Below are 72089 nucleotides of genomic sequence, written 5' to 3' on the forward strand. Positions count from 1 at the left end.
TACAATAAAGGGTTAGTTCACCTCAAAATGAAAATTCTGTCATTAATTACTCACCTTCATGTCAATCCAAACTCATAAGATTTTTTTTTTATGAAATCTGACAGCATTCTGTCCCTCCATTGACTGCCTTTGCAACTTGATCTTTGACCCTTCAAAAAGTTCATAAAGAGATCGTCAAAATAATCCATATGTATCGAGCGCTCTAGTCCAAATTTTATGATGAACATATTCAGGGCCAGATATTCTAAACAGGGCAAATTAGCGTGAGAGTGCAATTCCACAAATGCGCCATTGGGAGTGGCAAGTTTTGCGCTTGATCTACTGCTGACGTGCAAATTAAAGGACACAGGCGCAGTCAAATCATTTATATAATGACAAACAAAATCTAATTAGCATTGGGTCACAAATAAGCAGAGCTGACGCTCAGGTGCAGCTTGGCAAATTATATGTTCGGATAACATCTTCCTCTGGCATTCCAAAGAAGCAAATACAAGTGGAAAATATTTTCTCCCTTCTACCACGTGCTCTCTGGTCACTGCGGTGTCTCCTCCTATAGCAGCTACAATTGCAGCCATGTCACAAAATGGGAAGAGGTTTGTTCTTGTTCATCAAAAAGATTAATTTGAGTTTTCCGAAGATGAATGAGAGTCTTACAGGTTTAGAATGAAATGAGGGTGAGTAATTAATGACAGAGTTTTCATTTTGGGGTGAACTAACCCTTTAAAGGTGCCCTAGAATTAAAAATTGAATTTATCTTGGCATAGTTGAATAACAAGAGTTCAGTACAATGACATACAGTGAGTATCAAACTCCATTGTTTCCTCCTTCTTATATAAATCTCATTTGTTTAAAAGACCTCCGAAGAACAGGCGAATCTCAACATAACACCGACTGTTACGTAACAGTCGGGATCATTAATATGTACCCCCCCAATATTTGCATATGCCAGCCCATGTTCAAGGCATTACACAAGGGCAGCCAGTATTAACGTCTGGATGTGCACAGCTGAATCATCAGACTAGGTAAGCAAGCAAGAACAATAGCGCAAAATGGCAGATGGAGCAATAATAACTGCCACGGATACTGCCACGCAATAATAGCTTTAGCCACGGAGCAAAACCTCAAACTCATTCAGAATCAAATGTAAACATCCAAATAAATACAATACTCACATAATCTGATGCATGCATGTAGTATGCATGACGAACACTTTGTAAAGATCCATTTTGAGGGTTATATTAGCTGTGTGAACTTTGTTTATGCTGTTTAAGGCAAGCGCAAGCTCCGTGGGCGGGGAGCGTGAGCATTTAAAGGGGCCGCAGCATGAATCGGTGCATTTCTAATTATGCCCCAAAATAGGCAGTTAAAAAATTAATTTAAAAAAATCTATGGGGTATTTTGAGCTGAAACTTCACAGACACATTCAGGGGACATCTTAGACTTATATTACATCTTTTAAAAAAACGTTCGATGGCACCTTTAAGATGGATGTACTGTTTAACTGCGTGGTAGCAACTTTTCTTTTTCTATTGGGCAAGCCAATTTACAGCTATAATGCAGTGTACACTTGACTTTGACACCTGACCCATGTTACCAAGGTGATAATGGAGTGCATAACAACTCATGACTATATAATCAACATGTTTACATTTTACATTTTCCACTTCATCCATCACAAAATCTCTCATAATACAGCCGCTTATATTATAGTTGTCCACAGGATATATAAAATTAATAGATATTCATATTCATAGGTATTCATTAAAAATATCATGGCCATGCACTTTCAAACTTTACTTACTTTCTTATGTAACTGGCATTTCTTCCAGTAGATTAAGAACTGTGATCTGAAAAGAAAATAGGGAGAGAAAATAAAGTGAGATATAAAAATCTGACTCATGTATCAATTCAAGGTCTAATAAATCTACATTCAAGCCATTCAGCCACAAATCTCAAAACAACTGAATTTAAATTTAATTTAAAACAGCGTTACAATCCATGAATCTGAATCAAATACGTTAGGAATAACTAACTTATTCACACAAACATTTCTGACACATTCCCACAGCATTCAGAATAATGGTCAAGATGGATGGACTGATGGAATGACAGAAACATACACACAGATAAGACCTCTGAAATGTCTTTATGAGCTCCTCATAGAACTAACAATATTAAATGGACCCTGACATCTTTAAATATGTTATTTGGCTTAAAAGCTGAGCGTCTTGTCTCTAATGCTTGAATTGAATTTCTATGAGTGTCCCAAAGCTCTCTTGAGGGTCTGTTTAGCCACTCAGATCAATACAACTTCAGAGACGGTTTGGACAGAATGAGTGTGAAAAGTGTGTTGTGTGAAGATGGGTTGTTAAAGGGATAGTTCAGCCAAAAATGAAAATTCTGTCATCATTTACTTACCCTCGTGTCTTTTCAAACTTGTATGATTTTCTTTCTTCTGCAAAACACAAAAGAACATATTTAGAAAAAAATGTTTCAGTGTTGTTGTTTTGGAACCCAATGCTTTTTTTGTTTTTTTTCTTTTGTGTTCCACAGAATAAATAAAATCACACAGGTTTGGAATGACATTAGTGTGAGTAAACAATGACAGAATTTGGATTTTTGCCTAAACAATCCCCTTAACAAATTGCAAATGCATATTACAGTAACAAAAATTGTTAATGAAATGACTACGACTGAACGCCAGATCCCCTTTGACACAAAACTGGCCAATCAAATTGCGAGAGACAGATGTGCGGCCCAATTACGGCAGACCTTTGAGAATAAGAGCTGCAAATCAGACACGACCAACAGTACCAGGCACTCTAATGCACCGATAACAGACACTGTCTCTGTTTCTCTCATGACACACATACACACACACACACACACACACACGTTTCCATGTAGATGAACATACTGAAGTATCTGCATTAAGATGCATGCATACAGAGAACACACACACACACACTTCAACTCTTTCACACACATACAGTCTCTCTTCTTGTCTCGCTATCGCGCACACCCAACCCCCCAGCACCTCAGGGTTTGAAATTCATGTGCGAAATAAATAGAGAGAGAGACAGACAGAGAGAGAACACATGGGGTAATGCAGGAGGCTGGTGAGGGAAAGAGAGAGGAAAAGGGGGGAGGGGAGAATAGAGCAGGAAGACAGTGACATGTGAGGACAATAGAGGAAAAAAGAAAGTCAGAAAACGAAAAAGAAAGCGCAGTATCTAATGAAAGAGAGGGTCTCGTCAACGGTACGACTTTGGCGGGGAATTCTCTGCATCAACCTGGAAACATTCCAACACACACACATAACATGTGGACACATTCCAGCAAGCCGCAGCTATTAACCCTTACACCACAACTGTACTTCCATAATTACTGCTTCTCCAAAGAAACATATGTTCAGACAGACCGCTGCTACCCCCCACTAGATATTAAGTGCAGTATATTATGCACACTATCAGGCCCAGTCACCAGATCCTTCCTACACAGTGAAATGTCATTGCCTCTAACAGTGAAATTCTCAATGTCATGACAACTCACATGCAGACAATACCAAATAGCTTTAAAACTCAGACAATAATATCCCAAAGCTGCTCACACTTCAACACATCGCCCCAGCATTCAGAATAGGGGTCAAGGTTTTTCAATGACAAATTTATAAACTTTGGGGCTGAATGAGTTGCATTCTTTTATCTGAAAGAATACATCATTTCACCATTGCATTATGTTAAATTTGATTATTTACATTTATTTGAATCATAATCGGTTTTAATTTTATATTTTTTGTAATTCTCTGGCAGAAATTCCTCTTAATGGAAACAATAGCAACAGAAAACATACTATAAATTAGTTAAGATGCATTTAGTTTTGTATATTTTCATATTTTACATATATACATACATTTATAGGCTATAGACCTTATGCATCAGAGAAACAAATGCGCCGCTATCTTTAAAATATTGTCTTTGAACTTCCGCTTTTGCGGTAGCTCTTTATATTTCTATAGCATCGCTGTCAAAGGATATTTAGCTGGTGAAGTGGATTTACTTGTTGTACAGTTAATGAAGGTTATCGTGAGCATTGTAATGTTTAAAGCAGATGTCTTAACAAATGTCAGTAGACCGGGAAGATTTTAAAACGAGCAGTTCATTCATAAATACGCAAGATTGCTGTGGAATTACAAACCGGAAGACAGAAGACAACAAGCGCAGTGCTGAAAAGGGGCGGGGCTACATAAGGTCTAAAACACATGAGAATGAACCATTCGGTTCGGTTGAGCTTCTGCTTATTTTTGCTGATCATTTACATTAAATCTATTCTTCATAACAAGTGATCGATTCTCTTCAGAAATTGTGGACTGAAGGTGCGGTCACACTGCACTTTTCATTCCGTTGACTAACATTCAAACGCATGCAAATACGTCAGACCGGAAATGTGAAAAAATTCTGCATTTTGCTTTGTTCCAAAGTTCAAGTTTGGTGAATTCTGACCTGCGAATTCGCATCATGTGAAGATGTGCCACCAGTAGAAGATCGATTCGTCATGGCATGACCTCTACATTTTGAATGTATTACTTTAAGTTATATGTTGAATTCATGTTTATAAAGAGACGCTGTAGGCCGTGACGTCATATCACGACCGCTACAGCATCCGAAGAAATTACAGCATCCGAAGAAATTTCACACGTTCAAAGTCTAGTGTGAACACAGCTTAAACCGCTTGATTCATTTGCATTACTTTTCTGATTTCTTTATGAACGTTTTAAAGCATCTCATTGCATAACCGTTCCATTCTGTGCCGATCCAGGCCAGCTGGTATGGTTGCGGTTTCATTTTCCACTGTGGGGCTGATAACGGCTGGTCTTTTGAATGTAACGACTGCGTTATGGAGGATGATTAGATATTTCTTTTAATTTTATTATTAATTTGTGTTTACGTCGCTCAAATAGAACGCTTAGACAGCTACAGAGAAACTGGGGCACATTCAAGCTCAAACCGGTGCTCAATGTTTTGCTACAGTTTCCGGGTTAAACGACATGTTTCCTGGAAACGGTGTGCAATGGGTTTGAGATACGTTTCTCTTGTTTGGTGGGTGTGTCAAAAATGCCAGCCCAATCAGCAGCAGCATGTATATAAACCACGCGGGATTAAACAGACAGCTTGCACAATGGGTCCAAGTAAAGTTTTTACAAATGTGTTGTCTTTTATTCTGGATGGCAAGGGCAGTGACTGTAACATCGAGCGTATTTTGCGGTATTAAACACGTATTTATACCAACTTCATCAGGCTCTGAAAATTCTTCAAAAAGAACACAAAGAATGGCCTTCTCAGCTGCCATAGTTGCAACTCTTGCGTCATCAGAACAGGGTGTTCAACACACCACCGTTTCCGTTTAATTTATTTTGCTACGTTTTGTCGGGGCTGAACACAGCCCTGGTAGCCAGGCAACAGTCAAGTGACCAATCCTGTATGGTGACGTCACTTCACGGATTCTACCAGCACGATTCAGAATTCCGGGCCGAGCACGGTTTGTAATCATGCTGTCCCGTACCAGGCTCCAGTGGAAACACAACTGGAACTGTTCCTTACCATTCTAAGAACCGTAGGTGGAAAAGCGGCTAAAGTGTTAGTTGCAAAGGCAGTCAATGAAGGGGAATCTGACAGCATTCTGTCATCAGAAAGACCTTCATTTGTGTTCCGAAGATGAACGAACATCTTACAGGTTCAGAACAACATGAGGGTGAGTAATTAATGACAGAATTTTCATTTTGGGGTGAACTAACCCTTTAAAGGCCGGTGAGCCACTAGTACTGGAGAGTGAAGCAGCAAAAAAGCTAATATGTAAATCAGGCTGAGGGTATTTAATAAAATAAGTGCTGTTTCTAGCTCCAAACTTTCACTGCAATAATATTTTAGCCTATAAACTAAAGGTATAAAAGTATTAAATTGTGTTTTTCTCTGAAAAACAAACAGATTGAAAAAAGGTCTACAGTGTCAATTTAACTACAAAAAGTTAAAGCTGGCCATCATTACAGACATAGGCATTACATGCATAAGACCAACATTTGTGTTATTGTGTTAGACAATTTGCAATTTTGCAAAGTTGATCCCTCATTAATGCAGATTTAGTGCTCTAGTTTTAAGAGGCGGTAGGATTACACAACAAAAATACATTTCTATGTGCCTTCCCTTTGGGAAAGATGCATATTCAGTGTTTTCAAAAACGCCTCCCGATCAAATTAGCGGGAACAATGAACCTGATACTTTAACTGGTAAACAGCCTCTTTAATTTTCAGCCCATGTTTTCCAAATGCATTGTTTTATGCTACTGACTGGAAATCGCATCATTCGGCTAATTGAGACATCTGGCTGAATCACACACCACTGTGAGTTTGTACTGAGTGTGTGTGCATCTGAATGAAGAGCTATGTGCGGTCTCCCGGCACAGCTCGGAGATGCAGGGGAGGATGATATGAACACGACTGAAAGATGAATTATGAGATCCTTGCAAGAATTAAAACAAGAGCCAATGCTCTCAAAACATCTACATTTCTCCCCAAACTCAAAATGCAGTTTTACAACCTCTGTCTAATTATGGATCACATTCACATTAGCACTGAACCACATGACCATCTGCTGATAGTAACCAACACAAAATTGACATTCATTTTTCTCTTAATATAGTCTCATGCAAATTTAAAGAACAGTAACAATTATTGGATTCTTTGTCCAGTGGATAAGACTTAAGCTTTGTACACGTTAAAATAACATTCATACACCTGTGTTCTCCTTGGGTTCCTTTCAAGCTTGGACAAGCACAGCAGACCTTAACTGACACAATTCCCCATAGGGTTTTGTTTTAATCTTTCTTGAGGAATTCATCCGCCTGCACGCTGGTGGACTGCTACTGAGCTCAAAACGTATCCTATGGCTACATGAGAATTGAGACGTCAAAGTATCTACCAATTTCTGACACTGACACCAGACTTTTCTGCTGGCTCTGCTCCATTTTTGGAACGTAAACAGCATATTTTCCTACAGGATCTATTCCTAAGAAATTTCATGGAACAAACAACTGATCGGTCTAAGATGGGACATATATCTAGACATATTGTTCCCACTTATTCAGAAAATCTGAGTTGAGAGTTGATGTATTGTCTGGTTTTAGGTGATCTATCCCTTAAAATCTAACTTAAAGGGTTAGAGTTCACCCAAAAATGAAATTTCTGTCATTAATTGCTCACCCTCATTTCGTTCCAAACTTATAAGACCTTCGAAATTAAGATATTTTAACTGAAATCCGAGAGGTTCAAATCATGATTCAGATTGCGCGTCAAACTGCCAACGGCTGAAATCACGTGACTTTGGTGCTACAAACAGAAGATTCGATACACTGATTCATTTGTGCTCCGATGCTTCCTGAAGCAGTGTTTTGAAATCGGCCATCACTAAATAAGTCGTTATTTGGGGGTTTTTTGGCATTCCAAAAATATTCTCGCCACTTTATAATATTAATATTGAACCACTGTACTCACATGAACTGATTTAAATATGTTTTTAGTACATTAATGGATCTTGAGAGAGGAAGTGTCCATTGCTCCCTATGAAAGCCTCACTGAGCCATCAGATTTCAATTAAAATATCTTAATTTGTGTTCCGAAGATTACCGAAGGTCTTAAGGGTGTGGGACGGCATGAGGGCAAGTAATAAATGACATAAGTTTCATTTTTGGGTGAACTAACCCTTTAAAGGGACTTTGCTAATACTCAGCTCTCAAAACTATGTAATGACTGGAACCTCAGGGAGTATTGCAACAAATTTCTGAAATCTTTCAAGCTAGATCTGACCTATTCAATATTCAATTGCTGCCATACATACCTGGGTACTATAGATGTAACTAAATATGAAACTAGCAATCATTAATGGCAAATTGCCCCTTATTTTAAAAAATTCATCTATTTTGTAAATGTGCCTCGGTGTAATTGCTCCATTGCTTTGTTTAAAACATATTGTGGTATTGTGGTGAAGTCAAGACAGCTAGATGAATAGATGATGTATATATGAAATATGCTGAACATTTGTTACCAAAATGTTCACAGTTCATTCGAAGAAGCAAAGCTTTTCCCATGCAATGGTATAGTCAAGAGGTCAAGAGTAAGTGAAAGTTATTTCACTTTTGCGTGTTTCATTCATCTCTCTTAACGGAAACATCCAGCACAGTCCAGTGACTGGGGATATCCTGAGGACTATGCAATCCATTACAGTATGGTATGTGGTTGAATTTCATCCATTATTAATGAGAAATACATGAGATGGAGAGAATGGAGGAAGGGAGTAAAAGATGGAGTGGGAGAGAAAGACAGACATTGAAATGTTAAAATGTTCTAGCCTGATCTGGACATGGAAAGTAATCCAGATTTGAAAAATTGTGACTAGATAAGAGAAGGAATGGTATATTGAATATTGTGGAAGTAAATTTAAATAAAAACTATCTATTAAAGGAAGGGTAGGCAATTTTGGAGAGGCTAGTAATAGCAAGCAAGCTTTGAAAGCATGAGATCCCACCCTCCCTTCAGAGCGCTCTCCAAAGCCACGCCTCCATGAAAACACATGAAGACACCAGTGTTGATTTTCTGACAGTTGGGCAGTTCTGAATTCAATTGTGCAGGGCAAAATTGGATGGGGTGGACAAAATTTAGGTGGTTTTAGGTTTGGTTTGGCAGTTTTCAAACATTTACAATCATGGAACCATGGAATCTATAAGTACTAGGGGCGTAAGAATTCATGTATTTTCTCAGGCTATGTTCAGACTGCAGTGTCGAGTTGAGGTGCAGAACTCATCAAACGGGAAAATGTCAAAATCTTTGGACATATCTTTTGAACAAGCACTTCCGTAACCAAGTTTTGACATTATTGTTATGTGTTGTGTTAAGAGTGACGCAAAAGACAGTTTGATATCTGATTTTAGAATCCAGAGCATTCCGACTGAGGCGCATCTGTAAAAATCTGATTGGAATCGCATGTCAAACAACCTCCATATGTGGTAAAAAATCTAATTTCATGTGCATGTGCCTTTTTTTTTTTTTTTTGCTCTCCAGACTTTCAAAAACCCATCTGGATAAAATCTGCATATGCAAAACATCTGATTTTTGCTGGCAGTCTGAATGTGGCCTTAATGAGTCGATTAAGAATCCAACCAATGCATTTTGAAAATGAATTTTAAATTGTTGAATATTTAATGAATATTAATCAATTTAAAATGCTAAATATTAAACTCATTGGGACAATATTTTTAAATATGCAGTATTCAAAATATCAATTGCTTTTTTTTTTTTTTTCATCCTTAACAGGATTGTGCTGACTTTCCAGCCCCTACACAACTTTTACTGAAACTGAAGTTGTCTCTATTTCTCTCATTTCTTGGCTAAGATACTTTAATGAAAGTATTTTAAAAGTTCTGTAAAATTGACTAAACTGAAAGGTTATTCACTGACCAAAGATTAATTAAATCATTCTGAATTGAATTGAATGATGCATGAATGTCCTTAAACAAGCATTGAAGTTTCTATAGACAGTTGATATGAAATACCCATGGGGCTCTGACATGAACAAACATGGATAAGATTGATGAAGTTTCTGACCTTGATATTAGGGACAAGGCTGATGCTAATTTACACACTGTTCTGTTACAGAGAACCATGGGAAACATTCCACGATGACAACTTTGTAAGAGTGATGAGCCTGAAACAAGGCCACATGGTCTACACTGAGTGACTGGAAAAACAAAATTTGAATTTAAAAAAGCAGAAGAATAATGCTAACCATTATAATGGCAAACTATTTTTGCAGTGTCAAAAAACAAGCTTAAATAAATGGAGATATCAATTTCACATACTAAAGTGATTTAAAAAATCTGAGACCGCACTGAAAATCTGTGGTTCAAAATCTTAGTAATTAACAGAAAGATTTAGGATTTTGAAAAATAATAAACAAAGAAACATTATAAGTAAAATTAATAAACAATATTTAACTTTCTGCACTATTTCTATGTAATCTATTCAAATCATCTAACATAAGTGACCATGTGAACTCCTTTGAACAAAAGATCAGATTTCCTTGCTTCCACTGAAAATTCTTAAACAATAAAATTCATAACTGAATTGGTTATTTGGATGTTGAATACTTGTAGTATTTTGAAAAGTACATTTTAAAGCATGCTGTTATTTTACCAACGAAGGGACTTTTTTATGGAGAAAAACGCATGTTGAGTTGTTCCTGTTGAGCTGAATCAAAAGAAGGTACAGTGCATCATAGTTACAATGACTGTGATTACATACACTTCTTAAATTATACACCAAAGGACTTCTTCAGCTCGAATCCATAAGTTTCGAATTTCCTCCTGATCACAAGTTGAGCTCCAATAACAGAGTTACCACGGAAGCCTGGGTTATGTAACGTTACATAACAGACAGGCGGTATGAGTAATATTTCATAACACTAGAGACCCTGACACCATGGCATCATCTCTCCTTTGCTCTTTTCTCTCACTTCATCTCTCTTCTGATGTTGAAATCAATGGCGTTATTTTCCGGAAAGTCCCCTCGACGGCCATCGATGGCTCAGTATCAAACGGAGCGTGTCGTCACAGAGCGGCCGTGTTTTTTTCCCCCCTCTGCCTCTGACTGTCTAGCGCTAGACTAGACACTTTCCTCATCCAAATTTTGATATCAAAGACTCATCAAATTCATCCCCCACCCTCGACTCTGCTCGCCCTGATTTCTCTCTCTCCTCAGTCCCCTTGAGTGCTAACAGGGTCAGGCTAGGGCCATGGCACAGATGCACGCCATCCACCAACAGGCCATGGCAAGCAACCAATCACAGACAGCAGACTGCAAAACCACTTTTAGGATGCTTTTCAGAAGATAATGGATTTTATATTGCTGCAGATTAATGAATATCAACAACAAGCTCTTTGTTAGATCAGACGTTATAAATATGAAAGCTACAAATTATAGATACATGACAGGAACACAGCAGAAATATTCGACCACATCCTCTTTATATATATATATATATATATATATATATATATATATATATATATATATATATATATATATATATATATATATTTTTTTTTTTTTTTTTTTTTTTCATCCATGTTACTCCAATAATATTAAAGAAAATATAATCTTGTTAAAATGGGAAACAACGACAAAGAATGAACTAATATTAAGTTGTTATTGCTTGTTAAAGGATTAGTTCACTTTCAAATAAAAATGAACCCAAGCTTTACTCAAGCCATCCTAGCTGTATATGACTTTCTTCATTCTGATGAACACAACCGGAGTTACATTTAATAGCTATCCTGACGCATCCGAGCTTTACAATGGCAGTGAACGGAAAACAATGAGTATGAAGCTCAAGAAAGTGCATCCATCCATCATAAATGTAGACGGCTCCGGAGGTTAATAAAGGCCATCTGAAGCGAAGCATTTGTGTAAGAAAAATATGCACATCTAACAAATTATAAAGTAAAATAAGTAGCTGCCACCATATTGCCTTCTGTATTCAACTTAGGAAGAAAGCGTAAATGATGCGCTTTTTCCAAAAGTTGCATACGGAAGGTATAGGATGTAGCATAAGCATTTAGAACTGCAAGAGACGTTACACTTTCTTCCTAAGTTGAATACGGAAGGCGGTCTGGCGGAAGCTAGATATTTTACAAATATTTTTCTTACACAAATGCATCGCTTTGCTTCAGAAGGATTTTAGTAACCCTCCAGAGCCATGTGGAGTACGTTTATGATGGATGGATGCACTTTATTGAGCTTCATATTCGTTGTTTCCCATTCACTGCCATTATAAAGCTTGGACGCATCAGGATATTTATTAACATAACTCCAATTGTGTTCATCAGAAAGAAGTAAGTCATATACACCTAGGATGGCTTGAGGGTGAGTAAAGCTTGGGGCAATTTTCATTTGAACGTGAACTAACCCTTTAAGCCATTCTAAAATAACCTCGGGTCAAACCAATACAAACAATAACAACAACATAAGTGAAAAATTAACATGAATAACCAGAAATCAGACCTTTTATACAAAGAAATTAACATGGTCAGTGTCACTAATTTGCTTTTTGATTAGTGATCTAGAAATCCCAAAATTTTCAATGTGGTGTCTTTTGAAACCCACTTTTTGTATATGCATTTAAAATGTATTAAGCTTATTTTTTGACAGAAAAAAAACATTAACACCTCAACATCAGACTGGACATAAACAGTCAATATTAACGGTTTTTGTTATATAATTCAACAAAAAAATACTATGCCACTTTACAAACCAGGCACACTGTATTTAAGACCACTATATTAAATTAATTTATTTTGTAAATGGATCTTCAGCAAATTAAGTATCAATGATCCTAGTTAAGTAATACACAGTTCCTTTGAACCCTAAATTGCATGCAAAACACACAGAATGCAGAATACTCATAACACAATAAAGATACATACAATACATAAAAACAACTATGGCCCAGTTTCACAGATAGGGCTTAGATTAAACCAGGATTAGCCCTTAGTTCAATTAGGGCGCTTAAGTAGCTTTTATAAATGTGCCCTAGAAAAAAACATTACTGGTGTGCATCTTGAGACAAAACATTTTAAGATATATCAGGGCAATTTGCTTTTAGTTAAAACAGCTCATGTAGCAAATGTTAAAACAGCTCAAACATGCATTTTAGTCTAGGACTAGCCTTGTCTGTGAAACTGGGGTATATGTATTAAAATGATAGTTCACCCAAAAATTATTTACTCACCCTCTTGTTGTTCCAAAACTGGAACATAAAAGAAGATATTTTGAGAAATGTCTGTGTTATTGTCCATACAATGTAAGTCAATGGTCACCAAAACAGATTTTCTAAAATCTCTTCTTTCATGTTCCACAGAAAAAAGAAAGAAAGTCATACAGGTTAATATGTAGGCGAGTAAATCAACCCTCTACAATGCGATTAAATTGGTCACATATGCGACCAAATTTAGAGGCCAAAAAATAAGCTTAGCGCAGACATAATTTCTTTGCCTGCTGAGCTTTATACACTATCACTTGGTTGCGATTGTCTCTCACACACGCGCACTTAACGTGAGAGAAAGCGTGCACATGCAGAGCTCATTGACAGAACTGTCACTGTCCCGATCGGTCCGATATGCATCATCATGAAAGTTTATCATCTGCATGTGTTTTTAAGCCTTGCCAATTTAAATTTTCAAGCGCAAAAAGACGCAAAAGATAACTTGTGCGCACTCTGAAAGTCGCGTCTGAAAGTCGCGTCTGACAGCACGCGAATACTAAATTGAGCTCTCTTTCATGTCTTGCTCTTGAACTGACAATTTCACACAAAATTATGTCAAATTGCTCGTCTTGGCAAGTATCCTAGCAAAAATAGTCGGTTATGTCTTAAGTGAATGTAAACAGTTAAGAAAGGAAAACGAGTGTGTAACAGTATATTGGATCCGTGCATTAGTCTTAAAGTGACAGCAGCCTAATATTCCTGCTGCAGTCTGTATTGTAATGTTAAAGGCCCACTGAAGTGTCTTGGAGCACGCAGCATTATTCAATGTGTTGACGTAATTTCAACTGAAACAGGAAGACGGGGCGGGATATATCGAACATATCCGCCCCTTTTTAAAATAGCCAATAGTGTTTCATTTATATCATTAATATTTATATCACAGCTCGGCCAGAGCCGTTGAGCTCAGTAAAGCTTTAGTTTCCCCTCTAATCTCTAAACATTTCTCTTCCTAATTCCTCTATATCGCTTCAAAATACAGCATTCTGTGCAGAATTCAAATGGGTCCGGTACATTTTGTGGTCTGTGGCAACTCGTGCATATGATCCGCTCTTTGCTCTCTTGTCTTTGGACCGGAGCAGACTGTGCATGCTGCAGCGGTTCACGTGAAAACGGACAATGGAAGGCATATTTACTTTGTCTGAATCATTCCCTATCCTTGATATAGTGCACTATGTGCCATATAGAAACTAGTAAATGTGTGAGCAAATTATCGATTTCAGCTGCAGCTTCAGCGTCTGTTTATAGTGTAGGGGGCGGGACTTCAGATTCTAGAGAGCATTTGATTGGACAGAAGATTTGATGAGAAGCCCACAGTGAGTTAATGAAAATCCGTGATCCATTTTACCTGCAAGTTTTGAATGCTTATATCTCCTAAATGCAAATTTTGTCAATGTTTTGCAACACACCAGCTTATTCATAACCTTAAGGCTAACATATTCATACTAAAAGCTAAAAAACTTACATTTTGATTTCAGGAGGACTTTACTCAAACAACAGATTTGCTGCAATAGATCACCTTAATGCTCTTAACTTTTGTAAATTTAATAAGGATTAATCTATATTTAATGTATAAAGTGAAGACTATGCAGTGCTGTTTTACATTTGATTAGTTTATTTAATTTCTGTACCTAATCTACATCTAACTACTGTTAGCTCTACCTGAAAATCACTGTTTATTTAATTGGCATCTTTTCTATTGTGTTTATTTTTGCTATTACTTTTAGTTTGATTATTTGACCTTATTTTATTACAGACTGTTTACTTGACTTTAATAGTGTTTAAAATTCATATATTATAATCATGCAAATTATTTTTCCATTTGCATTGTTCTTGGATTCCATGTAAAAAAAAAGTCTGGCAAGTAAAATAAAAAATGTACTAGCCAATGGCGACTCGAGCTTTAGTGTTTCTGTAGAGGGTTGTAAATGATGACAGAATTGTCATTTCTGGATGAACAATCCCTTTAATATGTATAGTTTCCAATACAAAATGCAGAGCAAAAATTTAAAATTCCTTAAGGAGCCCAACCTTACGAAAACCACAAACACACACTTATTCTCATTACAAAATGCTTACAGACACACACCCACACACACACAAACAAATGTTACACCTACCAGATCCAGGTGCATTAAGGAGCAAATGCAGAAAGCAGAATATGATCTAAACCAGACACTCCCTCGGTACAAAAATGTGCAGAGATACCACAATAACCCACAAAAATAAAATCTCATCCAGAATGAAAGGAGGGAGAAAATATTCCGAGAGGAAACAGGGACGAACATCACGACACACACAGCAGGATCCAGAGCATTTGGCTTTTGTGCATTTCAACAACGTCTCTTATTTAATGCCTCGATGCACCGAGCAAACCCCTGGATGAGATGTGCACTTTACCACATGTGTCCACAAGCTCGGTCGCTCTTCGTTAGCAGTTCCGACTATATACCGCCCAAGCGTTCGCAAAAAAATGGTTTGGATTGTTACTTTTCCGAACTCAAAAACTGAGCGTGCCTTTTTGCCTAGTACTAATTGTACAAGTCAACTATGGCACACATACAGGCCTGAGATCTGTGGCCATTGTCTCTGATTCCCCTGAGCTAGCGGTCGACCGGATGGATGGACAGTTGTGAGGGTTCCCGGATGAAAGGATGATGGGCAGAGGAAGTTAGGGGCATATTGGAAACTGCGAGCAAGACAGTAACAGGGAAAGAGAACGACCCCCACAATTCCAAGCACGGTTTACCCTCCTGCATGTTCAAGCATGCATGGTGACATACACACGCACTCACGACACACACATACACATGCAGAATCACTTACAGACAAAACCTACCATGCAAACGAACAGAATATTTGCAGCACAAGCATTAGACAAGAAAAAGTGAAGGAATGAAGAAACGATAATAGTCCGTTCTCAACACAAATCTCACACATGCTTTGATTCTTTGCTCCGCCGATGCCTGAATGCTGCACATCCCCAATATCAAATACGAAACAACTACGGGTATTCAACAAGACGAAATTGAAGGAAGCAAAAATAGAGAAAAAAAAAAAATGCTTTTGAACATGATTTCAAAAAGTGAACAAGAAATAGTAGGAGAGAATGAACATAGAGAAAGTTGAAAGGTACGGATGGACAGAACGGGATAGTGACTGATGAAAAAGAAAGAACTAGAGGGTTAAAACAGAAAGACAAGAGTACCAGTCTGGTCGTTCCTCCTCCTTTTCCCGCGGTTTTGTTGATCCCACGTTTGGCTCTTTCTCTCGTTGCTCCGGGTCCTTCCTCCTCTCCGCTATCCCAGCGGCAGTCACTTCTCTCCTCTTAGCGTTTCCTCCCAAACCACGTTTTTCCTACTACCCATCCCATCAGCCCATTTCCTACTGTTCATTTAGCACTCTGAACTGCTTTCACATTATGAATGTGAGATTTTTGTGGGATAGGGCTGGAAAATTATTCAACAAAAAACATAAATGAAAAAAAAAATGAATGTAAGTGAAGTGCAAAGGAGAGCGGACGGTGACCAGGCACCGAGACAAGTAGGAAAAGGAGCTGTTGAAGGGGCCTGGTTTTTTAGGGAGGCACGCAGAGGGGTGGGGGGACCATTAGAAAGGCTGCGCGTGTTTCTCCGTCCAGGAGGGAGGAACACGGATGAAGCTGCCAGGCTGCGAGGATGAGAAGAGAAGCACTGCAGTCGCCGGAGAGAGGAAGAGAGAGAAAGAGAGAGAAATCGTAAGGGCGCATGTGTACGCGAGCGACCGCATGAGGAGGTGGGAGGGGAGAGAATGACAGAGAGGGAAAGATAGATAGAAAAGAGAGGCTAAGGGGTTCACGGAAGGGAGGGAAGAAGGAGGAGTGAGCCATAGCCGAGAGTTCAGAGGAGGGGGCCGGAATACATTTTCTTGTCCTCCACTCGTCTCCCGGCATTCGATTTTCTTTCATTGGTTCTTTTGTGTGTGCTTTTTTTTCATTCTCACCTTCTTGATTCCAGGGCAGATATCTGTGCTTGGAAAAGAAGAGGATATTCCCGTCTGTGCTTTCCGCGCTCCGGCTCGCTGTCTTCCAGGTCATTTTCTCCACATGCACTTGAACTCCAAATCCTGTCTGCCGGCCCCTCCCCCCGACCTCTGTGACTCGCTCTCCTTCACTCCTTCTGATGGAGGCTTGAAATAGTGCTCGCAGGCTGTAAGTGAGAGTGAGAGGGAGGGGAGGACGAGGGGGACAGAAAGGGAGAGAGACGTGGGGGGAAGGGGAGAAGGTTTACACGAACAGAGTCTGTGCCGAGATTGTGTGCGTGTGTGTCGGGCAGAGAGAAAACGAGAGGAACAAACCCTGTGCACATACATGTGTCCAGTGACTTTCTCAGAAATTACAGTCAACTGCACAAAACATTAATTCTTGGAGCCAGTTTTAAACAGGGGCATCTATTGTCTTTGAGGGGCCACCAGTGTCAGTCCTGCCTCGATACCCTAAGGCGAGACATGATATGAGCAAATGAAAACACTTTTTAACAGCTTAGTAACTCTTTACATATGTGCAAGACTTGTATTTTCTAAATAAACTGCAACTTGAATTTGATTGCTTTTTTTGTATGGAAAAGACATGAGGATAAAATAAATACAGTGAAATCAATTGTGGTATATTTTTAAACTATTTTAAGTGTTGGTATTAAGTTATTACATGTATTCGTCTCAAACCGTACGGTACGGGCTTCGCGGTTCAGTTTCTTGCAGTTAGACGAAGAATACAGTCAGTCACAGGCTATCCACACTCCAATCCAGAAGGAGGCGCGCGGTAATACAATGCTGTTTGCTAACTGCCACAACAGGAAAAAGAGCAGAAGAAGAACAACCAACCTGGTCTCATAGGAGAGACGTACCAGTGGGCACGTTTTCGCGAGACACAAAATTACGTACCGACGAGTACGTCTCGCTGCAGTTTCCGACAGAAACGAACGCTAGAGGCCGGTGAAACGTCGATAAGCGCTTTTGCTCGTTTTCACGCACGGTTTCGACGACGGCCGGGGTCGGATTATGGATTCGTAAAGACTCGCTTTGCCGTTTCCTCGTGCAATATCATGTCACGGCTTCAAAACACATCCGACCAGAGTGCCCGATTTGTAAACGAACGTACTTTGGACTTTCCGGCTCTACGCGTTTCACTTTTTTTGGCCGTAACCAAGCTTGCTCGGTAGCTCGGCCGATATGGAGTTGAACTTAGGGCGAGGGGTCGAATCCCCTGCCTGTATGGGTACGAATCCCGCGAAAGGCGACTGACGGCAAAAAAAAAAAGAGCTCAAAGAGAGATCTAAACGAGCTGGAAAAGGGACGCTTCTTACGTCATGTTTGCTTTTGTTAACACTGTCGGGTAGGTTTAGGCGTGGCGTCAGTGGGAAGTTATTTTAAAACGAAACGGAGCACAAATGTCAAATCGAGAACCGCGGCGATTCGTCTAAAAAGCACCACACTTACCCTATTATCTGCTCCGGCAAAAAAAAAAAACAACAACAAAAAACACGCTTTTGGCGCCGCTCAGTGGACATTTCAGAGCGAAACTGTAGCGATATGTACTCACTGGTACGTATTTCGCGACTCGCGAAAACGTGCCCACAGGTACGTTTTCGTCATAAGCATACGCAACTGACTTGTGTGAAATATGACCTATATGCAAGAGTGCATTCTGTTTACTGCTTAGTGCTTAAAACTGTACTGTACCAACCAGGGGACTAAATGTCGCAAGGTGCAACAACTGTCTATTCAAAATAAATGAAAATGAATCTAGCATTTGTTCCTTTGTCCAGTAACACTTTAGTTTACGGTCCAATTCTCACTGTGAAGTAGTTGCTTATTAGCATGCATATTTTAGGATATTAGCTATCTATTAGTATCTATCTTAGGAGATTAATGAGGCAAAAGTCATAGTTAATAGTTAGTTAATAATAGTGAGAATTGGACCATAAAATAAATAAACCAAAATCGTACCAAACCGTGACCCCAAAACCGAGGTACGTAAGGAACCATGACTTCTGTGTACCATTATACCCCAACTAGGTAGACAAAAAAAAAAATGACATCCATCCAAGAGTCCATCTATGAGATATCAAAAATCAAAATAGACTAAATTATTAAAATATATTTAAAAAACATTTTCACTCAATGATGTATTCTACTATTATGGGCCAGAACATATAACCATAAATTTACAAAGTTAAATAATAATAATAATAAAAATACTAATTGAACTTGCAAAGGATCATATACCTGTAGAATATCAACCTCAATGTATTTTGAAAAGGTAAACCATCTACAGAAGTATCGTATTTGATCCAGTCCACAAATGTAACTGGAGTGAGCATCAATGAGATATCAAATATTGATTAAATAATAATAATAATAGCATTTCAGCAGTTCATTATACAGCAGTCCATTCAAAAGTATTAAATAAAGGGCAACTTTAATTTGTAACACCACTGCATTAAAGGGTTAGTTCACCCAAAAATTAAAATTCTGTTATTTATTACTCACCCTCATGCCGTTCCACACCCGTAAGACCTTCGTTCATCTTCAGAACACAAATTAAGATATTTTAGTTGAAATTCGATGGCTCCGTGAGGCCTCCATAGGGAGCAATGACATTTCCTCTCTCAAGATCCATAAAGGTACTTAAAACGTATTTAAATCGGTTCATGCGAGTACAGTGGTTCAATATTAATATTATAAAGCGACGAGAATATTTTTGGAGCACCAAAAAAACAAAATAACGACTTATTTAGTGATGGCCAATTTCAAAACACTGCTTCATGAAGCTTCGGAGCATTAATGAATCAGTGTATCGAATCATGATTCAGATCGCGTGTCAAACTGCCAACGGCTGAAATCACGTTGCTCTGGCAATCCGAACAGCAGATTCGATACACTGATAATAATATACTTTATAATATTAATACTGAACCACTGTACTCACATGAACCGATTTAAATACGTTTTTAGTACCTTTATGGATCTTGAGTGAGGAAGTGGCATTGCTCCCTATGAAGGCCTCACTGCGCTATCAGATTTCAACAAAAATATCTTAATTTGTGTTCCGAAGATTAACGATCGTCTTACGGGTGTGGAACGGCAGGGGGGTAAGTAAAAAATTACAGAATTTTCATTTTTGGGTGAACTAACCCTTTAACTCCAACTCCACCACCTTAGTTTCAAACGAAGCCAAAACAGATTACTTGTCTCTACATAGACCTTTCGTTACGTTACTGAATTAAAGTTTAAACGAAACGAATACATTTATGAAACAGTGAATTACTCATAAATTGGCCGTTGTAAGTCCTTATTTGAGTCCTTGACACACGCATTCTTTAACCCAACTCATACCCGTATTCAGAACTCGCAACACAAGCTGTGTCAACGGAACCGGACTGGGCAACTTGTCCATCACTATCACATTATACAGTGCGAGAGAACCGCTCCGCGCTGCACAAACGCGTGTCTATGCGTGTTGCAGGTTTTTATGTGCGGCTTTCAGTCAGTGCTCGAAGTGATGCACTGGTATGAAGTAATCACAGATTAGATGATTTTTAGAACAACAGCTAGATTTCTTTTATACAACAGTTAAAAACACGAAGATAATCATTGGAAACTTACATTTAGACACAATATTGCCAGCCCTTTTTCTTATGTTGCTCCGCCAACGAAGTTTTAGATGAAGGGAAAGCCGTGCGCGTGTCCGAACAACACACAGTAGGCGGTGTTTCGTTCCAGAATGAATCAGTTCCTGAACGAATCGGTTGTGTAAATGTTTCAATGACTCTTTTGTCAATAAAGTTTTCATTTCTGAATAAATCGATTTTTTGATAAATCGGTTGACTAAATGATTCAGTGATTCACTCGTCAAAACAGTTTTGTTCCTGAATGAATCCGTTTTTGAAAGAATCTGTTGAATGAATGATTCGATGTTTTGCTCATAAAGACAGAAGCCTCCAACAGTTAAAGAAAGAGTCTAACGTTACACCACTAATGCACAGACTGACCCAAAATGTCCTCGCTGGAGTCTGCAATGCATCACAATGAAGTACTGGATTAAATCCAATATATAGTGATGCGTGACTTTTTTCCAAACCAGATTAGTTCAAATAAAATTTTCCTGATAATTTACTCACCCCCAAACGAACGCAGCGCCAGTTAAATTTTTTCCGTAAGTAGAATAGGGAAGGCGTAGGACAAACAGCGTAACCTTGAAGAATACAAAAGTGCGGTTTTGGCGAAAGCACTTGGAAGCCGATCATATAAAGCATACATTTACATTTTTTTCGAAAATGACTTATCGTTTCGCTAGATAAGACCCTTATTCCTCGTCTGGTATCGTTTAAAGCCCTTTGAAGCTGCACTGAAACTATAATTTTGACCTTCAACCGTTTAGAGGCCATTGAAGTCCGCGATAAGGAGAATAATCCTGGAATGTTTTCATTAAAAACCTTAATTTCTTTTCGACTGAAGAAAGAAGGACGCGGACATCTTGGATGACAAGGGGGTGAGTAAATTATCAGGAAAATTTTATTTGAAAGTGGACTAATCCTTTAAAGTGAGGGTGTAGCCAGGGTAGGTTTAGGCTTTAGTATTTGCTGTAGCATTATGTAGGCAATCAGCACTGACATCAGTAATATAATCTTTAGAATAATGCTGCAGGGCAGAGTTTGCCCTAAACTGGTTTGGGGGACAAAAGTCCAGGTGTGGAAACACAGACAAGTGAGGTGATACAAACAGTCCCAATGTTTATTAAAATAATGTATAGGAAAATACTTGTTTGACTAGCTAATTAGCTCAGTAACCATTATAATATCAAGACAATTGTGTTTTTAACAATGTGAATACATTTTATTAAGGTCTCATTTATAAAGGCCACAGTGAGCCCTAATTAAAGTCTAGAGCAACCTAATATTTAAAAGCCCGATAAGCCAGGAAAAATGTTATTGAGATAACAAGCCTGCTGCAACACCACTGCCCTTCAACAAGACACTCAACCTCAAGCTGCTCCAGGGGAAATGTCCCTGCAATTAGTGTACTCTAATTCACCATAGATGAAAAACGACTACTAAATCTCACATAACAGATTCAGTTATGTCCTGTTGTGTTTTGTAACATGTAATCCTACTAATTACTGGTGCTTGCTTATAAAACTCTTATGCTGTATTATCACCTCTATACGGAAGAGGATTAAGGCCAAGCAATAATAAAAATAATAAAACCACCTCGAGATTAAAGTTGTTGAATTTTAAAGGTCCCATTTTTCGTGTTTTTTTGAAGCTTTGATTGTGTTTATAGTGTGCAATATAACGTGTTCACGTTTCGCGTGTTAAAAAACACAGTATTTTTCACATAATTTACTTATCTGTATACCGCTGTTTCCACTGTCATAAAAGCGGGCTGATGACTTCCTTGTTCTATGAAGTCCCTCCTTCAGAAATACGTAACGAGTTCTGATTGTGCCAGCGGTTCCTGTGTTGTGATTCGACAGCAGCTTAGCGCTCCTTGCCCGAAAAGGTCACGCCTCTTACCATAACGTGTGCTGCACATAGTTTTACATGTGGATTATTGTGGTGTTGTGCCGAATGAACACAAAAGACAATAATTCCCGAGAGACTGAACTCTTTAATCTCCACAAGCAGCGACAGAAAATGTACAACGTTAGCACTCACTCAGAAGAGTACCTCATACGGAAAACAGCCATATACATAAACATAGTCCCCTCTTGTGGCCATTATGTGCACTGCAGTCCAACTTTAACTATTGCAGTAAGGATACCACAATTATAATTTTCGGGAACCGAGTTAAACATAAATTGTAACCATTGATCTCTAAGTACAGCGCCCCTGGGAAGGCCAAACAAAGGTGATTGGACTGCGGGATGAAAATAACACCGTTTCGACGACATGGCGACAAACAAAAATAAAATATCTCGCTTGGCATTGAACTTTGAGCTTTAAAATTTTACAGATTTTATTTATACTCTAACAACAACATTACACACTAACAAAAGTTTGAAACATGGGATCACGAAGAACGGGACCTTTAAGAAAAATCTCGTTAAATTTTGAGAAAAAAGTCTAAATAAAATGTTGAGAATAAACTCGTTAAATTACAAGAAAAAACTTGTTACATTTCGAGAAAAAAGTCGAGATAAAATGTTGAGAATAAACTCATTAAATTATGAGAATAAAGTCATTAAATTACAAGAAAAAAGTCATTAAATTATGAGAACAAATTTGTAATTTAACGAATTTGTTCTCGTAATTTAACGAATTTTTTTCTCATAATTTAATGAGTTTATTCTCAACATTTTATCTCGACTTTTTTTCTCAAAATTGAACACGTTTTTCTCTCGTAATTTAACGATTTTATTCTCAACATTTTATCTCGAAATTTAACGAGTTTTTTCTCGAAATTTAACAACTTTAATCTCGAGATGGTTTTATTTTTTTATTATTGCTTGGCCCTAATCCTCTTCCTTACTTCTATGTTGTATTTTCACAAAATAGTAAATTCAATCTTTTTGTCGATTTTTTTTTTTTTTTTTGGTATTTATTTTTTGAACTGATTGATAGGGTATTATTTAAATTTTACATTATTTTATTTAAAAATGTAAATATTATATTTTTGAATAGTTTTTTTTTTTTTTTTTCTGAATCAGGCAAGTAAACAACCACATCTAGCAATGCACTTAAAAAAAAAAACCTTCTCAAAACATATTAGTAAGCCCTGGCAACCACCAACACACAATGGTTATCCCAAGGTTACTGTAGTCAGCCAGAGCTGTATTTTTCCCCACAGCTGCTTTAGCTGAATTGAACTCAATTCATAACTGATGAACTTTAAACAGTTATTGAACTGAATTGATTTCAGCTGAACAATAACACTATTGTCTTTGTAGAGATTTACAGCAGAATTGAATTCTGTTGGCATTATTTAGCATTATTTTCTTATTTATTACTGTAAAGCTGCTTTGACAACAATCAGTTTTGTATGAAGCTCTATATAAATCGAGTACATGATTACAGAATTTTCATTGGCTTAGTCCTTGTAAACCAACAACATTCTAGTTACTACTTCATTAAGTATTAAACACCACACATAGGGGAAAAAATGTCAGACAATAACAATATATTATGGGTTCCACTCAAGTATTCAAACTCGTTTCCTCCACCAGTAGCCAGGTGCACACGTGCATCAGCTTCATTTTTTTATTTCAAAATGCTTGTACATCTATCTTTTGTTGCCTTAATGCTCATTTTCTCGCCGCTTCTACTTCCCCTTGGTCTCCAAACAAATCAGTCACCGTGACAGTACTGCAAACAGAGGTGAGCTGATGCAATAGAAAGACCCTGCTCCAGATTGACTGCTTCTGCTGCTTGGGAGTGTCAGTGTTCTGTGTTTGTTTCCCTGTCTCCCTTCTTTTGTTCAGTTTTCCCACAACTAGTTTGTTCCCTTGGTTTCCCTGATTTGAGTTTATTAGTCCCAGGTGTGTCTTGTTAATTAGCCTTGTTTGCCCCTTTGTCTATATTCCCTGTGTTTTCCCTCAGTCTTTGTCGGTTGTCGTCAACGTAGAACGTCATTGTTTCAAGTCTATGTTGTGCCATGTATGTTGTTCTCCTGCGTCTGTTCTTTTGATTGGAGCTCCATCGTCTGCGTGTGTTTCCCACAACCATGCTGTGTGACAGGGAGCTTCAAGTGTCTGTAATTTTACTCAGAAATCCAGCCAGATCTAAAGCCAACATCAAAATAAAACAGTATTACTAATAGCATCTTCTAATTACAACAGATAAGGTCGGACGGCATGATTTTTTTTTTTTATTTGTGTCTATGATGGCGGAAAAAGAATGTGGTTCTGGTTCATGTCCACATAGTGCAGGTTGTGGAAGCAGAATTTCAGCGTCCTCTGCTGGTTGATGGTGGCTCATGAAATAAGATGAAGGTGAAATGAACTAGCTTCCCCCCCCCATTTTTTATAATTTGTCTAGGAACAACCAAAAAGATTAAATGCACACTCAAAAGTACAACCAAGGGCGGTCAAGTGTTGATGCATGTTGCTTTTATCCTTTTTTGCTGACTTGGCAGATCCACAAACAGATATTAGCCACACTTTCTCAGACTCACTGCTGCCATCTTATGCCAGCATCTTTGCATGGTGCTTCAGTGGACTAGATCTTCATTCTAATTACATTTAAATAATAATAATAATAATAATAAATTAATAAAAGTCATATAATCACCATCATATGTAGTTAATTATTTTTATTTTGAAATATATCTGGTTAGCAATACAGACAGTATATAATCTGAAATACAGCATTAACAGCAGTCATAAACTGGGCAAAATCTTGTAAACACATTTGAGAACCAGCATCAGATCCTCACAATGAAAGAGAGGCTCTCAGGTCAGAGTTCATCAGGGTTGATTTCAGCAAAATGACAGAAAGCACCGGAAATCTACTGTGGAGGTATGAATTTGCATTCGATTTGTTTGATGATTTAACGATCTCTCGTTATTATCGCATAGACTGAGGTTAAATGTTCACAGGTGTTGTAAAATTCTCAATGTCGGGAGATTTAAAAACAAAGAAAAAAAATTACAACTTGCTGCAGTGTCATAACGTTGTCTGGAAATGTCTAAGCATTCAGGATTTTCATTCAGGTTGTTTGAACACAAAAATATTTACGCTTTACCTTGCTGATTGTTCGAGTCCATCATTATTGATATTTCTGTTGATCTCTATGAGAACTCTGTCCCAGATGTCAAAGCATGTTGCTTTAATTTTGCTGTTGCGAACATCAAGAGTGAAAGTTATTGTGATCAGTTTTATATTAGAACAAATGGCTACACTTTATTTCAATGGTCCACTTTAGACATTCTACCAACTAACTCTCATTAGAATATTAGTAGAATCTCTAAAGTGGACCATCGAAATAATGATTTCAAACAAATTCTTCATAAATTGTTTTGGCATCTCAGAGGAATCAAGAAAACAGTTAAGCATATACATACAAACAAACATCAGGGCTTTATGTATCTTACCGTAAATGTCGCAATGGATCCTCATATTCCACATCTGATGTCATTTGGTTTTTCTTGTTTATGGAGACATGCAAAATTTCATTACTAAAAATATTCCATAATTCACTAAGCACAATCATCATAAATTGGAAGAAAATTGGAGTTAGTCATAGTTATTACAACTATTATTACATAGTTATTATAACTTTTATAAAAACAGTGTCATTGCTCTGATCCAGTTCTTGGTTCAACTGTGATTATATTTACAGAGAAAAGCTCAGAACCCAAACACAACTTCCTGAAATCCTGAGACTTTTCATGTGTTTTTTCTTAGCAGGCACCAAACAGCTGTAAAATGGTATTACAACTGAATTTAAATGACAAAAACTATACATGTAATATTTTCTTATGTCCATTGGTTCGTGCAGTTCTAATAAAACAAACCAATGATGAGGCAGTGGAGCTGCACGAGCCCGCCGAAATGGGCAGTGTCATTGGCTATATAAGCAGGCATTCTGGCATAGGATCCTCAGGTTAATTCGACTGAAGCGATGACACGGAGTTGTGCAGCGACATAGCATGGCCTGCAATACAGTACTCGTTCCCGTATCTCAGAGAACCCGAGGTTGTGTTAGTAACAGAGTATGTTCCCTTTCGATACTTCACTCGTACTGCGTTACTAGGCATGGTGGGGAATCATTTCAATCGCGCCGTGCTATGATTGAGGAACGCCTGAATATGTGATAACTTGCCATAACCACTAATAAGGGCCTAGAGGGACCAAGTATAAAGGCGGTTTTAACCTAATCAGGGGCTCAGACATACACTATATTGCCAAAAGTATTGGGGCACCCTTCCAAATCACTGAATCAGGTGTTCCAAGAGTAGTCATCCTGAACGTCCGTTTAATAAGGGGGGTGATTCAGGTGCTTGAGATCAAGGATGGGCTTGAGGCCGCCATCCTTCTTGGGGATGAGGAAATAACGGCTGTAGACTCGCTCTGAGCTTGTGGAACCATCTCCACAGCGCCAGCAAAGTTATCACCTCGGAGCAGGGTCGTGAGTGTCCTTGCTCCCTACTGAGGTGGGAACCACTCCACTGAAGAGCCGGAGTCTTTTCAGTGGAGCTCTCTGAAAAGAAAGCTATCCATGAAAACAGAGAGGCGAAGAGAAGTATTCATGTATGTGATGCAGTGCCGTCTAAGGGCCCGAAGATCACGGGCATCCAGTATGGTTTACGCACAGAGATTGTTCCAGATTCTCTGAATCTTTGAATGATATTATACACTGTAGATGATGATAACTTCAAACTCTTTGCAACTTTTCTCTGAGAAACTCCTTTCTGATATTGCTCCACTATTTTCCGCCGCAGCATTGGGGGAATTGGTGATCCTCTGCCCATCTTGACTTCTGAGAGACACTGCCACTCTGAGAGGCTCTTTTTATACCCAATCATGTTGCCAATTAACCTAATAAGCTGCAAATTGGTCCTCCAGCTGTTCCTTATATGTACATTTAACTTTTCTGGCCTCTTATTGCTACATGTCACAACTTTTTTGGAATGTGTAGCTCTCATGAAATCCAAAATGAGCCAATATTTGGCATGACATTTCAAAATGTCTCACTTTCAACATTTGATATGTTATCTATATTCTATTGTGAATAAAATATATAAGTTTATGAGATTTGTAAATTATTGCATTCCTTTTTTATTCACAATTTGTACAGTGTCCCAACTTTTTTGGAATCGGGTTTGTATATATAAATTTAATATAGATTTTATATATTTATTTTATAAAAATTCACAGTTCAGTTAAAGACATTTCAATATAGATTTTTTTTTTTTTTACATATTACACAAATATATTATACATAATTATACCTTACTTTAATTTAGAACCATAAGAATTTTTTAATTAAATGGGAAAGAAATATTTTAAAAGAAACTTATTCTACTAAGCCTAAGAGTCTACTGATACTCTATAATGAGAGTTAGTTGACATGTAGTTGCAAAGTTACTTATAGTTAGTAGGATGTATAACGTATTTAAATAAATTGTAACCATATAGTAAACTGTATGAATATTTGACAGTAAATATGGTTCTGACAATGTCAGATTGCAAGGGTTGATGAATGTTTTGTGCAAGAAATGCAATCTGTCAATATTAATATTGAATGTAGGCCATCAGTTCAATGCATTTCACTAATAATGTAGGTTAGTGTGAAAGTCCATAGTTATGTGTGCTCAATATTTCTTCAATCAACAGTGATTTTTAGGGTCAGTAAAATGCCGCCAACCAGGATGCTCCTTCTAAAACATATTATTACCACTAGTGATAAAATTGTTTATAACCCTGTATTTTTACATACTGATAAAATAGAGCTGATTAAGCTGTATCATTTCTAAGATCAATTTGCCTTACTTTTGATTATTATTTTTTTTTTTACATAAAATTGTCACTTAAAATCAGTTTGATGTGTAAAAAAAGTACTCACGAATATTTACCAGTATAAAATCAATTTTGTTGTTTTTGTTGTTGTTTTATTATTTCATACTCACACATTGCAGAGACACATTTCTGATGAGTAGTTATCATTTTTATTTAATTTGCACTTGCTAAGTGTTAACACTTGAAAATAGATCCAGATGTTGTTGATGTCGATATATTAAACTTTTAATTAATATGTTAAGCTGCAAAAAAAAAAGAAAAGAAAAAACACATGTAAAACCTAAATAAACTGTAAATTTACAGTGGAACAAACTTGTTTTACTCAGTATTTACTGATGTAATTTCATTTAAATAACAGCCTGTAATGTTAATACATTGCTGGTATAATCCTACTTATTGGCAGCAGTTGCAATCATATGAAATAAAAAGGGTAATTGCGACTCACAATTCTTATTTTACATGAAATAAACTTGCAATTGCAAGTTATAAAGTCAGAATTGTGAGATATAAACAGACAATTGCGAGAAAATATCTAATTGTGAGCTGACAATTTTCTTAGAATTGTGAGTTTATATCTCACAATTCTTACTTTATTACTCAGAATTGTGGGTTTAAAAAAAAATGTAGATGAGATGTAAACTTGCAAGATAAAAAGTCGCAATTATATATATATTTTTTCCCGTGGTGGAATTAAGCCTCCATACAATCCATGCATTTCCTTAATAGAGAGTTTACTCCAACAGAAAATCCCAGACTTCATGAAACATTTTGTTTGTGCGATGCAGTGACCTCTTGAAGGCTCTGAGGGAAAAATAAAAATTGTCAAGCTAGACTGTACTTGACATCAGTGGTACTTGCAATATAAACTGACATTTATATGGCTTTGTTCAAATGCAATGGAAAGAAAATGATAAATCTTACAAAGGAGTTGGATCAATAATTGTATCAAAACCATCAACCAGGTCAGTATATTGCTTCAGTTTCCCCAGGATCTGATGAATGGCTTGAATGAAGTTCCTTTATGATTCAAACACCAAAAAACAAAAAGAAAGCTTCAGACTTGAACTGATTTCCAAAAGGTCAAACAAAGCTGAAATCATTAAATCAAAAAGGGGAATTAAGAGAGTATGTGTCTCTACATATTTATATTTTAAGATTTAGAGCAAAGCATTCATACATTTATCATTGTTCCTAAAATAACATCTTACCTTGGTGCTTGTTCAAGCTGCTCTCGAGTAAATGCTTTACTTTTCAACAGCTCATTAATGAAGTCGCTCCTCACACGGTTCAGTTCACTGTCAAATATAAGTTATACACTTTCTTATTTATTATTTGATTGCTCACTTCATAAACAAAAAACATACTCAAGAACATGCTACATTTCAGCCAACAAAGTGTCTCAAAATCAGGCAGTGTCTTTACCAGATTTCTAACCCCCCACACTAGATATATAAAGAGGATAAAAATACTGTACATTTCTTACTTCACTGATTGCTGGTGTTCAGCATGATCAAAATCTTTGAATCCTTCAATGACGAGAAAAAAGCTCCACACATAGATGAACACATTCCTAATTACACTATAGCAAACAAAGGATGATTATGAAGAGGAATATATTATATGCATTACATACAGAGCACAAAGCATAGATAGATAAATGTATAAAGAACATCATTACTGAAAGGTGATCATATAACAAGATAATTTATTCTCTGTTTTACTGGTTAAAATGTATTTTCATTATTTTTTTTACATTGTCTTACCGCAAAGGCAGTAATATTTTATTATCTTTGCTATTGGTGTAATCCTTGTCAATGACTAAATTAAACTGAGATAACATGGTGACAAGTAGGTCCTTATCCAAGTCTGTCCATCTGTAAGACAGAAAACAACAAATAAAAACAATGTCTTACTATTTTAAAATTTACATATTCATTCAATGTGATATAATTAAATCGGAGCAATGTTCCATGTTCCTTACCTGTAAGGTTTCAATAGATGTTTCCCATCAAGATTAAGGGTTATATTATTAACTATATGAAGAAACCTGCTGATCTCAATAAACCCAAAGCCGACTTCAGACAGTTTTTCATAAACAGGAAGAGAGTAAACAACAGCACTTTTGCCAATAGCCCTGTGAAATGTGCAGAACAAAATGGAGGGATTATTTTTTCCCCTTTAATTAGTCGTTATTATCACTTTAGGCATTAAAATCTGACAGATGTTTAAGAAGTATATCTACACGTTTACGTGTCATTCACATCTGAAACAACACGTGAACAACTTTTTAATTATCAGATACATGGTTACATATTCATTAATCATAAATAATGTCCGATTAATTTCATGTAGTGTAGATGTCTATTTACCAGTTAGACTGATTGAATCTGTCCAAACCAAGAACTTCATTTCCATGATTATAATATTCCAGGGCTAATTCAATGAATTTACCAAAATGAAGTTCAGTCCACCTAGAAAATAAAATCAGAATCAGTTGCAAGGCACAGTTTGTTCTGGCCCTTGATTCTGACTGGTTATGATTAATAAACAATAATAATTATAATAAACGTCTTACCACACTATAAATATTTATTTAGTTAAAAGAATGATTAAAGGGTTAGTTCACCCAAAAATGAAAATTCTGTCATTAATTACTCACCCTCATGTCATTTTACACCCGTAAGAACTTCTTTCATCTTCGGAACACAAATTAAGATATTTTTGATAAAATCCATGTGCTATCTGGCCTCTGATAGACTGCAACACAACGACCTCTTTGAAGGCCCAGAAAAGTATTAAAGACATCGTCATTGTTAAAATAGTCCATGTGGTTCAACCTTAATGTTATAAAGCGACGAGATTAATTTTTGTGCTCAAAAAACAAACAAAAATTATGATTTTATTCAACAATTTCTTTTCTTCCATGTCAGTCTCCTACGCAGTTGATGTTGTAAACACAGTTCAGCACTTCCGGGTTCTACGTCAGAACTTCAGCTCAGTATTGGCCGGCTCCTGCGTCAGCATCACACGCATGGTGCTCACGTGAACAGCGTTGGCCAATACTGATCCAGGGTTCTGACGTGCTGCACTGTTTACTATGTGGACAGCGTAGGAGACTGACATGGAAGAGAAGAAATTGTTTAATAGTCATTAATTTTATCGCTTCATAAGATTAGAGTTGAACCACTGTAGTCACATGGACTATTTTAACAACGTCTTCACTACCTTTCTTTTGAAAGTGGCAATTTCAGTCTATCGGAGGCCAGAAAGCTCACGGATTTCATCAGAAATATCTTAATTTGTGTTCCGAAGATGAACAAAGTATGAAGAAACATGAGGGTGAGTAAATAATGACAGATTTTGGGTGAACTAACCCTTTAAATGCAAGTTTCCCTAGTCAATTAAATGGACATAGTAATGGTTTCCCTAAATGGACATGGTAATGGTTTAAAAAATTTATTTAAAAAATATATTTAAGTATGCCTGCAAAACTTTTGCATTCTCTCTCAAAAGTATTGCTTTTCTCAGAAAAAAAAACAAAAACAAAAAAACCACACTTTACTTTACTTTTACTTTAAGCTTTAATGACCTTACATTTAAGTTGACGCCATGGTGTTTCTTATTTGTCGTCTCTGATTTAGATCTCAATGTGTCCTAAACTGATACGTTTAAAGCTGCCCTAGAACCAGTTTTTACAAGATGTAATATAAGTCTAAGGTGTCCCCTGAATGTGTCTGTGAAGTTTCAGCTCAAAATACCCCATAGGTTTTTTTTTTTATTAATTTTTTTAACTGCTATTTTGGGGCATCATTATGAATGCGCCGATTCAGCGTGTGGCCCCTTTAAATCTCATGCTCCCTGCCCCTCCTTGAACATGAGCTGGCATATCCATTGAGGAAACAATGGTGTTTGAAACTCACTGTATGTCATTTCCATGTACTGAACTCTTGTTATTCAACTATGCCAAGATAAATTACATTTTTGATTCTAGGGCACATTTAAAGGTAAAGATTGTTGTTTCTGTGACACTAATGGTACCTAGCGGACTTACAAAAATACATCATATTTTGTAAACGCACCTTTTGCACAAAAGCTATGGTTTTACGGTTGCTTGTAAAGGTACGTCTCAACAGTTAAAGGCTACTCTAAGTAAAAGGTCCAACACATTAGAAATAGCCTACTTTTTGCTGTGTTGCTATGTCATGAGTAAGCGAGTAAACTGTCTAGAGAGAATGCAAGCGACTCGCTTATTAGCTATAAACCCATTCAATGTGTCTGCATCGGGCACTTTTTTTTTTTTTTTTTTTTTTACACATGATGCACCACGCAGCATAGCCTACCATTTTGAAAAATTCTCCACTAGCCACTGATTTTCACCGTTTGCCCATGCGTTTCTCACCAGCCCTTCCCATTGCCTGTTACACACAAAATTAAGATATTTTTTAAATGCTCTTTGTACTTTATTTTCTCAATCTGTCTTTAAACTACACAATCAACATTTGTCTATTTAATACAAATATATACATCATTGTATCTTACTTGTTAGAATCTAAGTATTTTGCATGGAATGATGGACTTTCAGTGTGTTCTAAAACTTTATCCCAGTAAAAAACAATCAGTCCAGATGCAGTTCTAGGAAACACACAGAAAAGAAAAATGTTATTAAGATATGTCATAAAGTAAAATATTGAAGTTTAGCAAAGGTTCTTACCTTAATGATATAAGGAAATCATTCTTCTCTTTTTGCCTTTCCAAAATGGAAATTTCAAAGGCTTTCTTTCTAATCTGATCCATAACTATCTGCACTCTACAGAGGAAACAATGAGTGGTTTATGAAATTACGCTTTATGAAATGTAATAATTTTTTGTCATGGATTATTCATGCGTTTTAGCCCAACACTTAAGTTTGGAGGTCAGTAATATAAAATGCATCCATTTTATTGCATCATTAATCCAGTATAGTTTCTATTTGATGTAACAGCATGGTTTTAAAACAGCTCTTACTCCTCATGAAGATGGTTAAAGTCTATTTTTCCAGTGTTCGAAACAGTATCCACCCCAGCTTCGATCATGTTCAACAGCTGGGATCCCACCACCCTTTTAGACGTCAAAATACAGAATGCTACTTTTTAATACAATACACTTTTAAACAAGTAAAATTATTTTGTAAAATGCATGTTTAAATCACAGAATCTTACAAAGCCCCTAGGGAAATGTGCTGCATCCAAAATCAAATACTTCTCTATAGTACACGAAAAACAGTATGCGAACAGGGTAGTATGTCTGAATTCATATAGTATTCGAAAAACAGTCGGCGAAAAGTACCCGGATGACCTACTACTTCCGAAGAGATTCTGAAGTGCGCATATGATGGACACTTTACTATTCCATGAGGCTACGGGAGAGGATTTATGAATGGAGTTGAGGGGACGTAACTGATGCTGGTAGGTCATGTGACAGTAACAATATGGCGGATGCAGTACAGTCCAGATTTCATTCATGCTACACACATTCATGCTACATTCTTTTCCCAACGGTCGTGAAGTTAATTTAAATTAAAATGTAGTACCTATTCAGACAGTATGCAATTTCGGACGCAGCTATGGTGAGATTGGACGAAAAAAAAAATGTCAATGCATTTGCGTTTCTTTGCCTTCCCTTGCAAAAACGATGCGTTACCTCGAGAAACTTAGCGTTTGCTTGCAAAACCTTTGTGTTCCCTTGCAAAAGTTTTGTATTCCCACCGAGAAACTTTGCGTTCCCCTGAGAAACCAAGCAAATGCAAAGTTTCTCGGGGGCAGGTTGTGGCCAGGTGTTGTGCCAAATTCCTACCCCTGCCAAATTATAGAGTACCTCAGGGATGACGCGTTTTTGTAGGCCAACCCGGAAGTTAGCGGCACACGGGTTCCCTCGGTTGAAAGCCTATGCATTTTTCCCATTGACTTTTGGAAAATCGCAGAAAATAAGATCTGTGTTTAACAAAGGGTTATGACACTTACACGTTTTGTCTATCAAGATAATCTTTACAAGTTAAAACAACATAAATACATCTTGAAGCCTAAATAAAGTCGTCAGATATAAAAGGCTAACAGTAGGCTATAAACAGACTACAGCACACCATGGTCGAGGATCAACGTGGTCACCACCAAGCTTCCTCAAACTGTATTTAAAAAACAACGTTATTTAAAAACATGCTCGCTGATTATAATCTGCGCTGTGTATGAATACCTATCCACTTTTTCATGAGAAATGCTGTCCAAATGTCCTGCTTGTCATGATGACGTCTAAAGTCCCTGCCAAAGGAAGTAGTCCTTTTTAGCACTTTGTTAGCAACCGCAGTTTTAATGACACAATAAAGGTGTAAAAAAATCACAAGTGGGTTATAACTGGTGTGTTTTATGTCATAGATCAAAACCTGAAAATATTTAGAGGCTTTGTTAATCACAGACCTTATTTCAGGTGATTTAGCAAAAACCCATTCAAAAAACCCTTTGACTTCGGAGCGATGGAACCGGAAGCCCTAAAATGCTAACTCGCTTCCGGGTTTTGCCTACAAAAATGCGTCATCCCTTGTTTTTATGCTAGTTTATGCTCATTTTTATGCTGAAATTCAATTCAAAGAAGTTCGGTGCTCAAATCTGGTGACGGTCAGTGATGGACATCGGATGGATTGTGTAACTTCATTATCAAGCTTAGAGAGATGCAAAAAAGTGCAGGAAGGTAGCCTCAGTGTGTGGTTTAATATGTCAAATATAACTCAATCAGCAAGTCACTATCGCACGATAACTCCGACAGGTTGAGTAGATCGTATAGGCTAATCGATGCGATAAAACGTAGGCTACAATATAATTGGCCAAGAAACAACCAACGATATCAGAATAATCCTGTAAAGTTGCTTCCTATAGGGCCATGTTTACATTACTTCAAAGTTACTGTTTGTAATGTAAAATGTAATTAACTTGAATATAGGCTACATTATTAAAACAGTCTAGAACTCACGCCTCAGTTTTACTATAAAGACTTGATATATTTAATATAAAAATATGGTGGTCTCAGGTCTACAGACAATTCTTTGCACTTCATGGCTTGGTTTGTGCTCTGACATGCACTGTTAACCATGGGACCTTATATAGACAGGTGTGTGCCTTTCCAAATCATGTCCAATCAACTGAATTTCCCACAGGTAGACTCCAAATAAGTTGTAGAAACATCTCAAGGATGATCAGTGAAAACAGGATGCACCTGAGCTCAATTTTGAGTGTCGTGGCAAAGCTTGTGAATACTTATGATTTTTTCTTTTTTTTTTGCAAAGATTTCAAACAAACTTCTTTCACATTGTCATTATGGGGTATTGTTTGAATTTTGAGGAAAATAATGAATTTAATCCATTTTGAAATAAGGCTGTACCATAACAAAATAAGGCTGTAACATAAAATGTGGGAAAAGTGAAGTGCTGTGAATACTTTCCGGATGCACTTTATTTCTTCACCATGTTTCTTTAGGGACTCTGTAAAATCTGCTCATAGCTTATTGCTAATAATGTTTTAAATACAGCATTAAATAAGTACAAATGAAGTTAGAGTGAGGTCTTACGCCTTGCCCAGAAGGTAACTGCAGAACTCCATGGGTTTACTGTAGATTGGAGGGGCTCCTGGAAGATAGTATGACTCCATTTCTCTGTAAGAAGTCAGACGAATAAATCAAGTTATGAGCAAAACCTGAAAGGTACATGGCGTGGATGGTGGATTTATAAGGTCATTATGTTACACATCTTAGACAAGAACTTTGACAAAGGAACACTGGATCTTGTGTTCTCCACTCTCAATGAACACATGCTTACTTCCAGATCTTCACCATAGTCTCGTTTTTAAAGCTCTGACGGTAACTGTTCATATAGCTGTAGAAGAAGAGCACATTCATGGGTATTATATTGGGTTTCAGAGAACTTGTCAGAAGTAAACAAGATAATTTAGTGTCTTAAGAATGTGTAAAGATAATAAAGCTTTTACGGAAAGAAAAACTTGTCAGAGATCTCCTTGATCGTTGCCCCAACTGGAGCATCAGCTATGAACGAAAAAAATCTCCTGTGAAACAGAGAACAGGCAATATAATCACAAAAATCCTCCATGAATAAAATAAGACAAATTTGTTCTTTATCTAATAATTTTAACCTGTTCACACCAAGAATGATAACTAACTCTAACCATGAGGTGGTAAAATCATTCTAACTCTAATTCTAAGCATTAAAGGGTTAGTTCACCCAAAAATGAAAATTCTGTCATTTATTACTCACCCTCATACTGTTCCACACCCATAAAACCTTCATTAATGTTCAGAACACAAATTAAGATATTTTAGTTGAAATCCGATGGCTAAATGAGGCCTGCATAGGGAGCAATGTCATTTCCTCTCTCAAGATCCTTAAAGGTACTAAAAACATATTTAAATCAGTTCATGTGAGCACAGTGGTTCGATATTAATATTATAAAGTGACGAGAATATTTTTGGAGTGCCAAAAAAACAAAATGACGACTTATTTAGTGATGGCCGATTTCAAAATACTGCTTCATGAAGCATCGGAGCCCAAATGAATCAGTGTATCGAATCATGATTCAGATCGCGTGTCAAACTGCCAACGGCTGAAATCATGTGACTTTGGTGCTCCGAACAGCAGATTCGACACTCTGATTCATTTATGCTCCGATGCTTCATAAAGCAGTGTTTTGAAATCGGCCATCGCTAAATAAGTCATTATTTTGTTTTTTTGGCACTCCAAAAATATTCTCGTCGCTTTATAATATTAATATCGAACCACTGTACTCACATGAACTGATTTAAATATGTTTTTAGTACCTTTAAGGATCTTGAGAGAGGAAATGTCATTGCTCCCTATGCAGGCCTCATTTAGCCATCGGATTTCAACTAAAATATCTTAATTTGTGTTCTGAAGATTAATGAAGGTTTTATGGGTGTGGAACGGCATGAGGGCAAGTAATAAATGACAGTATTTTCATTTTTGGGTGAACTAACCCTTTAATATCTTTGGAGAGACTTCAAAAAATCATCTTGTCTAACGATCAGTTCAGTTCATCATCTACAGATGAGACATATACTCACAAGTATCTTTACCTCCCCCTCATATGCTCCCAGGGGTAAAAACATTTTCAAGATGATCCAGAAGTATTGAAGGTACTAGCCACAAGGCATCTAAATATTATTCCTTACTTATTAGTCAGATGGGCCAGATGGGTCAGATTAGTTCTCCGGTTAAGATAATTTGGGGAAAAGATATGGCGTGCACACATGAAGATAAAGATTGGGGGAGGATCACTGGGAATTTAAAATAGATGTTCAGAAATATTAGAGTACATCTCATACAATTTAAAATTTTACACAGATTCTATTGGACACCCAGAAGGCTGTTTGGGCGGGTTTTAAAGATAATCCTGAATGTTGGCGATGCCAGAGAGAGGAGGGCAAACTATTTCATGTTTTATGGCAATGCCCAGAAGTCCAGTATTTTTGGAGGGAGGTGCATGATTATATTTTAAAGATATCACAGACCCAGTATGATCTCTGTCCTAGTTTATACATTCTCGGCTTTTATGTATAAAAAGAAAAAGAAAGTTTATTAAAATATGAAGCTGCTTCGAGACAATCTTTAAAGCGCTATATAAATAAATGTGACTTGGGGGCGGCACGGTGGAGCAGTGTGTAGCGCTGTCGCCTCACAGCAAGAAGGTCCCCGGGTTCTCCGGTTTCCCCCACAGTCCAAAGTCATGCAGGTTAGGTGAACTGGAAATGCCAAATTGTCATAGGATAGTGTGAATGTGTCTCAGCACTCTCAGTGCTAGGTTGTGTCAGAAAGGGCATCCAGCGTAAAACCTGAGCCACATCAAAGTGTGAATGAAGTGGACCTTGCAAATGAGTGTGAATAACACTAGGAAGATGGATGGATGGATGGATGGATATAAATAAATATGACTTAATTAAATATGGTAAATGAGAAACAAGTAAATACTGTCTGAAGCTTCTTAAGGGCAGTACCAAACAAAACACCAATCACCAAACACAATCAACACAAAAAAGTTTACACCCCCCGTGTTGCCTTCTTTTGTAATAGTTGTGTATGAGTCCTCAGTGTTAAAAGATGGCTCTAAAAATCATACAATCACTGTTGGAAGGGGTTCAAATATGAAGGAGATGCAGGGGAAAAAAAAAAAAGATTGTGCAGGACCTTTTCTGAAATACAGGCAGTTTAACTACTCAGGACAAGGGACTACCTTTCAACTAACATTGATCACAAAACATCAACAACACGCAGTATTAAGAATCAAGCGTAAACTTTTGAACTTGTTAATTTGTGATTTGTTTTCATGACTTGTGCTTAGAATAAACAATGTTATTATCATTACACAGTATTTGTGACCGTTGGACAGACTTACTGTGGTGATATGGCTGAATTATCCTGACTCCCACTCTCAGCATTTTTTATTGGTTTTGCAAACTCTCTTAATGATTTCATGAGTCTTTGGACATTGATCCTGTAAAAACAAAATGGTTATGATCAAGAAGCTGCTGAAATTACAATTCAGTAGCAGTCACTTTAAGTTACATTATCCATTGTTGGTCTTGCCTAGTTTTTCTGAACTGATCATCTTTCACTATTTTCTCTGTAGCCTTTCTGACTTTCTCCAGGAAGTCTAAAAAGACTACAGTCCCAGAGTTGAGGATTTGTTCACTTAAGTCATTATATGATAGTTCAGCGCTCTGCACGCCTTCAACAAAGACAGAATCATTAACAACTACAGAGAAACTCAAAAAAGGTATTAGTACCACAAAAGACAATGTCAGTTGTTGTCAATATATCCAGAATATTATTATTATGGCTATCACATAAATGCTCCATTTGTCTATTCAAGATTAAAGGTTTCTTTTAATTGGTGGACCACAAAGAGAGGAAAAAACGTACCATAGAAGCTGAGAAATGCAGTTAAACTTACAACAGCCAAAACTTTAATCATGTTTGTGTCTTGTGCTAAAAGAGAATAAAAAAAGTACTAAACAAGTCAGTAAGGAAGAAAATCAATGGATGTCTAGTTTGTACTGAATGTTACTGACAACAGAAGAGACAAACACTTACTTTTTGATCCGTGAGTCTGTGTGTGTACTAAATATACTTCACTGTCTGACTCTTGCTTATATGGGTCATTACTTGGTCAATCGTCCACAGGAGAGCAAACGTGTGTACTTTTCAGCACTGAGCAGGGCAGAAGGGCAGATGGGGACAAAACAAACATTTATCTTTTAATATTTGAGTGTTTTGTCCATTGGTTCTTACTGATGATGTCAATTCAGGTTAAATTTCCTCAGACAAAATTGGACAAAAAAAAGTACATTTACCAGGGTGAAATCTTTATTATTAATAAATAATAATGTGCATGTAATTAAAATGTAATATAGTTAAAGATTAGTTTAGCATGAACAAGATGATGTTGCATTCAGTGGTATCTTAGTATCATCGATATACACAGCAAAATCACCAGAGTTAAATCAACTCTGATCTGAGTACGTATGGTCCCTCTCTAAATAGTGTTAAAGTAACACTGAAGCAGAGTTAAAGTTAATGAGATAAGCAAGCGATTAATTAAGTGATGATTGAACGTTAGTGATGAACACCTTCTGTTACCAAGCAAAATCAATGAAAAAAACTTCAGCCTGACTTCAGCCACAGTTTAAGATGAAATCACCTGAAGATAAAAGTAAATATACATTATATCTCTCAATATCTCAGCAGAGGTGGATTATCTTTTCTTCAGTAATTCTGCGTGTAAATTTTTTTTTGTTTTGTTTTTGTACGCAAAAAGTATTCTTGTTACTTCATAAAATTTAGGTTGAACCACTGCAGCCAGTCACATCGAATATTTTAACAGTTTTTAGTACCTTTCTAGACCTTAAAAGTGGTGGTTAAATTACTGTCTTTTGAGGAGTCAGACAGCTAAATCTTCAAAATCTTAATTTGTGTTCCAAAGCTGAACGAAGGACTTATAGGTGTGGAACGACATGAGGGTGAGTAATTAATGACAGAATTTTCATTTTTGGGTGAACTATCCCTTTTAACCTGACTGACGTCACTGCCTCTGCTGCCAATCCTGTCTACCCCAAGCGTTTAAAAGCACGACAGGATGAAAGCAAAGCATAGCAGGAAGTCTTGGCATTTCTGTTCATTTGTGTCTGTGTTATTTGTTAATCTGCCCTTTTGCTCAGTGACATAAATTTGTACGGTTTAGATTTTTTTTCCCCCATTAGTTAGGTTAGATGATGAACTTGAGTTAGTTTGGGTTTGTTTTTCTATCTTTTGTTGCCTTAATGCTCATTTTCTCGCCACTTCTACTTTCCCTTGGTCTCCAAACAAATCAGTCACTGTGACAGAGGTGAGCTGATGCAATAGAAAGCTCCAGATTGACAGCTTCTGCTGCTTGGGAGCTTCAAGTATTACAGATAATTTTACTCAGAAATCCAACCACACAGATCTAAAGCCAACATCAAAATAAAACAATATTACAAATCATATCCTCTGACTAAAACAGATAAGGTCGGACGGCATGATTTTTCATTTGTGTCTATGATGGCGGAAAAAGAATGTGGTTCTGGTTCATGTCCACATAGTGCAGGTTGTGGAAGCAGAATTTCAGCGCCCTCTGCTGGTTGATGGTGGCTCATGAAATAAGATGAAGGAGAAATGAACTAGCTTACCCCAACCCCCAATTCTTCATAAATTTTTAGAATTTGTCTAGGAACAACCAAAAAAGATTAAATGCACATTCAAAAGTACAACCAAGGGCAGTCAAGTGTTGATGCATGTTGCTTTTATCCTTTTTTGCTGACTTGGCAGATCCACAAACAGATATTAGCCACACTTTCTCAGACTCACTGCTGCCATCTTATGCCAGCATCTTTGCATGGTGCTTCAGTGGACTAGATCTTCATTCTAATTACATTTTAAAAATAAATAAAAGTCATATAATCAAATGAAACATATGTAGTTAATTATTTTTATTTTGAAATGTATAATCTAAACCAGTCAAAATCTTGTCAACACATCTGAGAACCACACTGTAAAAAATGACCATGATTTTAACAGTAAAAGACTGTAAAAATGCTGCGGTGAAAAACTGTCAATTGGTTTACAGAAAGTTTCCGTACTATATACGGTGAATAGCTGTAATAGATCTAACGGTACATTTAATGTAATTTTACAGTAAAATACCATTAAATTCACAGTTTTTGGACGTGAAAAATAACAATTCATTGTAAAATTTACAGTGAAAAACCGTAAATTGACATTCCCACAATTCCCTGCGTGACACTTCACATTTGATATATTTTCGTTGAAATAACTCTGTTTCTTCTTAGTTTTTCTCATTTTTTCTAATCAGTTATGTACATTAGGGTTTTATGTTACATCTAATGTTGTTAAATTAATGTTTATTGCATTTTTAAAATTTCATGCATGTTACCATGATGGTGTTTAGTGTGTGTGTGAATGAGACTGTGTGCGCCTTCTATATGTTAGTGTTGTCCTTCTCAGCTTGTGGAAAATCTGCTTGTGATGAACTTTGATTCATCATGTGACTCTTATCACCGCTGTGTTTGGTGACTGTCAGTGTATTATAAAGGTATAAAACAGATATTAGTACTTCATTAGGTTGGTAAATTAACATTATATCAGTTAATGAAATACGTTATTTTACCGTAAATTTGACAGATTTTTTTTAACGTTGTTACTGTATTTTTTACGGTAAAGTTCTGGCAACCACAGCTGCCGGTTTTTTACCATAAATTTTACTGGGATTTGCAGCATCAGATCCTCACAATGAAAGAGAGGCTCTCAGGTCAGATTTCATCAGGGTTGATTTCAGCAAAATGACAGAATGCACCAGAAAAGGGGTAAGGTCGGGTATTCACTATTAGCATTCAGTCAACAACTTAAGGAATTGAGCACTGGCAATTATACTAGAAAGAGAAGAGGGAAAGGTACAAGGATTAATAATGGGACACAGAACGGCAGAAGCATTTAGAACAGAATTTATGCCTTGCCTTGAGAGAGATTAATCAGACAGCAGAAAACCCAGAGTATTAACCAGGACAGTATTTGTGGCAGAAAAAGTCTTCAGCATCAGTTTGGCAAGAGGTCTGAAAGAACAACATGGATATGTTAGCTTTTTAAATTTCTAGACTTTAAGCTATTTTATTTGATATTTTATAGTATATTTTCTTAACTAATTTTGGAATTAAATATTTCAGAACTTTTAAAATGAAGCATAAGTTCTTACTCAGTGGAAGCACTGATCCTTTCCTCCAGACCATCGACCATTTTTACATATTTGTCGAAGACCATTTGTGTGAAACTACTAAAGGTTCTTTATAACCATGAAGAAAACAAAATAATGTTTAGTTTGTTAATTTACAGCATAATTGTAATAGTAATACAATAATAATACAATTTTCAGACATTTCTAAAACACATACATGTAGCAGACATGTGCAGCTGTCATTTTTTTTTTAACTGAAGATTCTTTCCTTACTTTCGTGCTCCATCAAGCTTCTGTTGAGTTAATTTTCCACTGTCAGTTAATTCTTTAATGAAAATGTTCCTCACTTCATCCCAGTGCCTATGAAATGTGAGGTAAAAATTTGTTTGACGATTTAACGATCTGTCTTTTTTATTGCATAGACTGAGGTTAAATGTTCACAGGTGTTGTAAAATTCTCAATGTCAGGAGATTTAAAAACAAAGAAAAAAATTACAACTTGCTGCAGTGTCATAACGTTGTCTGGAAATTTCTTAGCATTCAGGATTTTCATTCAGGTTGTTTGAACACAAAAAAATTTACGCTTTACCTTGCTGATTGTTCGAGTCCATCATTATTGATATTTCTGTTGATCTCTATGAGAACTCTGTCCCAGATGTCAAAGCATGTTGCTTTAATTTTGCTGTTGCGAACATCAAGAGTGAAAGTTGTTGTGATCAGTTTTATATTAGAACAAATGGCTACACTTTATTTCAATGGTCCACTTTAGACATTCTACCAACTATAAATAACTTTGCTACTACATTCAACTAACTCTCGTTAGAGTATCAGTAGACTGTTAGGTTAGGGTGTTAGGGTTAGTTGTTAGGGTTTGGGTTAGCAGATTAAGTTGGCATGTAGTTGCAAAGTTACTTATAGTCAGTAGAATGTCTAAAGTGGACCATTGAAATAATGTTATCAAACAAATTCTTCATAAATTGTTTTGGCATCTCAGAGGAATCAAGAAAACAGTTAAGCATATACATACAAACAAACATCAGGGCTTTACGTATCTTACCGTAAATGTCGCAATGGGTCCTGATATTCCACATCTGATGTCATTTGGTTTTTCTTGTTTATGGAGACATGCAAAATTTCATTGCTAAAAATATTCCATAATTCATTAAGCACACTCCTGGAAGAAGACAGAAGAGGAAAGTATTGCATTTATGAATCAAATGATAATGATGTTATCTGTACATTATTATATTTGTACAGGTGCAATAAGCTCAAATATTTTTGTATATGGGCCTCTATAACATATTGATCTAACAGTTCAAACACGTGTGTTCTTACTTCAAACTGTACAAGATGTCCTCGCCTACTAATTCATTGAGTGCATCATCGGTGTCGATAAAAAAATCATTGACTTCAGATATCCCAAGGCCACTTTCAGACAATCTTTCATAAATTGGAAGAGGATATACTGTCACCATCTTCATAATGGCCCTGTGAAATCATACATTTATGCATTTATATTCAAATAGACTGTTAAACTGTAATGCAACACAATCATAACCACACAATAAGTGTAACAGCATTATGAATGATTAATGGATTTTAGTCCATGCATATTTACTTGAATCATGCCTTGAGGTCTGTGGTCTCAGTTAGTTATTAGTCATTCATTCAGTCATTTATTATGTACAGTGTGCACTGAATGAAAAGTACTGTCATACTAACCAATTGGATTGATTGAATCTGTCATCTCCAAAAATCCCGTTACCCCATCGATCATATTCAAGTGCAGCATTGTCAAAAAGATCGCCAAAACGCTCATCTGCCCAACTAGATAAAGAAGAGGAGTTTTTCATAGTTATTACAACTATTAGTTATTACAACTTTTGTGACAGCAGTCACAAAAACAGTGTCATTGCTCTGATACAGTTCCTGGTTCAACTGTGATGATATTTACAGAGAAAAGCTCAGAACCCAAACTCAACTTCCTGAAATCCTGAGACTTTTCATGTGTTTTTTCTTAGCAGGCACCAAACAGCTGTAAAATGATATTGCAACTGAACTGAAATTACAAAAATTATACATGTAATATTTTCTTACGTCCAGGCTTGAAGTCCTGTCTCTGGGTTAGTAATCATGTGATATTTTTTAGTGTCTTTCAACACTCTTAACTCCTTCCATTTCCTGCAACACAAATGACTCAAAACTCAGTTTATTATATTATACAATTATTTATCAATTCACATATTGTTTTATTTAAGACTATCCTGTATCAGATATACTAATATGATCACTGTCTTACTGTACAGCATCTAGATACTTGTTATGGAATGGCTGGCTCTCAGTGTATTCCAAAAGTTTATCCCAGTAAAATGCAAGAACTCCAGAGGCAGTTCTGTGAAATTACAGACAGGTCACATTTTACAATAACTATTATTAACAAACATACAACTTAACAGCTCAACGATAAATATGAGAACATTTTTATTTTTCATCATTATTTTCTATATAAATAATACGAAGACATGTTGGGTTTCCATACGAGTGCTCTCCATAGATGATTTTATACTGTACAAACTGTATATTCTATCCCCTAACCCTAACCCTAAACACAACCCTCACAGAAAACTTTTCTGTGCATTTTTACATTTTCAAAAAATATCATTCTGTATTATTTATAAGCTGTTTTCGTCATGGGTTGTATGTAGGGATTTCTTATATAGAACATAAACACACACATATATAGTCTTGCTCTTAATGAATATCCTTACCTCAATGTTATTAGAAACTCATCCTTCTCTGTCTGCCTCTCTAAGGTGGAAATTTCCATGGCCTTCTCTTTGACCAGATGTATAGCCGTTTGTACACTAAAAAATATTATTGAGAATTAAATGATGGACTACAAAAAAAATCTATATTTGTCATCCAAGTGCATTTTACTCTACAGGAAAAAGGACCTGCATGAAAGAAACAATTTAAATGACAGAAGTGTCACTGATTTAGTGTGCTGTAGCAAAACAATGCATAACAAAACATGTCTTACTCGTCAAAAAGTTGATTGATGTCAATCTTTCCAACTTCTGAAACAACTTTTAGAAGTTCAACCACACGAGGATGTGCGATCCTGTTACAACAAAGAAAACAATTTATTGTCAACATGAAAAATAACATGTCGGTAACCAGGGCCGGCGATTGCTATAGGCGAACTAGGCGGTTGCCTAGGGCGACAAATATGTTGGGGGCGCGGGCGCCCTATAGGGTCGCCGTTACGTTACGTTACGTTAGGCAAGTGCGCAGTTGATGAAGAAAATGAAGCGGTCTAATAAACCCTCCGGTGCACAGGGACTAAAAAAACGGAGAAAGCAAGAAGATAAAAGGAAAACCCAGTATAGAGGTAAATCTTCTCATCTCAGCCATTGGGCCGTGTGTCCACCAAAGCGTTTTTAGCCAGCTGAAAACGCTAGGCGCTCTACTTAAAACATCGGTCTGTGAGCGCTTGAGAGTGCTTCAGCTGCGCAGCGTTTTTTTCCGTTGAGACGCTTTGTTGCTATGATACGGAATATCCGCGGCACTGTTACTTATAACTGATTTTGCAGGTAATTTGTTTCAGACTTAAAATGTTGACACAATCTGAAATTACTTTGCTATGTATTTTCGGAGAGCAGCAATATTAATTTCTCATCCATGTCTTTGTACAGCAAGAATGTTGTGACAGTTGGTCGGTGTTGTATTTGTCCCGCCCCTCCTCCACTCTGATTGGACGGCTGGCTAAAGAGTGACAGTGATGAGCGCAGCGTTTTACTCAAATTTGAATATTCTTCAACTCGAGGCGACCAGTAAAAAACGCCGAGCTCTCAGCGCCTCGTTACGCTCTCGGCGTTTAAAAAACGTGGCGTTCCCATTGAAAACAATTGAAAAAGTGGGGCAATCTCGCCTAGGGCAACCAAAGGGGTAGAGCCGGCCCTGTCGGTAACACTTTACAATCAGGTTTGATTACTTAACATTTGTTAAAAATGAGCAATTACAGTATTTATTAATCAGTAGCATAGATGTTCCGCATGCACATACAATGTACTTATTACAGTAATTACAATTACTAGGTACTAACCCTGAACCTACCCTTAAACTTAACCTTAACCCCTGTAGTTACCTTATATTACCCAGTATTTTCTTAGGTACATAAACTGTAAGAACACGTAAGTACAGTGCAACCTATAAATCTGTCAAAAAACACAATTGTTCTTTGTTATTTCACATCCATTAACTATTACCAAATACAACTTTTGAAACTAATAATGTATTAGTAAATGTGCTTATTCAAAAAATAGTAAAAAAAAAAAAAAATTCAAAGTTCAGGTGAAGTTATATATTTTCAATATATAATGTTTTTTTATTTTTTTTATTTTAGACAAACATATTACACAAATATAGTATATACACCGATCAGGCATAACATTATGACCACCTTCCTAATATTGTATTCCCGCTTTTGCTGCCAAAACAGCCCTGACCCATTGAGGCATGGCCTCCACTAGACCCCTGAAGGTGTGCTGTGGTATCTGGCACCAAGATGTCAAGTTCTGATGCTCACGTGTCCACTGTTGCCGCTTTCGGCAGTGGACAGGGGTCAGCATGGGCATCCTGACTGGTCTGCAGCAATGTAGCCCCATACGCAACAAACTGCGATGCACTGTGTATTCTGAGACCTTTCTGTCAGAACCAGCATTAACTTCTTGAGCAATTTGAGCTACAGTAGCTCGTCTGTTGGATCGGACCACATGGGCCAGCCTTCGCTCCCCACGTGAATCAATGAGCCTTGGCCGCCCATGACCCTGCCGCCGGTTCACCACTGTTCCTTCCTTGGACCACTTTAGACCCCTTCAGACCGGGAACACCCCACAAGAGCTGCAGTTTTGGAGATGCTCTGACCCAGTCGTCTAGCCATCACAATTTGACCCTTGTCAAACTCACTCAAATCCTTACACTTGCCTATTTTTCTTGCTTCTTACACATCGACTTTGAGGACAAAATGTTCACTTGCTGCCTCATATATCCCACCCACTAACAGGCGCCGTGATGAAGAGACAATCAGCGTTATTCACTTCACTTGTTAGTGGTCATAAAGTTATGCCTGTTAGTTTAATTTCGCAACATAATATATTTTTTGTCATATAATGTATATTATTTCAAAGAGTGTGAAAGAAGCTTGAGGTCATACATCTTGGACAGAAGGTGACCGAAGAACCCCACGGGATCGCTGTAGATTGGTGGAGCTCCTGGAAGGTAGCGTGACTCCACATATCTGCATTAAACAAAACTGATGAGCTATGTTTGAGTTATCAATGATTGAAAATAAATCTTGAGAAGGTTGATCTGCATGTTAGAGGTGGTCGATTTGAACTGTTCAGTAGACACATCTTTATAGCTATTTCAAATCAAATATTTTCAATTTTCAAAAAAAAACAAACAAAAAAAACATGCTTACTTCCAGAGGTCCACCAATGTCTCGTTTTTGATGATCCCTTTGAAGACGCCAAATTCTCTGTAAGAAGATCAGAGCCATATTAATCAGGCTTTTGTGACACAAGTCAGGACATTTACTCAAGATTTTTTTTTTTATAAAAATATATTTTGCAACATCAGACACATTCAACCTCATTCATTATCAGCATGATTTGCATTAATTCCTTTGCATTGTTTGCATGTTGTAAAAATAAAAAAATATATATAATATAATAATATTATGTTAATTGGCCAAATGGCCCTCATACCGAGAAATCCCATCATTGTCTGTAGGATATGCTGATAACAGGCGAAACAGACCGTCTCCATAAAGCCTACCCAGTCTGTGAAAAATGCTGATAAACACATATAAGGGAAATAAACAGATGTTATCAGGATGGTTTGAAATAGTTCAGTAATAGAAAATATAAGTGTTCCTTAAATCTTCATGTTCAGCCTTATTAATCAGCATTTCAATTTCAGTATATAATTATAAAGTGCAAACTGTCTACTTCTACTTACTGCAGTGACACAATGAATTTATCTTGTCCTTTAACTCTTTTCTCAGCAGCGATCCTCTCGACCATCTCCTTCAGAGAAATCCACAAGTCTTGCATCTCAGTTCTGTACAACAAACAAGGGTTATGTTAGAAGGTACTGAATTTACACTCCAGGCTCTAAGAAAAATCTGTAAAACATGGTAACGTGTTAATGTGAAGAAATTTTCTGTATTGATTTTTCACAAGTGTTTTCATGGATTTTATATTACGCATTGCATTGCGTTGTTTTAGAGTTAAAGAAAATGTCCGTAAACAATTTCTTTTCTTGCAGTGCATTTTAACTGTACATCCTCCCATTATTTTAGTATTCATATTAGTTTTATTTATATTATAAATTAGTAGTTTTTATTTTGAGTGTTTTTAGTTTTCATTTTTATAGTTTAATTTAAAGTAATTTCGAGATAGATGTGCTTTTGTCATTTTATAATGCTGTTTATGCTTAATTTTTTTTATTTAATTTTAGTTTTTATTAATCAATTTAGTGCAGCGGTGCAAATAGCAATAGATGTTATTTACACTAAGTGGTTAAATTACACTAATTTAGGTTTATTTTTTAATTCTTTTTTTTATTTTTTATTTATATGTAGTTAATAATTTTAAACTTTTTTCAGTTTATTGCAAGGCAACATTTCTAATTTTTCTAATATTTATATTTTATTTTATTCCAGCTTTATTTCAATTAACAGAAATGTTTTTAATAATTTTATTTTTTATAAACATAATAACCCTGCTTCATACATCTCTGGTTTTACCCTTTTTTGTTGATCTTATTTTCTTTCACAACCACCTCTGCTGCCTTTTTTAAATTGTCCAAGTATTTCAAAAATCCTTCAGCTCCCAATGCGAAGAGTTTGTCTGCCATTTCATAGTCTTCATCTGTTAGTCTCACACTCTCCACACCTGTATAAGAAATCAGAATCAACTAAATTATAATAAGCAATAGTAACATTCAATGACTTTATCAAGTACTCGATATGACCACAGCACAAAAAAAAAATAAACATTGTGAGATTAAGATTGCCACTGTTTTAAGAGAGCCGCTGTGTCTAATAAGAGATCAAATACCACTTGATTACAATGAATTGTAAAACATAAAAGAACATTTGCTTACCTTTACAGAGAAGAACAGCTAAGATTAAGATGGACAGTGACTTATACATATTGCTGTTTCTTTCTCCAAACAAAAAACTGAATAAGAGAAAAAGATCACAACATGTCCACTGTAATCTGTCCCTTAACGTCAGAGTCAAAACCTAGACTGAACTTTATCACCACTGATGAACTTTCATCTGTGCACAAACCTACTGAATTTGCCTCGCAATCATGGGAATCAGTTCAATGTAAACTCTTCTCTGAAGAGAGCGTAAGGTCACAGTAGAGCAGACAGTACATGTTTATTTTGAAGGTTTATCAACATCAGGTTTGGGTCAGGTTGAAGTTTTTGATCAGGCCCTCTTCATCCTGACCCAAACCTTTATTTCAATATTCCACTTTAGACATTCTACTAACTATAAATAACTTTGCAACTACCTGTCAACTACCAGACAGAGTATTAATAGACTCTAATATCTGCTAACACTTTATTTTGATGGTCATCCAACGGACATTGACTATAAGTAACTTTCATGTCAACATTTTACACTGCACCAACAGACTCAGACCAACGGCAACAGTCAGCAGATTACAGACATTCTAACACTGATTCAGCAAGTTCAATCTGTGAAAACAAGCTCCGACAGACGGCAACAGATCCCGACAAAACCCAACAAAGTATCTGTTGCCCTATGTCGGCATCTGTCGGTGCGGTGTGAATTAGCCTTTATTCCACTAACCCTAACCTAACAGTTTACTAATACTCTAATGGGAGTTAGTTGACATGTCAAAGATACTCATAGTTAGCATGTATAAAGTGAACTATCAAAATAAAGTGTAACCATATATATAATAAACTGTATGAATATTTGTTCTGATAATGTCAGATTGCAAGGGCTGATGAATGTTTTGTGCAAGAAATGCAATCTGTCAATATTTATGTTGAATTTAGGCCGTCAGTTCAATGCACTTCACTAATAATGTAGGTCAGTGTGAAAGTCCATGGTTATGTGTGCTCAAGATTTCTCCAGGCAACAACAGTTTGTAGAGTCAGTAAAATGCTACCAACCGACATTTGCACTAATTTGCACTTTTGTTAACACATGAAAATAGATCCAGATATAGTTGACGTCAAGATATTAAGCTTTTTTAATTAATATGATAACAAAAAACTCATAAAACAAATCTAAATAGACAGTTTTATTAAAACTGTAAAAACGAAGTTAACAGTGTAACAAACTTATTTTACTCCATATTTACTAATGTAGTTATTGTAGTATTTTTTCATCTCAATAACAGCATGTTAATGTTAATACATTGCTGGTATAATCCTACTTTGGCAGCAGTTGCAATCAGAAAAAAAAGCTTGTTGCCGCCACAGAATAAAAATTAAAAAATAATTGCGACTTTTTATCTCAAAATTCTTACTTTTCTCTCAGAATTGCATGATATAAACTCACAATTGCAAGTTATAAAGTCAGAATTACGAGATTTAAACATGCAATTGCCAGAAAATGTCAGAATTGTGAGCTGACTTTTTTTACTTAGAATTGCGAGTTTATATCTCACAATTCGGATTTTAACTCACAATTGCAAGTTTTTATCTCTTAATTCTGACAAAAAAGTAAAAATTGTGAAGTTAAAAAAACTAGTCAGATAAAAAGTCACAATTACATTTTTTTTTCTATGGTGGAAACAAGCCTCCATACAATCCTGACTTTTCCTTCATAGAGAGAGTTTACTCCAACAGAAAATCCCAGACTTCATGAAACTTTTTGTTTGTGCGATGCAGTGAACTCTCGAAGGCTCTGAGGGAAAAATAAAAATTGTGAAGCTAGACTGTACTTGCAATATAAATTAACATCTATATGTCTATATGTTCAATCAGAAATATGGTAAGAAAATGATAAATCTTACAAAGCAGTTGGATCAATATTTTCATCAAAACCATCAACCAGGTCAGTATATTGCTTCAGTTTCCCCAGGATCTGATGAATGGCTTGAATGAAGTTCCTTTATGATTCAAACACCAAAAAACAAAAAGAAAGCTTCAGACATGAACTGATTTCCAAAAGGTCAAACAAGAGAATACATGAATCTACATATTTATATTTTCAGATTTAGAGCAAAGCATTCATAGATATATCATTGTTCCTAAAATAACATCTTTGCTCTTACTTTGGTGCTTGTTCAAGCTGCTCTCGAGTAAATGCTTTACTTTTCAACAGCTCATTAATGACGTCGCTCCTCACATGGTTCAGTTCACTGTCAAATATAAGTTATACAGTTTCCAGCTGATTATTTGATTGCTCACTTCATAAACAAACAAAGATCATAACATGCTAAATTTCAGTCAACAAAGTGTATCAGAATCAGACAGTGTCTTAACCAGATTTCAACCCCCCACACTGGATATATAAAGAATATAAAAATACTGTAAATTTCTTACTTAATTGATTGCTGGTGTTCAGTCTCATTAAAATACATGTATCCTTCAATGAGGAGAAAAAAGCTCCACACATCATGGAACACTTTCCTAATTACACTATAGCAAACAAAGGACAATTATTGAAGAGGAATATATTATATGCATTACATACAGAGCAAAAAGCATTAGGCTTCTTTTTTTAACTTATCTTACCGCAAAGGCAGTAACAGTTGATTATCTTCACTTTTGGATTTCTCCTCTTCAATGACTGGACTAAGCAGTTCCAAAATTCCCCTAATACTGCCCTCCAAGAAGGTCTGTCTGCAAGACAGAGAACAAATAAAAACAATGTATTACTATTTTAAGATTTACATATTAATTCAATGTGATATAATTAAATAGGAGCAATGTTTCTTGTTCCTGACCTGAAAGTGGGTGATGCATCGTTCCCTTCAAGAATAAGTATTATGTGATTAACTTTGTGAAGAAACCTGTTGATCTCAGTAATCCCAAAGCCAACTTCAGACAGTTGTTTATAAACAGGAAGAGAGCAAACCACAGTGCTTTTGACAATAGCCCTGTGAAATGTGCAGAACAAAATGGAGGGATCTTTTTTTTACCAATGTTTATGACAGATGTTTATGAAGTTTATCTACAAGTTTATGTTTCACTCATATCTGAAAAAATACATGAACAACTTTTGAATCAAGAGCTATTTCCTTAAGCTCTTTACAAATAAAATCTAAAGTATGTTCAATTAATTTCATGCAGTGCAGATGTCTATTTACCAGTTAGACTGATTGAATCTGTCCAAACCAAGAGCTTCATTTCCACGACTATAATATTCCAGGACCAAGGCATCAATAAATTTATCAAAATGACGTTCAATCCAACTAGAAAAGAAAAATGGAATCAGTTACAAGCTTCGTATCTTCGTAGCCCATAGCTGTAAACCATGGCTTCTTGGGTAAATTTATTTGAGTAAATGTAATTAGTTACTGTACTTAAGTATCTTTAGGCTACGTTTAGTCTGGGACTAGGCTTAAGCCTTGTCTGTCAAACCAGGGTTTAGACTTTTACTCAAGTTATACTGGAATTAGTGACTTAGTAGAGTCTTCTACAGAAGCTCTGAATCACAAGTGTCAAACTCCACTCCTGGAGGGCTACTGTCCTGTAGAGTGTAGCTAAAACCAGCTCCAAAACACCTGCCTGGAAGAGCTTGATTAGCTGGTTCAGGTGTGTTTATTTAGGGTTGGAGCACTTTCTCAATTCTAAGAATGCAAAGAATGGACTTGTGTTCTTGTGGAGGCTGGTCTAGCCAGGCAACCTTGAAAGAACGAACTCAGGAGGACACAGAGCGCATCCTTGTGAGAACTGAGATGTGCTGTGATCTTGTTGCTCAACTGACTGTCTCAGCTTATTAGAAGTAGCATCCAATGCAGGGGCGTAGTTTGCGGGGGGATGGGGGTGAGATAACCCCCCCAATATTCAAATCCATCAGTTACAACCCCCCCAATATTTCAACATTAAAATCACAGTTGATTTATACTAAGATATGTATAATTCATTTATTTTGTAACAATAATTTTGTTTCTAATCGAATACGAGTTTGTCATAATAAATTACTCAAAAAAGTACCCCCCTTCCATGCACATCCAATAACCAATGCGCGTCACACTTTCACCAAAACACCACAAGTGGAGCTCTGTTTGAATGGAGAGCACGGGTAGCACCAAAAAATGAAGAGAGCCGTTGCCCAGCCGACTATATTAAAGGAACACTCCACTTTTTTTGAAAATAGGCTCATTTTCCAACTCCCCTAGAGTTAAACAGTTGAGTTTTACCGTTTTCGAATCCATTCAGCCGATCTCCGGTTCTGGCGGTACCACTTTTAGCATAGCTTAGCATAGTTCATTGAATCTGATTAGACCCTTAGCATCGCGCTTAAAAATGACCAAAGAGTTTTGATATTTTTCCTATTTAAAACTTGACTCTTCTGTAGTTAAATCGTGTACTTAGACCGACGGAAAATGAAAAGTTGCGATTTTCTAGGCTGATATGGCTAGGAACTATACTCTCATTCAGGCGTAATAATCAAGGAACTTTGCTGCCGTTTCATGGCTGCAGCAGTGCAATGATATTACGCAGCGCCCGTGAGCCCCTGCTTTCACAGGAAACGTGCCTTGCAACCATGGAGACGTTTGTGAGAGACGCTGCGTAATATCATTGCACTGCTGCAGCCATGGAACGGCAGCAAAGTTCCTTGATTATTACGCCGGAATGAGAGTATAGTTCCTAGCCATATCAGCCTAGAAAATCACAACTTTTCATTTTCTGTCGGTCTTAGTACAAGATTTAACTATAGAAGAGTCAAGTTTTAAATAGGAAAAATATCAAAACTCTTTGGTCATTTTTAAGCGCGATGCTAACGGTCTAATCAGATTCAATGAACTATGCTAAGCTATGCTAAAAGTGGTACCGCCAGAACCGGAGATCGGCTGAATGGATTCAAAAACGGTAAAACTCAACTGTTTAACTCTAGGGGAGTTGGAAAATGAGCCTATTTTCAAAAAAAGTGGAGTGTTCCTTTAAACTTCCGTTCAAAGAGGGACATTAAAAAGAATAAAGCATGTACTGAGAAGGAGGTATGAAAACATTGTAATAACTAGGTACTATTCATATCGTAGGCTATTCATATCGGTGTTTGTCTTCTTCCTTAATTAATCTGACTTTTGAACGAATTGGCTTGAATGAACGATTTAAGTAGCTCACTCATTAAAACGTAGAATCGCTGCCACCTACTGGCGGTTTCAATATTTAACATAATTTCTTTCTTTTTAGAATCACTCCATTATGTTAGAATTTGATATTTGATGAATGGTTATAGATAAATTCCATAAAGTTATGATAGATAGATAGATAGATAGATAGATAGATAGATAGATAGATAGATAGATAGATAGATAGATAGATAGATAGATAGATAGATAGAGAAGAAATAAATTATTCAATAACGTTACACATAAAACAGATTTTTTTTTTTAATTAAAAAAAATGATAACAGGCAGCATACCAACGCTCAATGTTGAAACCTAATCTACGCCCTTAATCCAATGCACAATAAATACAACATAACATCACAAACAAATGTCATAACCTATGAAAATAGTTCTTTCTCATTATTATAGAAATTTATTTTCATATTATTTGATATTTTAGTGTATTTGTGAAAAGGGGTATGGATGTTTAATGTTACCTATGCTTTGTCAATGTTAAGATTCTTTTTAATATGCTAATAAAAACAATTCAGTCTTTCTTCAGGTCTTTATTACTTGATTAAAATTAAGCAAATCAAGTGGACGTCACGTATTTGCAAGCTTGCAACGGGAATCTCTTAAGTGAGAACGAGAAGTTTAAAGTTTCTGTATGTTGTCTGCCCGCAGTGTCTTCTGGGATTTTTGACTGTTCGATTCTTTCAAGTCTGCAGTCAATGCATCCTCCATGCCAAGAACACATCCGGGTACTTTCATGCATCTTCTGTACTTGCGTTCTTGAGTATCGGAATTTAACTTTGACGTTTGATGTACAACGTGAACACAAAGATGCAAGATCGCTTAAGAACACATTTTAAGAAACGGCCCCTAAATAAACCCAAGAGACAGTGGTCCTCCAAGAGGGTTTGACACCTCTGCCCTATTATATTTAAATAATAAAAAAATTATATTTAAATCCTTTTGTGCTCACTTGCAAAACTTTTGCATTCTCTCTCAAAAGTATGGCATTCCTTCAAAAAAAACGTTACTTGCACTCGCTACATTTTCACATTCCCCCGAGAAACTTTGCGTACGCTCACAAAACTTTTTTGATGGAAAAGACATGAGGTGGGAGGAAAAACTATATTTCTCAGGAGAACACAATAGAAGGATCATGACAGTTAAAGTGGTGCTAATGATAATTGTGAAATTTAGTTTTAGTAGCGTGAAAATATAAAAAATGACTAGGTATTAATTATGTAGTGGTTTAAATGAGTTGAGTATCTATCTTCCTTACTTCAATAAACAATTCCTTGTATCCGGGTCTAAAATCACATGATACTTTTCACTTGTGTTTCTCAACTCAATCAGCTCGGCCCATTGCCTGTAATGTAAAAAATTCAGTCAATCAATATTTCCTGATTAAATAAAATTTTTTCTTTTCTTTTTTTGTATTATATTATAATCTTACTTCATAGAATCCAAGTATATCGCATGGAACAACCGACTTCCAGTGTGTTCCAAAACTTTATCCCAGTAAAAAACAATCAGTCCAGATGCAGTTCTAGAAAAACACAGAAAATAAAAATGGTTATTTAGAGATGTCATTAAGTAGCCTACAATACTGAAGTTTGTCATTAATATTAGCAAAGGTTCTTACCTTAATGATATAAGGAAATCATTCTTCTCTTTTTGCCTTTCCAAAATGGAAATTTCAAAGGCTTTCTTTCTAATCTGATCCATAACCACCTGCACTCTTCAGAGGAGACAACGAGTAGTTAGAATGACACTTTATGAAATGTAATAATGTTTGTCATGGGCTTATGTGTGCATTTTAGCCCAACACTTAAGTGTGGAGGACAATAATATAAAATGCATCCATTTTATTGCATCATTAATCCAGTGTAGTTGCTATTTGCTGTAACAGCATGGTTTTAAAACAGCTCTTACTCCTCATGAAGTTGGTTAAAGTTTATTATTCCAATGTCTGAAACAGTCTCCACCAGAGGTCCAATCATGTTCACCAGCTGGGATCCCACCACCCTTTTAGATGTCAAAATACAGAATGTCACTTTTTAATACGCAACACTATAAAACTACAAGTAAAATTATTTTGTAAAATGCACATTTTACTAATCATCACAGAATTTACGAATTTATACCCCTAAATGGATATGGAGAGGGAAAAAAATTATATTGGAGGAAAAAATGTAGGTTTTGCAAAAACGCAAAGGTTTTGTATTCCCCCGAGAAACTTTGCTTTCACTCGCAAAACGCTTGTATTCCCTCAAGAAACTTTGCGTTCGCTCGTAAAACCTTTGCATTCCCCCAAAAACTTTTTGTTCTGTCACAAAACCTTTGCATTCCCTCGCAAAAGTTTCCCTTTCCCCAGAGAAACTTTGTGCAAAAGACTTATGTTCCCCCGAGAAACTTCCCATTTCCTCAAAAAACATTTCTGTTCCCCTGAGAGACTTTGCTTTCACTTGCAAATCTTTTGAGTTCCCTCGCAAAATGTTTTCATTCTCCCAAGGAATTTTGCGTTCAGTCACAAAACCTTTGCATTCTCTCAAGAAACTTTGCATCTGCTTGCAAAACTTTTGTGTTCTTTGGAAGCAAATTAAAGTTTCTCGGGAGAACGCAAAACATTTGCGAGAGAACACAAAACCATTCTTCCAATCTCATAATTTTTCCTTAACCATATCCCTTTAGGGGCTCTGTAGAATCTGCTCATAGCTAATTGCTGATAATATTTTAAATATAGTATTAAACAAGTTTAAATAAAGATATAGTGAGGTCTTACGCCTTGCCCAGAAGGTAACTGCAGAACTCCATGGGTTTACTGTAGATTGGAGGGGCTCCTGGAAGATAGTATGACTCAATTTCTCTGTAAGAAGTCAGATGAATAATCAAGTTATGAGCAAAACCTGAAAGGTACATGGCATGGATTTATAAGGTCATTATGTTACACATCTTAGATAAGAACTTTGACAAAGGAACACTGGATCTTGTGTTCTCCACTCTCAATGAACACATGCTTACTTCCAGATCTTCACCATAGTCTCGTTTTTAAAGCTCTGACGGTAACTGTTCATATAGCTGTAGAAGAAGAGCACATTCATGGGTATTATATTGGGTTTCAGAGAACTTTTCAGAATTAAACGAGATCAATTAATGTTTTAAGAATGAGTAAAGATAATAAAGCTCTTACGGAAAGAAAAACTCCTTGATCGTTGCCCCAACTGGAGCATCAGCCATGAACGAAAAAAATCTCCTGTGAAACAAAGAACAGGCAATATAATCACAAATAAAAAAAATAAGACAAATTTGTTCTTTATTTTGGCCTGTTCACACCAAGAATGATAACTATAACCATGAGGTGGTAAAAATCATTCTAAAATGGGTAAAATTCAACAATCTGAATATGGAGCTGCTTTGAATTCCCCATATCTATGGGACTGAACTATATGGACTTGAAATGAAGGTTTCAAAAGGAAAGTTTTTTAAGAATGAGAATCTAGAAGGATATTAAGATATCTTAATACTTTTAAAAATACATGCATGCAAACTTTGGAAAAATAATTATGACACATAGACAGGTAATATTATGCAATTGAGATGATAGAAAAACATGAGATACATTTCTAGTTTCAACATTGTTTGTTCTTCAGATATTCATCTTTAAAATAAAGGAATTATCAGCTGTATGCAAAGTGACCCAGATTTGTTTTTTGACCACTGAAAATGTGTAGTTTACTCATGGAGCCTTGTTAAGATCTCCATATCTCTATGATTGAACCACTGAGGGCCTTTAACATGAAGATACCAAAAGGAAAGTTTTTTTTAAGAACCAGAATCTAAAAAGATTTTACGATATCTTTAATACTTATTGAATAACAGGCATGCAAACTTGAGGCAAAAAACACAAGAAGCGCTTTTTGCCATTTTTGAACGGTCACTGTTGGCATATAATGAAACAAAGATTGCTAAAGTCAACCAGACCTACCAATATCTGTGTAAAAATAAAATAATGATGCTGCCATCTTTTTAAAGTCATTTTTACACCCCTGTAAATTGGCTCCAAATCTCAGGTGAAAATTGTCATTTTGACCCCTCTCTACAAAATAGTGGGTTACTCTGTAAATATACATCTGTGACATTTAATATTTTGGTTTTCATCACTATTTACGTTTGTTTTTTTCTACAGAAAAAAATATTAAGAAAATCAAAAATTTGAGCCGGGGAAGTTTCTGAAATTTGGTTGATTTGACACGGAATGACCGGTGACACGGTGTATGAGTCCTCAGCGTGAAAAGATGGATCTCAAAATCATAGAGTCACTGTTGGAAGGGGTTCAAATATGCAGAAGATGCAGAACTTTTATGAAGTACAGGCAGTTTAACTGACTCATTAACATCGATCACAAAACACCCAGGTAACGGCACACAGTATTAAGAATTATGTAAACTTTTGAACTGGTTAATTTGTGATTTGTATTCATGACTTGTGCTTAGAATAAACATAAAATTATCGATGGACAGACTTACTGTAGTGATATAGTTGAATTATCCTGACTCCCACTCTCAGCATTTTTCATTGGTTTAGCAAAATCATTTAAGTTTTTTACGAATCTTTGGACAGTGATCCTGTAAAAAAAAAAAAAAAAAAACAGAAAAAGGTTATGATCAGGAAGTTTAAGGTATATCATCCATAGCTGGTCTTACCTAGTTTTTCTGAACTGATCATCTTTCACTATTTTCTCTGTAGCGTTTCTGACTTTCTCAAGGAAGTCTAAAAAGACTACAGTCCCAGAGTTGAGGATTTGTTCACTTAAGTCATTATATGATAGTTCAGCGCTCTGCACGCCTTCAACAAAGACAGAATCATTAACAACTACAGAGAAACTTGTATTACTACCACAAAAGACAATGTGAAATGTTGTCAATATGTCCAGAACAATATTATTATTATGGCTATCACATAAATGCTGCATTTGTCTATTCAAGATTAAAGGTTTCTTTTAATTGTTGGACCACAAAGAGAGGAAAAAACGTACCATAGAAGCTGAGAAATGCAGTTAAACTTACAACAGCCAAAACTTTAATCATGTTTGTGTCTTGTGCTAAAAGAGAATAAAAAAAGTACTAAACAAGTCATTGAGGAAGAAAATCAATGGATGTCTAGTTTGTACTGAATGTTACTGACAACAGAAGAGACAAACACTTACTTTTTGGTCCGTGAGTCTGTGTGTGTACTAAATATACTTCACTGTCTGACTCTTGCTTATATGGGTCATTACTTGGTCAACCGTCCACAGGAGAGCAAACGTGTGTACTTTTCAGCACTGAGCAGGGCAGAAGGGCAGATGGGGACAAAACAAACATTTATCTTTTAATATTTGAGTGGTTTGTCCATTGGTTCTTACTGATGGTGTCAATTCAGGTTAAATTTCCTCAGACCAAATTGGACAAAAAAAAAAAGTACATTTACCAGGGTGAAATCTTTATTATTAATAAATAATAATGTGCATGTAATTAAATTGTAATATAGTTAAAGATTAGTTTAGCATGGACAAGATGATGCTGCATTCAGTGATATTTAAGTATCATCAATATACTATTATAGAATTTGTTATTATTTTGATTTAGTAATTGGATGTTTTTGTCAGTTTTAATATGTATATATAGTTTTATTAAGTGTTAGGTTTTAGTTTAGTTTTAGAAATATAACTAGTACTTCAACTAAACAAAAACTAAGAAATGTAATTTTATAAATAAAAGTTAATAAAAAAAGTAGTTTTAAATTACTATTTGTATTCTTATGAAATGAAAGAAAAGCGATTTATATTTGATCTATATGTAAATAATTATATGTATTTATATTAATGTAATATTAAAAGACGCTTATTTTAAATATATTGTACAGCTTTTTAATGGGGCAACAATATATGATAGATACGACAGAACAAAATAGGCTATTAATAATCTTTCAGTGTGCAAAACGGCAAAACCATGACAATATGAAACGCTTCAAAACAGCAGCAAAAAACCGCTAATGCGCATCCCGAGTGCAGAATGATGTGCTTGAAGCAATATCGAGTCAGAGCGCGCAGTTGCGCTGCGCATTGAAAAGTTCACGATACAAAGAGAATCCCTGTGTATATCTGACTCACTGCATCTAACAGTTTATTAATCGTGTGTTTCTTCTCACTTTTTTAAATTCCAGTTATTGTGCGTGTGACGCCAATTCATAGTCCTTGTGTTGTGCGATCTAACCGAAAACCTGTAGCCAGTATGATGACATCGTTCAGAAACAGCAATAAACTCCAGCAAGATAAAGTCGTTTTATGCAAATCCACAGCCCCTTATCTACATATCAACTATTATAATGGGAATATATCATATTGGAGAGTTTTAACGTGCTGAGACTGTCGTTACCGAACACGATGCGCTGTCTGAGTGCTGAACAGAGAATGATTGACAGCTGAAGCGGAGGGAAGACGAGTTTCTGACCGAGAACTTAAAGGTGCTAAAGAGGATCTTTTCGTCGACTGAGAAAAACCAAAGACTGTTGGTGAGTTTTTGAAATGAGCGCATGCGTAAGAACAACCCCCCTCCTTGACAGCTCATTTCGAGGGAACGCCTCCCAAAACTCGTATTGGAACACGAGTGTTTACCACCGGCATTCGCTGTGTCGTGTTCGTGGATTCATTATGTCGGACTCACCACAGGTAACTCATAATCTGCAGTTGTTATTCCTGTCTCCTGACAAAAACATTGCATGTGGCGCCTGTGGAGTGTGGAAAGTTACTGGAGCGCGCAGCCGCGCACGTCTCTCACAAGGAACGTAATGGCAGTGATTGGCTGATGTTTTTAAGGCCCTACCTCGTGCACAGATGATGTATATTAATATTATTCCTTTCAGTGCACCTAATAAATAGTCTTTTATCAGTTAGTAAAGAGAGTTTCAAGTAATATTGCAAAAATGTATAAAACAAAACATCCTCTTTAGCACTTTTAACGATGTACATATTCTCTCACATGAAGCTATGGAATGGCTTCAGATTCATTTGAATATAGTGCACAAAAACTTAATTGGTGCTAGTCTACTTATTTTGCGCTATGACTCCCACTTTGCCATATAAAAGAGCGCAATTATCAGACGATAATTTAAATATCGCGACAAACCTAATTTCCGTTTCATTTTGAGACTGCGGCGGGATTCATTTATTATCAACCCAGTGTTTCCCAGACATAGACTAGAATGTGGCGGGCCGCCACATTCTAGTCTATGTATGGGAAACACTGGGTTGATAATATATGAATAATAATAAAAAATATTTGAATGTAAATGTAATTAAATTACATATATTACCTTTTAATAAATATTATATCTTTTGACTTTTGAATTTTTTTCCTCCAAATTTAAAGGGACCCTTAATTATGATTTCACTTTTTTAACTTTAGTTAGTGTATAATGTTGCTGTTTGAGCATAAACAACATCTGAAAAGTTATGATCCTAAAAGTTCAATGCAAAGGGAGATATTTTTTTTTACAGAAATCGCTTTTTAAGGACTACAACAAAAAGCTGTTAGGGACTGCAACGAGCTTCTTCCTGGGTTGTTGACATCACTAACCCCAACATTTCCATAAAGCCTGCCCCTGGGAATATGCAAAAGAAGGGGGAGGGACCATGTTGGGCTGTTTTAGGGAAGAGGAAGAGTTGTAGTAGAGTGGTGTTATAATTTACGCCGAACTGATTCACAAACGAGGGTCAATTTAACACCAGATTTGCACAAAAGATTAACATGACAACACATGCTAGTCGATGAGTTGAATCAAATACAGTCAGCAACTACATAAATGCAGTAGCGGCTCCTGGCCATAAATTTAGGTAGGGCAGATTCTGGTCTTAGCGCTAGTTTATGATAAACATTTTGTAAGTTTTATATCCTAATCGCTGAACACTTTTGTCAGAAATCTAATGTCCTGTCCTTGCGTTATTCAGCCTGAGGGTGGCGCTCTACTGATAATTGACAGACTTTAGTAGACGCATAGGAAGCGTCTTAATGTAGTTTATTGCATCTAAAACAGTGTTGTTTTAGAATATTACACGTTATGTAGGAATTCCAGTGAAGAAAACAGTAATGTCTATTCTCAGAAAAACATAAAATCTATTCACATGAGCACGCTTAAACTAAAGGATTTATACTCTCATTGATTTAATACGCTACTCCACAGAACAGATATGCCAACTAGTTACTGACCTGTTGCAGACACATATCCGAAGCGGACTGATATTGTCTTGGTCTGGAGCGAGGTATAAATGAGGTAACGTCACGTGGAAATAAGCGGGGAAGCCCGAAGTCTGCCCAAATGGCTCTCTATGAGAAGGTGCTGCAGTTCCATTTTTCACCACAGATTTACATTGGAAATCTGTGGGGCGCTGTAGAGCTGGAGAAGGCTCTGACACCTGCTGCCACGCACAATGATTCGTGCTTGCCTTTTAATATATCCTGCTCACTTTACGACTTAAATTAGTCTAGAAAATCCAAAATATATTTGTTGCAGAATGCTAAACACATTTATAATTTATTACTAATTCAGTGAGGTCTGTTGGGATGAATATTTTGGCCCATACAGATGAGCCGCGGCTACTTAATGGATCCACTAACCATTCAGAAACGTCCAGTTGCGTTCTAAAAGTTGTAACTTCTTCCTGAGTCTCTCCATCAGAATCCGACTCTCCGGTTTGAACAATGTAAGACAATTATCAATTTTGGCTGCGTGAGATTCTCCAGCTTTGTTGTTGTTGAGCAACTAAAAGCATAAGCTGTTAAAGCGCTGCCCTCTTCTGGAAAAGGGGCGGGAGCAGCAGCTCATTTACATTTAAAGGGACACACACAAGACAGCGTGTTTTTGCTCACACCCAAATAGGGGCAAATTTAACAAGCTATAATAAATGATCTGTGGGGTATTTTGAGCTGAAACTTCACAGATACAAGAGACTTATATTACATCTTGTAAAAGGGGCATTTTTTTCTCTGGAGTAACATGCTGTAATAAAGTAAACCAGATCAATTGAATTTTCATGTCAACTTCAAATATTTAGAAGAAAAAAAATTAAAGAATGTACTTTGTTCAAATATCTTTGTATCTTTATTACGTACAGAACATCATAAATAAAAAAAAAAAAGTGCGTAGAAAAATTTAACAGATTTAGAAATTCTTGTATACAACTATGCACAAAGTTTCACTTTGAGTTGGATCACGTTCAGTGATGGAATCAAGCCTCAGTCTTCATTTTTAATAAGCACACTTCAATTCTGTACAAAAGCACAAGGGAAGAGGGATCCAGGAATTCACTGGAAAACAAACAAATGAAACAAACAACCCCTACAGTCACGTTGCATAAAATCAAAGCTAGTGCGGGATTATCCCAGCATAATTTTTACTATTGTTTGCACTGTAACTTCACTAGCTGTCACTGGTTTACTGAGCTACTGAGGTAGTTGACTGAAATGGAGACGAGAGTTGGCCTAAACGTGCTGCATGAGCGAAGGTATCGAAAGAAACACATGGCTATTAGAAGCAAGTCGGCTGTTTCAAGCTAAACCCGCCATTCATAAGTATGGTTTCGTATTTTCCATTAATACTTGTGCATGTTATGATCAGGATGTGATTTTTTTTGAACGTTTAACACTGCACAAGTAATCCTAATATAGATAATATTACAACAAACCCCCAACAGACTGGCCTTGAGATATAAAAGCACATAAAAACAGTGGGTACTTAAAACTAATTTATCAAAAATTGGGCTTTGGGTGAAGTCTTATGAAGAAAGGTAATGTATACACGACCCAGAATGCTGCAAAACTGTCTGTATATGCATTCAGAGCAAAGGTACTCTAACTTAAATTAATGTTGCAGTCAAGGGAATTTGTTTTGTTTCATTTTTTTTTTTTTTTTTTTTTAAAAATAAGCGTGTTCTAAGTGAGGCATTCATTTGCACCCATGTAAAAACACTGAAATATACAAATGCAAATGTTTACAAACTACATTGTGTGGCAAGATTGTACATCGGTTAAGGAGAATATATACAATGCTAACATTTTTTGGGGGAAAAAAAAAGAGCAAAGATTATTAAGGTGCTGTTGAGGACGACCCATCACAGGAACTCCTCTGATTCAGTAGCAAAAATAATCACACCCTTTCAAACTTTAGGGTATCTTCCACTATGAAAACCTCTGTACATTAGTTCTGACAGCTTAAAGATCCTTCCAGACTAGATCTACTGCATTACCAGTCACCAGTGGCAAAATTTGAAAGGCATGCTGGGAAAAAGTAGCATAAGGACAGGTGAAGTATTTAAGTAAAGGGTATTTGTTTGAGGTTAATTGTTAAATCAAAGCAATCATCTTCCTTTTTCCAGTCCAGGACTTTCCAGGTTGTCGAATTTTGGGGTAGGAGATATAGCTCATACGAGATAACCAATCAAGATGTGCTGGTGGTCTAAAAACATTACACACCTGGCCAATCAATATCAATATGGTATTTCCTTCATCTCCGTACCCTTAAGCACCTGTAATGAGTGTCTTCCTTCAAAAATAGCCACCCACAACCCTCCTTTTCCCACCCATGTGCCAGAGTAAACCACAACGACCTTAGTTCAGGAAGCGTCGGCAGCGCCGGGCCCCGCAATTACAGTGCAATTTGTTGTTTGCATCTTCAATTGGGAACTTGTAGTCGTAGGTGAGCTCCTCTCCGCGGTAAATCTTCCGCAGGGCAAAAATAACGATGTGCTTCTGGTTCTCCACATTGATTACTCTCGAGTAACAGTTAGGGTCACAGGAGTGATTGATAAACCGTGCCGCGTTTCCATGCATGGTGGCGTCTACCACATCAAAGTCGTCAATGCGAAACATGTAGCAGCCGATGCCCTTTGAGGAGACAGAGGAAGGAAATAGACAGAAGAGGAAAAAAACTATTATATAAGATAAGCCTGATGAAAACTGCAAAAGGATAAACTGATTTTAAGAAAAGTGCATCCTACTGGGAGAAATCAGATTTACCTTGCTGTCATAGTATTTCTCCCTTTTGTCTGTGAGAACTGAGCGAATGACATTGCCAGCATACTCGATCACCATCTCCCCAGCCTCGATGTTCCTCTTGCAGAAAAGACCTCGACCATGTATAGCAGATCTTTCATGGAAACAAAGAAAATGATTACTTTTTATCTAGTGTTAATTTCGTTTAACACAAAATCTATGACAAAAAAACATTCATCAACAACCTTTCAACGTCATTAAACATGCAATATCGTTGATGAAAAAATGACTAAAATGAAGAAAAAACAAAAACCTTATTTAAATCTCAATTTTTGTCGAAAAAAAAAAAAGAGGCAGCAAAATTTTATGTTTACAGCTGCCAGATGTCAAGATTTTAAATTCCCCAATCAGAGTTTTCTACTTAAAAAGGATACATTTTCTACTCGTTGTTTTACTTAATCTTCTCAATCTGGCAACCAAGCACACTTGCTCTTTCTACACTCAGAATAAATTGCTGATGATCTAATAACAAACAAATGAGAAAGCTTGAGTTTATCGATCTTCATTGAGTTATTCTGCTTAAATGAAAGCATCATTCAGCCAGTCTGGGTTCTTTCACAAGCTGCTTAAGTTGTTTGCTGCTATTAAATTGTGTAATCAAACCTTTTTAGTGATGAACTGTAATGAATCTCGACAATATTGTTTGCAATTGTGGTTGCGGAATAAATGCACTGACACAACCTCTGTGTGAAAATAAAAAGTCTTTTTTGCTGCCGTTTTAATAGAAAAACTTTAATGCCATTTGGAATTACTATTTGGAATTTCATCGTTTTAATTTTAGAGAGAAGTTTATGGTTTTGCCAGTTTTCATAATGTAGAGACAGTGTTCATTTATATGATAAATAGCCTATAAATAAATTAGGAAACTAGAAAAATTAGGAAACTAGAACATTCTCTTGATTTGTGCTTCTAGGTGAAAGTGCAATAACATCTGAATCAGAATACATTTCTGATGAAATGTAAATTTCTCAAGTGACAACAATGGTTGCGATTATAATTTTAAGCAAAATAATTAAATGCCAAGACATTCAGTCGACTAAAACTTGACAAAGCAAAAACAGGACAAGGTTGACTAAATATGATAAAAACTAAAAAGACTGAATTAAAAAATAGCCGACAAAATTAACATTATTGTCATCTTTAAAGACCAAATCTCTTTTATTGGCATGGGATTGGTTATTAGAGATTTTACACAGCTATTTCTTGTGCTGCATCACTCAGGAAGGAATTACCTGTAAACTCCCACAGCCTCTTTGGAGGTTTTCTCCAAGTGTCTGAACCTCATAGCCACTGGCAACTCCGTACTTGTTGCTCGTCTACAGGAAAGTTAAAATAAAAGAATGAATATATATACTCATGAGATATATACATGCATATATACACCCACACATATACACTACCTGTTCAAAAAGTTTCAGTCAGTACGATTATTTAATATTTCTGAAAGAAGTCTCGCACTCACAAAAACATTTATTTGCTCAAAAATACAGGGAAAACTGTAATATTAAAATATTATTGAAATTTAAAATGTAATGTATTCCTATGATGGCAAAGATGAATTGCATCATTACTCCAGTCTTCAGAGTCACATGATCCTTCAGAAATCATTCTAATATGCTGAAAAAAATATTTCTTATTTTTAATGATGAGAACAGTTATTGCTGATTAATGTTTTATTGGAAACCATGATATACTACCACTCAAAAGTTGTGTATGTAAGATTTTTTTTATTATTATTTAAATTTTTAATCATTTAATGAATACTTTTATTCAGCAAGGAAGAGAAGAATTGCTGGAAGGTGAAGTAAAGAGATATAGAGATTTTGTAGAATGTTACAAAAGATTTCTATTTCTAATAAATGCTTTTCTTTTGAACTTTTAATTAAGAATCCTGGAAAAAAAATTATACTAATTGAGCATCAAATCAGCATATTAGGATGATTTTTGAAGGATCATGAGACACTGAGGTGGGAGTAATGGCTGCTGAAAATTCAACCATCAAATTAATAGTACATTTTCAAATATATTCAAATAGAAAGTAGTTATTTTATATTGCAATAATATTTCACAATATTACTGTTTTTACTGTATTTTTGATCAAATAAATGCAGCCTTCGTAAGCAAGAGACTTTTCAAAAACATCTTTAAAAAAAATCTTACCGACCCCAAACTTTTGAACGGAGGTGTATTGTATTTACATGATACTGCTCACATATTTTATTCACATGTTGCTGAGCATCTAACCTGCTGGATTTGAGCATAACATCATCCTCTTCATCATCACATGGCCTAGACTCAGGAAGCTGCCGATGTTGTGACGCCAGGAAATTGAACATATCAAAGGTAGATTTTCTAGAGAGTAAAAGAAAGGCAGTGTTTGATTTCCAACCTTGAAAATGAACAAATGAAGTAACTCAGTCACATGTGACAAAGGCTACTTGAGTTCAGATAGACTTTACTGATACTTACCGCACATAGACCTCTGCGCGGGCACAGCCACTGGGGTTGATTGGCAGCACCTCTTCTGGTACTTCATGTTGGTGGAAACGGAAGTGGTGTTTCTGGCAGAGTGAAGCACCTTGCAGCTGCTCCAGCAGGAAGAGCACAGCATCATGGAGGACACCCAGCACCCTGGCACCGCTTACCCTGCTAATGGGCAACTGCTCCAGCCGACAGCGTATCCGTGCCTCCTGGACACCATCCATTACTGCCGTCCACGCCACTGAAGAAACACAGTAGATGTATTATAATGTAGCAAAGTATTATCAGAATAAACCCAATTGCTTTTTTCATGGTATTAGAACAATATTCCTCGAAACTGACCATCCATGCTGTCGGCTTCTACGCTAAAACCATCCTCACTGGTGATTTGGAAACGCAGGTGGGGCTGATACTGACTGGCACATTTATCCTGCTTGCCAGGTGATGGAGAGTCCTCATCTGAACTCCAACCTGAAACAAATACACATGCAAATAAACTTTTCAAGAAACTATTCACCGAATTAGTGTGAGCAACTACAACAAATGCGTCTAAGGTAATGCTATATTAACCTGCATACGGGGCCCAGTCAGAGGAATCACTATGTTTAGAGGTCATACATTGAGATTTACCACCGTCTCGTGTGTCATTATCCTGCGCCGCAGTGGGCTCCAAATTATTTGGACTAATTCTAAAAAGAAAAAAAGGGAAAAAATTGTGATTTTCTGAGGTAAAACATGACTAAAGGTGATTTTTAATTTTCAGTACTGACCCCTCTTGTTCGGCAACCTTGGATTCATCATTCTTCGGCTGGTCAAGAGATCCAACATCAGGGTCATCAAAGTCAATCACATCCTTTACACTAGGGGCCTTTATTCTAACCCGAATTGATCTAAACATTAGAAAAATAACATGATTACTATTACACGATGAAATTAGAAATAAATTAACAAGAACATCCAGTTGGGATGGTCAATGACATTTTTATCGGTCTTAATTCTTTTTTCTTCATGAAGAGTCACTTATGTGCATTCATAGGTTTTGGTTGAAGACCTGATGATATACAGTGTAATGCATGTATATGCAAAAATATAGAAAATCATACTTTTTCTCAGCACTTACTATAACTTTTTATTGCACAAAATGATAGCGTAATATCTGATGCACTGTTTGCATGCTAAAAAAAAAAAAAAAAAAAAAAAAACAGTAAATCCCCCATATGCTGGGTCTCTAAAATAATCTAAACCTAGACCAACAATTAGACCATCCTGACTGATTTGACTAAACATTTGTCCATACCTGCTGTGGTCATCCTGGAAACAAGGATTCATTTGATCCAAGAAGTCAGTCCTGCATTTTTTCACACCAATTCGATTAGTTAATGAAGACGCTCTCTTGATCTTGACTTGAGGTCTGGAGTGGGACAAGATGTTGGGTTGAGTCCGAAGACGAATCCCAGTTGATGATTCCTTCGACTCAGGAGAGAGGCGTTTACCAAGGTGGAGCGGAGAGGGGTTCACACCAGTGGGACTTGCCATTTCGCGGTGACTTGCCATTGCTTTGTCAATTATCGCCTGGGCCATTTCCTTCTGCCCACTTTCAGAAATCAAGTCAGCTCTTTCTATTGGTGGACTGATACTGTGTAATTGGCTTCCAGGATAACTCTGAGGAATCCTCCTGATAAGAACCTGGGTTGACGGTGTTGCTCCATTGCTACTGCTGTAAGATATGATACGCGTTGGTGTCGTTTTGCCGAGACTTGCCTGAACCTGCGGCACTGGTATCACCGTGACCTTAGGGACAGGTCGCTGGAGAACGTTACTACTGTGGATTATCTTTGCAATCTGGCTGATTTGGGTATACGAGGGGGAATTAGCACTAGGCATTTGGTAGGTATTAGTCTGTGGGTTTTTCACTAGAATCTGTCCAGCACGGTTGACCAGAAGAACCTGAGGTGTAGGGGGTGTACCGGGCAAACACTGGAGCAGAGACTGTTCCGTCACTTGTTTTGGAGTGGCAATGCGTATGGCAATCGTACGACCCTTTGTGGCTTCCTTTGGCAGAGGTCCGAAACCATTTAATACAACCGGGGCATGAGCAAGCAGAGTTCCTTGCGGTGCAACGGAAATAGTGGGAGAAGATGAAACAACACTTACGGGCATGGAGAGTGGCAGAGAGGTGGCAGGAGGTATTGCCATCTGGAGAGTTTTGGGTTTGGATCCAGGTTGTATGGTCACATAACGTCTTTTCGTGGGTGTAGCTGCTGCAACAACACGAATTGTTCTAGTACCACTTACTGGCATGGCTGCTGCCGAATTCTCAATAGGTGACAAACCTCTCTTTAAAACAGATTCATCCTTGTTTGTTGGTGAGGAATCACTTGCCCCCTCAGGACCAGCAGCGTTTTCTGTCAAGTCCAAAACTCTGCCATCAACAGCGGATATAAAATTTCCACTGGTGTGGTCCAAGAACACTTCTTGCGAGCCCTCTGTTGATTCATTTTCCATCAAGACTACTTCTTGGCTCGTCACAAGATCACCGCCTTTGTAAAGGATGGGGGTTGTTGCTTTCAGTCCTTCTGTGAAGGATGCTTCTTCTTGGTTGTATATGTCAGTGCTAGAGTCAACAAGCAATTTTCCGCTCTCTTGTAAAGTACCTATTTCTTGTTCTTCACAAACCTGGTCGATGTTTTGAGTCTCTGGCTGAGCATTCTGATCAACAGAATCTGCTGTACGTGGATTTGCAATTGATGTTTGTGTGCAAACTAGCTGCCCGTCGTCAAGGGTTCTGCCCTTGTTTGGACCAGTGTGTTTTAATGGCTCAGTATCCTGACTACAAAAACTACTCCCTACTTCCTGAGTATCATCATCTGCGTTGGCTTCACCTGTATCGCTCTCAGAGTCATTGTCAGCTCCATCCAGCTGGGAGATGGACCCTGAGTTAGAAAGGACAGCAAGACCTGCCTGTGTAGAGTCTTTGGCAGGTTCACGGAGCACAACTGTGCGAGAGAAATTTAGATAATGGTCAGCAACTTCATCATCTGTTTCCATCTGCATCTCTGAAGTCACAGGAGATGACAGGTCATTCCTGCCAGTGATGTATTTGCAGGCTCCTTCTTCTACATCTGCCTCACTACCTTGAGGGTCACAATCCAGAGCCACATTTTCATTGAGCAAAGACTCATCAAATTCAAGCTTTGCATTCAACACTGAGGCCACCGCCACATCTGTGTCCGGATCAAAGTGCGCAGAGAGCAGATCTTGATCTGACCTGTCAGATGTGGTGGGAATTCTGTGGCTTGGGGCACCTGCAGCCTCCTCTGGCTCTGACAAGGCAAAGAACTCCTGAACCCCCTCGTCAGTTTTATGCATTGTGGTTTTGAAAGGCTGTTGAAGTCTTGAGGAGTGGCGGACAGATGAAGGTACGGTCGAAGAGGGACTTCGGAGAGCTGCTTGTGGCGGAGAGGGTCCTGAGGTGTTGCTAGAGGGAGACAATGAAG

The 72089-nt window shown here is 36.8% G+C and overlaps 4 protein-coding genes across 7 annotated transcripts in view; all 4 read right to left on the reverse strand.

Annotated features, from left to right (window-relative positions):
• Positions 1-28426: 28426 nt before the first annotated feature.
• Positions 28427-39594, reverse strand: LOC137002126 (uncharacterized). The gene is made up of 18 exons (XM_067361637.1): positions 39504-39594; positions 39333-39398; positions 38997-39138; positions 38806-38904; positions 36370-36444; positions 36201-36257; positions 35954-36037; positions 33365-33457; positions 33072-33167; positions 32900-32992; positions 32701-32775; positions 30730-30831; positions 30342-30494; positions 30124-30234; positions 29844-29939; positions 29569-29655; positions 29282-29377; positions 28427-29161 (listed from the first exon to the last, which is right to left on the reverse strand). Exons 2-18 carry the CDS (start codon positions 39382-39384, stop codon positions 29092-29094), a joined length of 1581 nt encoding a protein of 526 aa, XP_067217738.1. The 5' UTR covers positions 39385-39398; positions 39504-39594; the 3' UTR covers positions 28427-29091.
• Positions 39595-41401: 1807 nt separating this feature from the next.
• Positions 41402-50005, reverse strand: si:ch211-288g17.4 (uncharacterized). The gene is made up of 18 exons (XM_067412042.1): positions 49845-50005; positions 49486-49633; positions 48696-48797; positions 48443-48529; positions 48157-48213; positions 47890-47973; positions 45715-45795; positions 45443-45538; positions 44974-45066; positions 44772-44855; positions 44397-44501; positions 44010-44162; positions 43732-43848; positions 43264-43356; positions 42949-43035; positions 42697-42783; positions 42461-42556; positions 41402-42376 (listed from the first exon to the last, which is right to left on the reverse strand). Exons 1-17 carry the CDS (start codon positions 49891-49893, stop codon positions 42472-42474), a joined length of 1608 nt encoding a protein of 535 aa, XP_067268143.1. The 5' UTR covers positions 49894-50005; the 3' UTR covers positions 41402-42376; positions 42461-42471.
• A 926-nt stretch (positions 50006-50931) lies between these two features.
• si:rp71-15k1.1 (uncharacterized protein LOC322393 homolog) lies at positions 50932-60344 on the reverse strand. 2 transcript variants are annotated; one of them, XM_067361635.1, is made up of 18 exons: positions 60231-60344; positions 60060-60125; positions 59728-59869; positions 59551-59649; positions 58215-58277; positions 58046-58102; positions 57807-57890; positions 56957-57049; positions 56667-56762; positions 56478-56570; positions 56304-56390; positions 53042-53146; positions 52679-52831; positions 52467-52574; positions 52275-52370; positions 52004-52090; positions 51743-51838; positions 50932-51633 (listed from the first exon to the last, which is right to left on the reverse strand). In XM_067361635.1, exons 2-18 carry the CDS (start codon positions 60109-60111, stop codon positions 51564-51566), a joined length of 1581 nt encoding a protein of 526 aa, XP_067217736.1. In that variant the 5' UTR covers positions 60112-60125; positions 60231-60344; the 3' UTR covers positions 50932-51563. The 2 variants fall into 2 exon arrangements, with proteins under 2 accessions (XP_067217736.1, XP_067217737.1); XM_067361636.1 differs by having other exon boundaries at positions 60060-60147; positions 60231-60277.
• A 3805-nt stretch (positions 60345-64149) lies between these two features.
• Positions 64150-72089, reverse strand: part of kmt2ba (lysine (K)-specific methyltransferase 2Ba) — a 32109-nt gene continuing 24169 nt past the window's right edge. For all 3 annotated transcript variants that reach the window (XM_067411211.1, XM_067411212.1, XM_067411210.1), the window contains exons 29-37: positions 69890-72089; positions 69363-69482; positions 69163-69281; positions 68935-69063; positions 68581-68833; positions 68356-68463; positions 67344-67427; positions 66076-66205; positions 64150-65943 (exon numbers count right to left, since the gene is read on the reverse strand). The exon at positions 69890-72089 is cut by the window's right edge and continues 252 nt beyond it. In XM_067411211.1, the coding sequence (XP_067267312.1) occupies positions 65668-65943; positions 66076-66205; positions 67344-67427; positions 68356-68463; positions 68581-68833; positions 68935-69063; positions 69163-69281; positions 69363-69482; positions 69890-72089 (3419 nt within the window). In that variant the 3' untranslated portion in view covers positions 64150-65667. The remainder of the gene's footprint in view (positions 65944-66075; positions 66206-67343; positions 67428-68355; positions 68464-68580; positions 68834-68934; positions 69064-69162; positions 69282-69362; positions 69483-69889) is intronic.

Source organism: Chanodichthys erythropterus, chromosome 15 (genome assembly GCF_024489055.1).
Source record: "Chanodichthys erythropterus isolate Z2021 chromosome 15, ASM2448905v1, whole genome shotgun sequence".
NCBI lineage: Eukaryota > Metazoa > Chordata > Actinopteri > Cypriniformes > Xenocyprididae > Chanodichthys > Chanodichthys erythropterus.

What these genes read in the sequence shown, in the direction of transcription:
- LOC137002126 (XM_067361637.1), bottom strand. Translation starts at nt 39,384, where the DNA reads ATGATTAAAGTTTTGGCTGTTGTAAGTTTAACTGCATTTCTCAGCTTC. An exon ending in GATCAGTTCAGAAAAACTAG is followed by an intron (nt 38,905 to 38,996) that starts GCAAGACCAACA and finishes TTGTTTTTACAG; the next exon opens with GATCAATGTCCAAAGACTCA. An exon ending in AAAATATTACTGCCTTTGCG is followed by an intron (nt 29,940 to 30,123) that starts GTAAGACAATGT and finishes TGTTTGCTATAG; the next exon opens with TGTAATTAGGAATGTGTTCA.
- si:ch211-288g17.4 (XM_067412042.1), bottom strand. Translation starts at nt 49,893, where the DNA reads ATGTATAAGTCACTGTCCATCTTAATCTTAGCTGTTCTTCTCTGTAAA. An exon ending in AATAAGATCAACAAAAAAGG is followed by an intron (nt 48,798 to 49,485) that starts GTAAAACCAGAG and finishes TTTGTTGTACAG; the next exon opens with AACTGAGATGCAAGACTTGT. An exon ending in GACCCATTGCGACATTTACG is followed by an intron (nt 43,357 to 43,731) that starts GTAAGATACGTA and finishes TGTTCGCAACAG; the next exon opens with CAAAATTAAAGCAACATGCT.
- si:rp71-15k1.1 (XM_067361635.1), bottom strand. Translation starts at nt 60,111, where the DNA reads ATGATTAAAGTTTTGGCTGTTGTAAGTTTAACTGCATTTCTCAGCTTC. An exon ending in GATCAGTTCAGAAAAACTAG is followed by an intron (nt 59,650 to 59,727) that starts GTAAGACCAGCT and finishes TTTTTTTTACAG; the next exon opens with GATCACTGTCCAAAGATTCG. An exon ending in GAACACCAGCAATCAATTAA is followed by an intron (nt 52,091 to 52,274) that starts GTAAGAAATTTA and finishes TATATTTGACAG; the next exon opens with TGAACTGAACCATGTGAGGA.